Here is a 72,089-nt window from a genome sequence, read left to right as displayed (position 1 = left end):
TTTCATTTGTTCACAGAGGACTTTCCAAGGTTTTTTTTTTTTGTCCTGAGAGCATCCTGCTCAATATTTCCCAAAGAACAATAATATTCTGTCAGAGAAACTTGCTTTGAATTTTTTTTTTACAATTACTATTGCTAATTGTATTTACTCCCATTTATTCTCTCTCTCCTGTCTCTCCTCAAAAATGTTTTGTTACTGACCACTCCCTCCTCCAATATGCCCTCTCTTTTATCATCCTCCCCCCCTTCCCATATTCCATTCTCCTCCTATTTTCTTGCAGGGTAAGATAGATTTCTATACCCTTGTTGAGCATGTTATTTTCTACTTGAGCCAATTCTGATGAGAGTAAAGGTCCTCACTCATCCTCTTCTTCCCCTCTTTCTCTCCACTGTAAAAGCTTTTTCTTGCCTCTTTTTTATGGCAGATAATTTGCACCATTCCATTTCTCTCTTTCCTTTTCTCCTGGTACATTCTTCTCTTACCCTTTAATTTCATCATTAAAAAAGATATCATTCCTTCATACACACATCTGTGCCCTCTGTCTATGTGTATTTCTTCTAACTGTAATAATAATGAGAATGTTCTAATAAGTTACAAAAATCATCCTCCCATATAGGAATATAAACAGATGAATCTTATCAAGTCCCTTATGATGTCACTTTCCTGATTACTTCCTTATGTTTTCCAGAATTATGTGTTTGAAAATCAAATTTTCCATTCCGCTTTGATCTTTTCATCATGAATGCTTGAAAATCCTTTGTTTCATTGAATGACCACCTTTTCCTCTGAAGGATTATATTCAGTTTTGCTAGATAGTTGCCCCATTGCTCTCTGGAATATCATATTCTAAGCACTCTAGTCCTTTAATGTAGAAGCTGCTAAATCTTGTGTTATCCTGATTGTGGCTCTATTATACTTGAATTGTTTCTTTCTGTATGCTTGCAATATTTTCTCCTTGACCTGGGAGTTCCAGAATTTGGCTATAATATTCCTGGGAGTTTTTATTTGGGGATCTTTTTTTCAGGAGGTAATTGGTGAATCTTTCAATTTCTATTTTATACTATAGTTCTAGAAAATTGGGACAGTTTTCTTACAATTTCTTGAAAGATGATGCCCAGGCTCTTTTTTATCATGGTAGATTGATTACATAGATCAATAGTTTTTGATTAGATAAATCAATAATTTTAAAATTATCTCTTTTGGATCTATTTTCCAGGGTCAGTTGTTTTTCCAATAAGATATTTTACATTTTTCTATTTTTTCATTTTTAAATTTTGCTTTATTTTATCTTGATTTTTCAGAAAGGAAGAAGGGAAGAAGAGAGGGAGAGAGGGAAGGAGAGAGGGAAAAAAGAGGGAGCTGCATTACCCAATTAGTCAGTTCTAGTTCTCAGTAGGGCAGCTCCCACTAGTACTCACAGAAGTGAGCAGCAATAGAGCAATGGGAAAAGAAATAATCAAACTGATTTACTTTAGGTTAAAGACTATAAAAGGAAGAAAATGAGACCAAAGCAAAGATGATAGACTAGGAAAAGCAAAAATAAGTTCAGTAACCAGAGGTCTGCGAAAATGAAGAATAAGTTTGAGAGGAGGGATAGGAAGACAATTAACTAGAGAGGAGTTTCAGAATTCAGCTTTCTGAGGCTGGCAGAATTAAGGGTGAATGGTGATGCCATGGATATAACTAAATGAGCTGGAAACAATGGAGGAGTGAAAATGTAGTTTGTTGTATCTGAGAAGAATGATAAATTTAGAAACTAGAATATCTGAAGGAAGATTGTTAGGAAAGTGAAGTCCCCAAATATGAAGATCACAGTTTGGAAAGGAAAAGAAGGCATTGAACTAGGTGCTGAATCCCTTAAGAAGAAAGAGAAAGTGACCCAGAGAGATTTTCTAGAATGTGTCTTCCATTGGCAAAGGTTTCAATAACCCAAAGTTGCCTTCATGAATGAAGGTGCAAGGTATAGATAAGAAATTTAATGGATTAGATCATATATTGCTTCAATGGAATTCATCAATATAACCAACTCCTGGTAAGGAATCTCCCTTAACCAAAGCAACTGTTCTATAGGGTCTTAAAGAATTATTTGGGATTCTGAGAATTTGAGTTGAGCACCCAGAATTACATAGATATTATGTCATAAGAAGGTGTTAAACAGGTTTTTTTTTAACACAAGACCTCCTGATTTCCTAGGTATTTCTCAGATTAAATACTTATATTATTTTTAACATTCATTTTTAAATTTCCTATTTCAAATTTTTTCCCTCTTTCACCCATTAAGAAGGCAAATAAGATGATATCTATTATATATATGAAGTCATTGTCCTTAATTTTCATACTGTGAATTACAAAGTTGATTTGAGAGCTGCTTATGTTGGCCTCTTTTTTGCGCCACTTACTTAGCATTAAACTTATAGTTCTATCCACTACATAGTTTTTCATTACCTTTTGGGTTGTGATTTGATTCCCCTGAGATGGGGGTATTCCATAATTTGGAGCTACGGAGCATTATTAGGAGAATATTTGTGTAAACAATGAGTATTAAAATAATTACTAATTAATAAGTATTAGGTACTCATTATGTCCCAAGCACTGTGCAAAAGGTTTTACATATCTCATTTGTTCCTCATAACAAAGCCATGATTTTAACTAGGAGGGTGGTAATGAAGACCTATAGTAGAGTAGTATTAGTGGGAAGGAGGGAAGAGAGGGCAGATGTAAGAAGTATTATAGAGGTAAAAAAATATAAGACTTGCCAAATTGTACCCAAGATTTTGCTAGCTCTTGCCTAAAATATTCTTAGAACATACAATATATCTTAGAAAAAATAAATTGAAAGAATAAAAGTAAGCAACAAAAAAACAAAATTTGCTTTTTGAAGACTATATGATATTATACTTAGAGAACCCTGGAAAACTAAAAGCTAGTTGAAAAAGGAACAATTTTAGTAAAATTACAGGATATAAAATAAATCTATGGGGCAGTTAGATGGTGCAGTGGATAGAGTCAGGAGGACCCCAGTTCAAATCTGGCCTCACACACTTGACACTTGCTAGCTGTGTAATCCTGGGCAAGTCACTTGGTCCTAATTGCTTCACAAAACAATAGATAAATAAAATAAACCTACATAAATCATCAGCATTTCTATAAATTACCAACTAAATCCAGTTTGAAAGGATAAAAGGAGAAATTCCATTTAAAATAACTGCAGAAGGGCTGTTTCAATATTAGGAAAACTATTAGCATAATTGATGATATCAATAACCAAACTAATAAAAATTTTATGATTATCTCAATAGATGCAAGAAAACACATTTGACAAAATCCAACACCCATTCCTATTAAAAACACTAGAGAGCATAGGAATAAATGGTGTTTTCCTTAAAGTGATCAGTAGCATCCATCTAAAACCATCCCATCTAAAACCATCAGCGAGCATCATATTTAATGAGGATAAACTAGAACCATTCCCAATAAGATCAGGGGTGAAACAAGGTTGCCCATTATCACCATTACTATTCAATATTGTATTAGAAATGCTAGCTTTGGCAATAAGAGAAGAAAAAGAGATTAAAGAATTAGAGTTGGTCATGGGAAAACCAAATCATCAGTCTTTGCAGATGATATGATGGTATACTTAGAGAACCCTATCTCTTAGGATCAACTTTAAAAACTACTAGAAACAGTTCACAACTTTAGCAAAGTTTCAGGATACAAAATAAATCCACATAATCATCAGTATTTTTATATATTACCAACAAAGTCCGCAGTAAGAGATACAAAGAGAAATTTCGTTTAAAATAACTGTAGATAGTATAAAATATTTGGGAGTCTACCTACCAAGGCAAAGTCAGGAACTATATGAACACAATTACAAAACATTTTTATACAAATAAATTCAGATCTAATCAATTGGAAAAATATCAAATGTTCATGAGTGGGATGAGCTAATATAATAAAAATGACAATACTACCTAAATTAATCTACATATTCAGTGCCATACCAATAAAACTCCCAAGAAATTATTTTACAGAGCTAGAAAAAATAATGAAGTTCATCTAGAAGAAGAAAAGGTCAAGAATTTCAAGGAAATTAATGAAAAATGCAAATGAAGGTAGCCTAGCTCTACCAGAGCTAAAACTATATTATAAAGCAGCAGTAATCAAAACCATTTAATACTGGCTAAGAATTAGAATAGTCAGGGAAATAGGTTAGGTTCACAGGACAAAATAATCAATGACTACAGTATTCTAGTGTTTGACAAACCCAAAGACCCCAGCTTTGGGGATTAAGAACTCACTATTTGACAAAAACTGCTGGGAAAATTGGAAATTAATATGACAGAAACTAGGCACTGACCCACATCTAACACCCTATACCAAGATAAGGTCAAAATGGGTTCATGATTTAGATATAAAGAGTGATATTATAAGCAAATTAGAAGAACAAAGGATAGTCTACCTCTCAGATCTGTGAAGAAAGAAAAAAATTTGTGGCCAAAGAAAAACTGGAGCACATTATTGAATACAAAAATGGATAATTTTGATTATATTAAGTTAAAAAGGTTTTGTACAAACAAAACCAATGCAGACAAATTAGAAGGGAGGCAATAAACTAGGAAAAAATTTTACATTTAAGAATTCTGATAAAGGCCTCATATCTAAAATATATAGAGAATTGACTCAAATTTATAAAAATTTAAATCATTTTCCAATTGATAAATGGCCAAAGGATATAACAGATGAAGAAATTGAAACCATTTCTAAACATATGGAAAGGTGCTCTAAATCACTATTTGTGAAGACCGACTTAGCATCCTAGATCCCTTAGAATCACCCAGAATCAGGATAAGCAAAAGTCCTGGGTCTTTATTCTTGGTCTTTAGGGCTAGAAGTGAAGGGGATGGATGCAGGATCTTCACAACCTTTCTTCTCCTTGTCTACTGCCAAAGTCACTCTGGCTTGTCTTACTCCACCCCCTAGTCCCTCCTACAATTCTCTGTGTATACCAAAAGATCAAGCCAGCACAGGGTAGTGGGAAGGGCCATTTTCCAAGCATATGCCTGTAGAGTATGGTCCAATCAGTAATTAGCCTTAAGTGCTCAGTTGTCTGATTCCAATGCATCAATGATTCTAGTGCATCAACTCAGAGTTTCAGCCCTTTACAATTATTGATCAGGGAAATGCAAATTAAGATAACTATGCGGTATTACTACCCACCTCTTGCGTGGCTAAGATTGAATAATTGGATAAGATGACAGGAAAAGATAATGATGAATGTTGGAATGGATATGGGAAAACTGGGACAGTAATACATTAATGGTGAGGTTGTGAACTGATTTAATCATTCTGAAGAACAATTTGGAACAGTGCTCAAAAAACTATCAAACTGTGCATACCCTTTGACCCAGCAATGTTTCTACTGGGTTTTTATCCCAAAGAGATAATAAAGGAGAGAAAGGGACCCACTTGTGCAAAAATGTTTGTGGCGCCCATTTTTGTAATGGCAAGAAATTGGAAACTGAGTGGATGCCCATCAGTTGTGGAATGGCTAAATAAGTTGTGGTAAATGAATGTTATGGAATATTATTGTTCTATAAGAAATGATCAGCGGGATGACTTCAGAGAGGCCTTGAGAGATTTATGTGAACTGATGATGTTAAGTGAAGTGAGAAGAATTCAGAGATCATTGTACACGGCAACAGCAAGATTATATGATGATGAATTCTAATGGACATGGCTCTTTTCAACAATAAATGATTCAGGCCAGTTCCCAATGGTCTTGTGATGAAGAGAGACATCTACACCCGGAGAGAAGACTGTGGGAACTTAGAATATGGATCACAATATAGTATTTTCACTCTTTTTGTTGTTGTTTGTTTGTATTTTGTTTTGTTTTTCATTTTTTTTCCTTTTTGATCTTATTTTTCTTGTGCAGTATGATAATTGTGGAAATATGTACAAGAAAATTACACATGTTTAACATATATAGATTACTTGCCATCTAAGAAAGAGAGTAGAGGAAAGGGAGAGAAAATTTTGGAATGCAAGATTTTGCGAGGATGAATATTGGAAATTATCCATGCATATTTTTAAAAATAAAAATCTTTAATAAAAAATAAAATAAAATAACTGCAGACAATATAAATAGTTTGCAGTCTGTTATGACAGACACATAAAAACACTTCACACAAATAAAATTATGTGAATTATATTCACATATATATTGTGAAATAAGAGAATTTGTTACTCTAAACAAATAAGGAAATATTAATTACTCATGAGTAAACTGTCAATATAATAAAAATGACAATACTATCTAAATTAATTTACTTATTTGGTATAATACCAATCAAACTATCAAAAAATATGATATAGATTTAGAAAAAAATAATAATAAATTCATCTTGGAGAATAAGAGATCAGGAATATCAAGTGACTTTTTTTAAAAGCAAAAGATGTCAGCCCAGTAGTACCAGGTCTCAAGTTACACTACAAAATAGTAATCATCAAAACAATCTACTAATGAATAATAAAAACATAATATATAGAAGTAAATGACCATAGTGACCTTATTTTTAATAAACCCAAAGATCTCAGCTATTGGGTACACACTCACTATTTGACAAAAACTGCTTGGAAAACTAGAAAGCAATCTGGTCAGAAACTAAGCATAAACCAAGATCTCATACTATATACTAAAATAAGCTCAAAATGAGTACATAATTTAGACATAAAGAGTGATATAAGCAAAGTAAGGAAATACAGGGGGAAAAAGTCTGTCTGATCTATGGATAAGGAAAGGGTTTATGTCCAAACATTTTGATTGCATTAAATTAAAAAGGGGTTATACAAATAAAACCAATGCAGCCAAAATTTTCAAGGAAAACAGGAAACTGGAGGGAATCACAAGGATAGTACTTCATACCCATCAGATTGGCTAACATGACAAAAACAGAAAATGATAAATTCTGGAGGGGATATGGAAAAATTGGGTCACTAGTACACTGTTGGCACAGTTGTGAACTGGTCCAACCATTCTAGGAAACATTTTGAAACTATGCCCAAAGGAATATAAAGCTGTCCATACCCAACAATATATCACTTCTAGGTCTATACCCTTCCAAGAGATCAAAGAAAAAGAAAAAGACCCTATATAAAAAATATTTGTTGCTGTTCTTTTTGTGGTAGCAAAGAATTAGAAATGGAGGGAATATTCATCAACTGGGAGTGGATGAACAAGTTGTGATATATGATTGTGATGGAATGCTCTTATATTGTTAGAAATTATGAAGGTGGTTTCTGAAAAACCTGGGAAAACTTCTTTGAATTAATTCAAAGTGAAGTGAGTAGAACTAGAAGAATATTGTACACATTAGCAGCAATGTTGTCATGATAAATTGTGAAAGACCTAGGTACTCTGAACAAAACAATGATCCATGACAACACTAAAGGATTCATGATGAAAAATGTTATCTATCTCCAGAGATGAACTCTGAGTGTAAATTTAAACATTTTTTTCTTTTTCTTTATTTCTCTTGTTTTTTTCCTCAAAGTGGCTAATGTGGATTTATGTTATACATGACCTTACATATGTAATAGGTAACCTTTTTTACCTTCCCAATGGGTTAGGGAGGGGTCAAGGGACAGAGAGAATTTGGAACTGAAACTAAAAATTTTAAACTGTAAAAAATCTTTTTCTGAAATAAGATCTATAGATTTTACCAGACTGCCAAAGGGGCCCGAGACACACAAAAGGTTAAGAACTCTTGATACTGTCTCCTCTAGGAATTACATAAGAGTTGAAAAGGGATTCTCTCACTGCAGCTGAATAAATCTCTCCCACTGTTTGTTATGATGTTTGAAATAATAGCATCCAATCCTTTGGATCTTGTAAGCCTTTTAATCTTTGCAAGGATTAGGTAGCTTATGATCAGCAAGGCCCCTTGGGAAGGAGAAACAAAATTGATCACCACAGGAGTGGAGAGAAATTTTCTAGGAGTGGGGTGAGTAAATCAGTTAATCAAGAAGTACTTAATAAGTGCCTACCACTTGTCAGTCACCATGCTAGTTGTTTGGGATACAATGACAAAAATGAAATAGTGACTGTTTTCAAGGGACTAGCATTCAATTGGGGGAGAAAATGTGTGGTTTTATGGGTATATATGAAAGATTTAAAGAACAGGCTTGAAAGAAGATAGTAGGGGGACTTTAAAGCTAGGAGACATGATGGTAGAATTTCAATTTGTAAGGACTGGAATAAGAAGAGTCAAGAAACTTAAAACTGATACAACCATTTTGGAGAGCAATTTGGAACTATGCCCAAAGGACTATCTAATTGTGCATGCCCCTTTGATCCAGCAATGCTACTACTGAGTCTGTTTTCCTAAGAAATCAAAAAAGAGTGAAAAGGACCCACATGTGCAAAAATGTTTTGGCAGCCCTTTTTGTAACGGCAAAGAAATGGAAACTGAATGAATGCTCATCAATTGCGGAATGACTGAATAAGTTGTGGTATATGAAAGTAATAGAATATTATTGTTCTATTAAAAATTAAGAACAAGCTGATTTTAGAAAGACCTGAAAAGATTTACATGAACTGATGCTGAGCGAAACAAGCAAAACCAGAAAAACATTGCACATAGCAACAAGAAGAAGGTGGAATGATCAACTATGACAGACTTGGTTCTTCTCAGCAGTTCAGTGATCTGAGGCAATCCCAATAAACTTTGGATGGCAACTACCATCTGCATACAGAGAGAGAATTGTGGAGACTGAATGTAAATCAAAACATGCTATGTTCACTTTTTCCCCTTTTTTCTGTTTTTTTCCCTCTTGTGGCTTTTCCCTTTAGTTCTGATTTTTCTCTCTCAACATAATTCATAAGGAAATATATTTTTAAATGGGGGGGGGGGGCAGCAACTAGTTAATGCAGTGGATAGAGCACCAACCCTGAAGTCAAGAGGACCTAAGTTGAAATTTGGCCTCAGACACTTCACACTTCCTAGTTGTGTGACCCTGAGCAAGTCACTTAATCCTAATTGCCTTAGCAAAAAAAAAAAATTGAATGAACATATATAACCAAAAAATGTAGTTTTTTACATGTAACTGGGGAAAATAAAAATCAAAAAAGAAACTTGAAATTGAACCCCAGTTCTGCCACTAATTAACCATTGATCATATACAAGTACCTTAGCTTTCTCAACTGTAAAATGAGAGGAAAAGGCTAGATGTTCTCTAAGGAATTGCCCTAACAATATATGAATGATAAAATTCTATGAGCATTCAGCTTCTTTTCTTTTTATGACAAATAAATTACTGGTTAGGAGAAGAGATATATTAAAGTGATCAAAAACTCTAAAACAAAAATATAACAAAAATTTTAATTTACTAAAATAAAAAACATTGCCTAGGTTTCTAGTCAAGCCTGAAGTATTTTGCATGAGGCCCTCCTAATTGATGGAAAAAATGCTAATAATTCTGCATGCTTATGTGAGGGACAGAGTTATTGTGAAAGTTTTGAAGAAGTGAGATATTCTCCATTTCTCAAGGTGTCAGAATCTCATCATCATCTTCTGATTCATTATATATAATGGTCTTTTTTGTAACCAGCTTTTGACCAGGAAAAAAGATTTTTGTTTTGAATCAAAATTGTCCCTTAGGACCAGTAATATTTAAGGAGGCAGAGAAATATATATTTTAGTTCATTAATCCTTTCTTAGAGGAAAACAGTGACTGGTCCTTTCAAGACTGGAATCAGAATCTTTTTTTATTTGGGAATTTTTTGCAAGGTAATTGGAGTCAAGTGACTTACAGAATCATACAACTAGTAACTCTCAAGTGTCTTAAGACCAAATTTGAACTCAGGATCAGTGCTCTATCCACTGTATCATCTAGCTGTCCCATCAGCAGATTGGACAAGATTCCAGAGACATTGATCAGTGCCTTCCTTTGAGCCTCTGGTTTATACATTTAGACATCCTATGTGGATATGAACATTCTACATGAACAGTACACACTGTGGATGACTTTTTCTGTCCTCAGTTCTATGATCCTGGGAATTCCTGGTGAGGCTCTCTATTTAGGCATTAAGCCTAGGAATATGGAAAGCAACATCAGTGAAAGCACACAAATGACTCAAGGGAGCCAAGGTGAAATTCCAGGTCAGTACCTGGCACTTTCCTCACCATCAGTACCCTTTGCTCAGACTCAAAGTGTCTTGATAATACCAGCAGAGTCAGCATGAGTTTCTGTTATTTATGTCAAATGAAATATTTCTAAAGAGACTAGCAGTGCCCGGCATACAGTAGACTCTTAATAAATGCCTATTCCCTTCCTTTTCTTTTCCAAGTAAGCTAACCAGATGCAGAAGAGCTTGCCCTGGACTCAAAGGATGTAGATTTTAATCCTTCTTCTCCTATGGGTGTGATACATAACTTTGAATAAATTGTTCCCTTCCTCTGAACCACCATTTCCTTATCTATAAAATGAAGGGTCACTCAAGTCCTTTCTATCTATTCTAGAAGAGGTTCCATTGGAGCTGGGTTTCAAAGAATATACCCGGACAGTGGACATGATAACTGACTGGATATGGAGTAGGAGTAGATAGAAATGAAAATCAAAGATAACCACAAAAATAACTCACATCAATATGTCACTGATTTTTTTTAATTTACAAAACATATGCATAGGTAATTTTTCAACACTGACCTTGCAAAACCTTCTGCTCCAAATTTTTCCCTCCTTCCCCCCATCCCCTCCCCTAGATGGCAAGTAGTCCAATACATGTTAAATATGTTAAAATATATGTTAAATCCAATAGATGTATACATATTTATACAGTTATCTTGCTGCACAAGAAAAATCAGATCAAGAAGGAAAAAACCTGAGAAGGAAAACAAAAATGCAAGCAAACAACAACAGAAAGAGTGGAAATGCTATGTTGTGATCCACACTCAATTCCCAAAATCCTCTCTCTGGGTGTAGATGGCTCTCTCCATCACTGAACAAGTGGAACTGTTTTGAGTCATCTCATTGTTGAAGAGAGCCACATCCATCAGAATTGATCATTGCATGGTCTTGCTGTTGCTGTGTGTAATGATCTCCTGCTTCTGCTCATTTCATTCAGCATTAGTTCATGTAAGTCTCTCCAAGCCTCTCTGAAATCATCCTGCTGGTTGTTTCTTATAGAACTATTTTTCCATATCTGAATAAATTATGGTATATGAATGTTATGGATTCCATAACATTCATATACCATAATTTATTCAGTCATTCTCCAACTGATGGGCATCCATTCACTTTCCAGTTTCTTGCCATTGCAAAAAGGACTGCCACAAACATTTTTGCACATGTGGGTCCTTTTCCCTCCTTTAAAATCTCCCCCTTTAAGATTGGAATATGAGCCCAATAGAAACACTGCTGGGTCAAAGGGTATGCACAGTTTGATAACTTTTTTAAGCATAATTCCAAATCACTCTCAAGATGGTTGGATCTGTTCACAATTCCAACAACAATACATCAGTGTCCCAGTTTTCCCATATTGCCTCCAACATTCATCATTATCTTTTCCTGTCATCTTAGCCAATCTGAGAGGTGTATAGTGGTATCTCAGAGTAGTCTTAATTTGCATTTCTCTGATCAATAGTCACTCTGATTTTTACGATGCACTTTATGTATATTATCACAGTTGATACTTACAAAATCACTGTGAGAGAGGTGCCATTATTATCTTTGTTTTATAGGTAGGGAAACTGAGGCATAAGAAGTTTGCTTTTTTTTAATAATTCATCAAGGGACATAGAGCTAGCATGGACCTGAGATGGGATGCCAACCCAACACTTTCAGTTTATCCACAATATCAAAAGGTCAACCCAAGATTATGAACTTAGGTTATTAGGCGAACAATGGTACCACTGAGAAGAATTCTAAAAGAAGAAGGACGATCAGGTTTAAAGGGGAAATGATGAGCTCAGCTTGAGACAAAATGAATTTACTTCTTTTTTCAATAGTATTTTATTTTCCAAATACATGCAAAGATAATTTTCAACATTCACTTCTGCAAAATTTTGTGTTCCAAATTTTTCTCTCTTTCTCCCTCAGCTCTCCCCTCCCCAAGACAATCTGATATAGGTTAAACATGTGAAATCCTTTTAAGCATATTTCCATATTTGTCATGTTGTACAAGAAAAATCAGACCAAAAGGGAAAAAACATAAGAAAGAAATAAAAAGGTGAAAACACCATGTTTCAATTCACATTTGGATTCCATAGTTCTCTCTCTGGATGTGATTGGCATTTTCCATCCCAAACCTATTAGAATTGCCTTGAATCATCCCATTGTTGAGAAAGCCAAGTCAATCACAGCTGACATAATGAGTTTAAAACTAAAGATTGCCCAAGACATACAGAATCAATAGCAGAGTTCATTTTACCAGTGACTCCCCACTTACTAACTCCCACCAAGTAGTAGTGAATGTGTGTATATGTAAGTATATGTGTATATGTGTAAAAGAGAAAGATAGACACGCAACAGAGACAGACAAAGAGATGAGAGACAGAAAGAGATTGATTTAAAGAAAGAATAGAAAAAAAGGTAGAGACTAAAGGATTTTTTTTTCTAAAATTTCTTCTCAAAAACCTATTTCTTAATTTCCACTCTACTTAGTGATCTCCAATCACTGATTATCAGTCCAACCCCAAGTTGCTATGATGAGCTCCTACTGTGTTACTCATGGAGGACGAACGAATGAGGGAGATAACTGGAACTAAATGACCTCCAAGATCTCTCCCAGATCCAAATCCTATGATCCTAGAAAGCGTCAGGTTCCTTATTAATATATTTAATGATGGAAGGATGATTTTTAACTCTTTCATTTTTTCAAGTTTTCTCATGTAAAATGACTAATATGGAAATGTTTCACAAAATTGCACATATATGACCCATGTGTGATTACTCATCATCTCAGGAAGAAGGGAGGAAAGGAGAGAGAAAATTTGGAACTCAAAATTTTAAATGAAAATGTTTAAAAATTTAAAAATAATAATATTCAATGCATTCTCCTCCTCTTTCCCTTCCAATTCTTCTCTCCCTGTTTTCCCTTCTTCACCTTTCCTCATTCTTTTTTACTTCTAAGAAGATTTATAAAGCAGTGAGTACAAAGGGCATCCCTGAATATGAAGTTGGGAGATTTGGCATTGAAAACTCCAGCTTTGCCACTTATTGGCCAAATGACCATAGGCAAGTAACTTCTTTTTGAGCTTGTTTCTTCATGTACAAAAAGGGATAATTTTATTGGCACCTTCTATCTCCAAGGGATATTGTGGGAAGGGTTGTCAAAAACTTTAAAGAATTATAGAAGTAATAATTATGCTTTCTCTCCCCACCCTTATCCTCAAACTTTCTTTTCTTAATTCTTTTAACTCTAGGACTCATCATCCCTCTCTCTGTCTCTCTGTCTCTGTCTCTCTTTGATTGTCTCTGTGTATGTTTTTTCTTTCTATGTCTCTCTCTTTCTTTGTCTCTGCCCCTCATTTGTCTCCATCTATCTGCCTCTGTCTCTCTCTCTCTTTCTCTGTCTCTCTCTTTCTCTTTCTCCCTCTCTCTCTGTCTCTCTCTGTCTCCCTCCGTCTCTCTCTGTCTCTGTCTCTCTTTTTTTCTCTCTCTGTCTCTCTCTGTGTGTCTATGTCTCTGTCTCTTTCTTTCTCTCTCTCTCCCTCTTTCTCTGTCTCCCTCAATCTCTCTCTCACTTTCTGTCTCTCTCTCTCTCTCTCTCTTTATCCCCTTCTCTCTGTCTCTCTCTGTCTCCCTCTGTCTCTCTGTCTCTGCCTGTCTCCCTCTGTCTCTCTGTCTCTCCTCTTTTCCTGAGAATTCCTGAGGCCAATCTGAATCTGGCATCTGGAATTGGGCTGCTTGGATGGCTGTGGACTCTAATCATTAGGAGACAATTATACTTCCATAGGAAATGGATTAAGGGGGTCAAAGGCCTACTGCGTTGCAAAAGAAAGATTAATATCTTTCAGTCAGTGCTACCAGGTCAAGCTGGATACAGGCTTGTTCTAATTCTGAATTATGGGAAGTAGAGAACAGAAAATTAGTTCATTAGAGAGGTGTGAATAATGGACTCTGAGACTTAATCAGAAGGAGAGATCACTTATACCTTGTTTAATGCCAAATGAGTATCTCTGGCAAGATAAGACAAACTAGGGATCAGAGCAATGATAGGAAGTTTTCGTTGCAAAGTTCAAAGAGGATGCCTCCAGGTTTTTTTCCATTACAATGCCCAAAGAGAGGGGCTTCTCTGGTTTGAGGACACACAGATAGGAAGTCACCAAGCTACAATGTCAACATGTCAAGTCTTCCATGACACTTTCCATCCCTGAAGAGTCAAAAGAACAGGTTGCAAATCCATCAGTTGCCTTTCTATTGATGCTTCTGTTTCAAGGCTAATTGGATTTGTTTAAATAAAAGCCTCTATCTCAGTAAGCATGTCCCTTAATAATAAATAAGAATGTTTTTGTATTTTAGGAACATCATAATATATCACAATTTATCTGACAAATGCACCTGTGTTATGGTGTTAATGGCCAATAATTTCAACTCAGTCCGAATTTATGGATTTATGTTCCATAAATTCTGTGGTCAAGAACCGGAGAGGTCCTTGGTCAAGATCACATGGACTGGGATTTTAGAGTGTGTATCTTCATCAGAGCCAGGCTTGGGGGAAGCTGACTATGTATGGAGAATGAAGAAAAGGATGCTGAGAAGACCCTTCTACATAGTTGTAGAACATCTTTTCCCACTATGTCACCACGGAATGGAAAGGAAAGGAATTTATTAGATACTAATTGTTTACATTGTGCCAAGTATTGTGATAATTTAAATGAATTTATTTGGGGATTTAAAAGGGAAAATGGGACATCCCTGATCTCAAAGAGTTAGAATTCTAGCTGCCAGAGAATAGAGATAGAAGTCACTCAGTACTAATGTTGGAAAATACCGCCATTAAAACTTCATACTTTGGTCTGGGAAATCATGTTAGTCCTAACAAGTCTCCTGAAAATGTTGAGTTTGTGATGTCAGTGGGACACTCAGGTTGACATGTCCTCTGGGCAGTTAGAGATTAGGGTCTGCAATTCAGTAGAGAGGTCCAAGATGAAATATTTTGAAGGTTCATTTGCATAGAAGTCATCATTGAAGCCAAGGGAAGGGAAATAAAAATAGGAAAAGAGAGAAAGAAAATTAATCAACAAGCATTCATTAAGGACCTATTAGGTACCAGGCACCAGCTTAGAAAGTTCAGTGGATAGAATCCTAGGTCTGAAGTCAAGAAGATCTGAATTCAAATCTGGCCTCAGAAACTTATTAGCTGTATGATCCTGAGCAAGTCACTTAATGTTGGTATCTTTGCCAAGAAAATCCAGTGGAGAGTATGGTTCATGGGGTCATATAAAGTTGGATATGACTGAATAACTAATCAACAACAGATGCCAGGAACTATGCTAGGCCCAAAAATTAAAATGGGAGCATTTTGGGAGCACAAAGATAAAAATGAAAACATTTCCTGACTTCAAGGAGCTTAACATATATGTATATAATCAGTTAATTGATAAGTACTAATTATTATATTCCAGGTACTGTAGAAGTCAGGTATAAATAAAGAATAAAATGATTCCTATTCATAGTGAGCGTACATTCTAATGGGAGAAACAACAGGTACAAATGAAAATATAAACAAGACAAATATAAAGTTAATGCAAACACATACAAAGTAGTTGAATACAAGATGATTTGGGAGAGAGGACTCTAACATTTGGGGGGATCAGAAAAGGCTTCTTGAAGCAGATGTCTGAGTTATATATTAAAGATCTTCTTTCTATACATATAGATATATAACATATTTAAATGCAATACGTATGCATATATACATACACATGTGTATATGCAAAATATATGCAGAATGAGAACCGATTTGAGGGAAAGGCATTACCCTCTTGGCAATAGAGCCAGGAAAGATTTTGCTGTCAGCATCTGAGCTGAATTTTGAAGGAAGTGAGGAATTCAGAGAGATAGAGATAAGAGGGGAATGTGGTACAGACCTGTATACATTTAAGGACACAGGAAATGGAACATCTTGGAAGAAGCTGCAAGGTCAGCTTAGCAAGATAGTAGAATGTATGAAAATGAACTGTGTATAAGAGGCTTGGAAATGTGGTTTGAAATAAGGTTCTGGACTTTCTTCTTTACTTTTCACACTTTTATTCCTATCTTTCATTTTTGCATCATCAAAATTTTGCTCACTCTCCTTTTATGAAGGACTTTCAATCCCAGAGGAGTTTGTATTATATCCTAGAGATACTATAGCTTGACTGACGTTTATCAACAGGACAGTGACAGTCAGATCTATGCTTTAGGCATATCACTTTGCCATTTGTATGGCATATTGATTGATAAGGGGAGAGGCATAAAATACAGACACTAATTAAGAGGTTGTTTTAACAGTTCAAGAGAGAGATAATAAAGGCCAGAATTAGGGTGATAGCTACATGAATGGAGAGGGGACAAATACAAAAGGTCTTCTGATGATACTCAACCAAATTTAACAACTGATTGACTATGAAGGAGTGGGATGAGGGAAAATGACTCTAAGGTTATGAATCTGGAAGAATGGTGACCATATTGACAGGAAGATGGAAGGCAGTGGAATGAGCTTGGAGCATACTTTTATCTCTATTGGAATCTGTAGGATTCAAAAATCAGTATTGGGAACATGAACTCAGAATTGAATTCCCCAGTTGGTTTTCAAAGCACTCAAGTTCATAGATCAAAAAACTAATCAATGTTTGCACTGAATCTGGCTCAATTAATCATTTCCTCATTTGTTTACTTTGTCTACAGGATGAAATATGTCTCATAGATCTTTCTTCACAGTCTGCGCCCCCACTATCCTCTAGTTTCCCCCACAGTCTGGGAGCAGCCTCATGTCCTAGTTCAATCAATCCATCAGCTAATCTGTTTCTCCCTCACTGTGATACAGAGGCAGTGAGTGGGTGAAATTAAAGGAGGTCTAAAACCCCCTTCCACCCTACTCCCAGCCAGTGAATCATAGGATCTAGGATGCTATGTGTAATTGAAGTAGAGGAGGAGGGATCATGGAGGGCTGAGTCTGAGCAATTGAATCTTTGCCACTTCCTGGGGAAAATGTGATTCAGACTGAAAGGTCATAGAAACTGCTTATGAAGCAGTAAATTCTAGATGATATCTTCATCTTCTTCTTGCCTCTAACAATGACAAGGATGGGAACAGGGAGGTGGGGAAGAGAAACAGGCTATATCTATCTATCTATATCTATCTATATCTATATATATATATATATATATATATATGTATGTATCATCTAAAAAAGAGAGACACTTCCCAGTATACAATCGTCCTTTACTCTCCTATGTAGCAAGTAGTTTTCTCTCAAAAGACTTAACCTAAGAAAGTAGGGAAAAAAGACTTTGCTCCCATAAAGTCATGTCAGTTTGGGCAAACTGCATAGATACTTCCTTCCATACTTCCTGATATCACTGAATCCTCCTTCTTCTCCCTCAGAAATAAGGAAGGGCTAAGTCATTTAACACTCAGTGGATAAGCATTCAACATGAGGCTCCATCATCCCTGCTACATAGAAATCCATGCCTTCTTCTCACCTATGTCCACACTCTTTCCTTTGGTGATCTTCATTCTTCATCTCTAGTCCTGACCTCTCTCCTGAGCTGCATCCTCACCAGCCCATAAGGCATCATCCTCACTTGAATGTTCACTGTCTTCCCTCTAAACCAGTCCTTCCAATTGGTTTCTGTTTCTGTTAATGAAATCATGGTTCATCTGGTACTCTGAGATGGACATATTGGAGTCATCTTTGACTCCTTTTTCTTCATTCCTTACAAGCAAATTCAAATCAATACCAACCCTGTTAACCATTCTTCTAGTGCCTCTTTCTTTTTTTAGTTTATTTATTTTTAATATACATTGTTTTATGAATCATGTTGGGAGAGAAAAATCAGAGCAAACAGGAAAAACCATGGAAGAAAATAAAAAAAAAAAAAAACAGAAAAAAGAAGTGAATATAGCATTGTTGATTTACATTCAATCTCCTTAGTTCTTTCTCTGGTTGCAGATGGCATTTTCTGTCCAAAGTCTGATGGGATTGCTTTGAATCACTGAACTACTGAGAAGAACCAAGCCTTTCATAGTTGATCATTGCATATTCTTGCTTTTATTGCGTACAATATATTCCTGGTTCTGATTGTTTCATTCAGCATCAATTTATGTAAATCTTTTCAGGCCTAATCTATAAACTATAATCTTGTTCATCATTTTTATAGAAAAATAGTATTCCATTACATTTATATATCACAACTTGTTCAGCCATTCCCCTATTGATGGGCATCCATTTCTTTCCCAATTCTTTGCTACACCCAGTGCCTCTTTTTTTTTTTTTTTTTTTTTTTTTTTTTTTTTTTTTTTTTTTTCAACCTCTTGTTCCAATTTTTCACCTCTTACCCCCCCCACCCCCTCCCCTAGATGGCAGGATGACCAGTAGATGTTAAATATATTAACCCAGTGCCTCTTTCAACCAGTCCTTTTCTCTCTATTCCCCTATGCCTGGAATTCTCTTTCTCCTTGTCTGTTTCCTCATTTCCCTTGCTTCTTTCATATTCAGGATAAAGTAACACCTTCTACAAGAAGCCTGATCTCCTTAAAGCTGGTGCTTTCCCTCTGTTGACCATCTCCAATTTATCCTGTACATAACTTGTTTGCACATTGTTTTCATGTTATATTCAAAGTAAAAGCGATATTGTGGGATGATCATCTATGAATAACTTTGCTATTCTTAGCAACACAGGGATCCAAGACATCTCTGAAGGACTTATGATGAAAAATGGTATCCCTACCCAGAGAAGGAATTGATGATGTCTGAATACATAATACTCTCTTTTGATTTTGTTTTTCTTGGGGTTTTTTTTGGGGGGGAACAGGAAGATTTATGTTTTCTTTTGCAATTTGACTTTTATGGAAATATTTTGCATCTTCAAAGGGGAAAGATAGAGAGGGAGGAAGGGAGAGAATCTGGAACTCGAAGTTTTAAAAATAAATGTTAAAAAAATTTACATTTAACTCAGGAAAATAAAATATCAAATAAATGAGAATCAATGAGATAATATAATGTAATTAGAACTATGCCTGGAACATAGTAAATGCTAAATAAAAATTGTGTAGCTATTATTATTACTACTATTATTTTTATCCCGTTGTTACTGTCTTATGAATGGCTAGGACCTGTTCATGGCTGTGTCTTGACTCTCATGATCTTTGAGCATTTACTCAACAACAGCTGCTGGTCACCCACCTGAAACAGAAGACAAAGTGCAACACTGTGGGTTCAAAGTATATCTATTATTTTACTGCCTATGGGAATAGAACCATCTCTACTAACTGACAAATGGGGGACTTCTCTCCCAAAAGAGAAATAAGATAGCACTTCTAAGGGATGGAAAGGGTTATAGAAAGCCAGACCCAGAAGGCATCTTAGAATACAGGACAAAAAAGATATATCAAAACTGAGAAGAATCTCAAAATTTGGAACGTTGATTATAGAGCAGCTCCTCCTCTGAACTTTCTCCCTAAATAGATGCTAACAGGTTTGTCATTTGGATTCCCAGAGGGTTGACAACTCAGAAATTCCAGGGTATGTCCTGGTTTGCATTTCTAAAAGTATAGCTTACAAAGCTCCCACTGAGCTTTATTTCTACATTTCTACGGTCAGTAGAAACAATTAGCTCCAAATAAAGGCATTTCTGGTATGGCATGATAACAATAGTAGCTATGAAATGCCCTCATATACCTCTAAACCTGAGGCACATTCTCCCACAAATACACACAATGTCTATGCAAAAGTTGGGCTCAGATTTAAATAACAAGATGTAAGGAGCACATGTGGCCAAGGACCTTTATTGCAGAACCCAGATGGTCATTTTCTTCTCATGGTTTCCTCACTGCATCATCCCCTCCTCAGACTCAGCATTTCTGCTGGGCAGATTGCTCAACTGCTTTCTCTTGGTCTGCTCTACTGGGCTCTCCTACTCTCTTTCTGCTGCCAGAGATCCCATTCCTTAATGCTGTTTCCTGCCCACTGATTCTCTGAATCTGTGTAGGTCTTTCTCTTTGGGTGTAGTGCCTCACTCTTATTTAGTGGGGTTAGTAATTCTACTGAAAGGTATAATCACTGAGGGGCAAAGGAGAAGAGAAAATCCTCTCCCTTACCTGCTTCTTCTCTGGTAAAGGAGCACACTTCACAAGAATTCCTCCTTAGTCAAATGCACCTTCAGGAGACGGCAAGCTTAGCTTTCTTAAAGGTATGTAGGTTCATGGTCAATCTTTTGTGAGTCCATGGTTAGCTGTCCTCCCAATTTCATCTGAGAAAATTTGAGCTTTATAAAAATGAGATGGTTTCTCTTTATATTATTGTGTTTTTGAAATATCATTCGTTCATTATATCTGTGATTTTCTCCTTTACTTTCTATGAATCTATGAAGTATGGTGAGGGGAGATAAATTTTCTTCCACTATGATAAGATGTCAGAACATGGAATGCTGCAACTGGAAAGGATCTTATTCTAGTCCAATGTTTTCATTTTCTACATGAGGATGAAAGAATTCAAAGAGAAGAAATTACTTGGTCAAGATCACTCAATTTGGGGCTCAAAGCCAGGTTCTCAGTTCAGTATTCTTTCCTTCTACACTAGTAGTATGTTTTATTGATACAGGAAATATATTTTAGAAATGTTTCTATACATGGAATATGGAATAAAGGTATTAAAAGAGTGATCATAGAGGGGTGATGGAGAATGTCCAAGACTAACTTAAATGACTTCAGAGTTTTGCCGACAATGATCAGGGAATATTTGGGGAAAGAAGCAGAAGTTTTCTCTAATTTCATATCATGAGTATGTAATCTATCCTCTTCTTAAATTTAAAATTGGAGTCCCAGAATTATCTGACATAGAAGACACAAGGAAAAGATCTAGTCTCCTATGGCTAGGCAGAGATAATTCTAGAGTTAAGTTCCCTCAGATAAAGCTGGGACCCATTGTGGTCCAGTTTCCATATAGAGTTCAATATGTAATTTTGTGTGTTTCCAATGTGTGTTGACTGAGACCAGATAGAAAAAGGTACAACATTGGATACTTATTTAAAAAATAATATCATATGAATGTTGGAGGGAATGTAGAAAAATTGGAACATTGTTGGTGAAATTGTGAATTGATCCAACCATTCTGGAGAGCATAGGCTATCAAAGTATGCATACCCTATTGTTCATCAGTGTCTCTACTGAGTCTGTATCCCAAAGAGATCATCAAAAAATGAAAAGGACCTACATGTGCAAAAATGTTTATAGCAGCCCTTTTTGTAGTAGCAAGGAACTAGAAACTGAGTGGATGTCCATCAGTTGGAGAATGGCTGGATAAGTTATGGTATATAAATGTTATGGAATATTATTGTTCTATAAGAAATGATCAGGAGGATGATTTCAGAGAGGCCTGGAGAGACTTACATGAACTGATGCTACGTGAAGTGAGTAGAACCAAGAGAACATTGTACACATCAACAACAAGATTTTACAATGATCAATTCTGATGGACATGGCTCTTTTCAACAATGAGGTGATTCAGACCAGTTCTAATGGCCTTGAGATGGAGAGAACGATCTGCACCCAGAGAGAGAACTATGGGAACTGAGTATGGATCATAACATAGTATTGTCACTCTTTTTGTCTTGTGCTTGCTTGCATTTTGTTTTCTTTCTCATAGTTTTTCTTTTTGATCTGATTTTTCTTATACAGCATGATAATCGTGGAAATGTGTATAAAAGAATTGCACATGTTCAACATATATTAAATTGCTTGCCATCTGGGGGGGTGGGAGAAAGGGAGGGAAAAAGTGGAATACAAGGTTTTGCAAGTGTGAATGTTGAAAATTATCTATGCATTTATTTTGAAAATAAAAAGCTTTAATAAATAAAATAAGTAAAAGTTACAAAAAGAGAAAAAAATAATATCATGACTCATGATCTGTTGGAATCCTAGTGTCAACTCAACTTGAAACAAGATGAAAACTCAAGGGTGATGTCAGAATCCTGGTGTTAACTCAATAGAATTGATACAGTGCTTATTGGTTCACACCTTAGAGCAAATCCTTACAAGGTGATAAGTTGCTAATACTGATGGAAACAATGCTTGTGTTCATACCTTTAGAGAGCTCATAAGTATCTAAGTACTCAATGGAGTTCACACATTTGGGAGAGTTCAGGGCTTAGTATGAGATCCGAATTCACACCTCCCTCAGGACCAGAGAGCACCCTGGGAGATAACCCATAATCCCTCTCTCAGAAGAGATCCTATATAAAAAACAGACAGAGGCTCTCTCGGGGGTTGAGCTGAAAATACTGAGAGAAGAATTCAGCTGAATTAGATTGAAGAAGGGAGCGTCGGTCAGTTCAGCAGAAGCCCACTCTCGGAGGCGTAACCAGATTGGGAGATACAGAAGCCTACTCATCTCAGTTGGAGATTGAGAAGCCACAAGTCGGAGTTGAGCTGGAGGCTGAAGAAAGCAGAGGCAGAAGCCAAGGACAAAGCTGCAAGATCTCTTGGAGCCAGGCAGAGAGATAGACCTCAACTAACTGGGCTAGTTTGGAAGGAGAAATAAACGTTAGCATTTTTACCAGCTGGCTGCATTTTGGAGTAATTATTGATTGTAACTGAAACTAAGGCTGCCTCCAGAAAACCTTCACAATGATCCAGATTCTCTAAGAAAATCAAAATCTGGCTTGGTTAGGTTCTCGCCTGTACTCTGCCCCAATGGATACCCTAAATGAATTTCCCTTCTAAGGAGGAACTTTTGTTATACTGTTTTAAGTTTTTTTTGTACTTTGTTTATGGGATCTTGTAAGTCTTTTGCATCTTCTAAAATTGTGGTATATTGAACAAAGTCAGTACTTTACCCATATATATTTGCTACTTTCCCTGCTTTTATGAGAGCTGGAAACCCAGGCTGTTATTCACATCTGGAGAAACCTAGATATGAGCTATATTCAGGGATTTTCTCCAGAACAAATACTGAACAAAAATGAGAAAACTCAACTCTTTCAAGAAGCTGCTATATTCAGACTTAGAGCTATCTGAACTTACATCTTGGAAAATGGGAGGAGGAAAGAATGACACTACACAGGCAAAGTCCTCTCATTCAACACAAGAAATGCTTTGAAACATATCACTCTAATCCTTATTACTAAGGAGGCACCAAATTGTAGCAAAAAGAACATTCAGATCTAGGAGAGCCAAAGAATCACTGAACTCTAGGGAAAGGTGTTAGGGTTTAGGAAGTTCCTGAGATTATGAGTAGGTCCACAGGACACTCCATTGACACTCCTTTCTAGAAGTCATGGCAGTTTTTAGTTAAATAAGAGGCAGAAATATGTAGTAGGAAAATGGTTGGGGGAAGCATAGGTAGTGATCTGGGGCAGGACAGATATTGTAGGCTCCCACTAATTGGAACAGCTTTGATCCCAGGACAGGCGTTCCAAAATCAAGTACATGGTTCTCATAGGGTATGGTCTAGTTTGTAACTCCAGCATTATAGCCATAGAAAAATGAACAAATGGTGGCATCCCATAGAAATAAAAAGGTCAAAAGAAGGGCTTAGTAGGAAAGATAGTGAGCGGGGATTTTGATATGTTGACTTTGAGGTGCCTGCACAATATGTCCTAAAGTCTGTTGGAAATACAGGGCTAGGTAGAAGGGTACAAGCTTCAGGGATAGATGTGAGAACTAACTGCATGGACCCCATTGTTGATAATGTGGCAACAAATAAATAAAATTATCCATGAGAGAGTACAACGGCAAAAAATAGGACCAAGTAGGCCCTCAGTAGGGCAGAGTAGACAGCATGCTAGACTTGTAGTCTACCCTATCTGAATTTGGATCCTGCCTGAGACACATTGTTCTATGGCCTCTTCCAAAGCTCCATGTTTCTATGGCACTTAAATCCCCTAAATCTTAGTTTTATCATCTGTAAAATGGGAATCATAAAATAATAAATTTCTTACTCAAATAAAGTAACAGACTATAATGCTCTGAATTCCTAAAGGAACTATATAAAATGCCTTTTGCTCCATGACCACACAATTTGGCACTTGATTTTGCATTCCTTTCAGGATTTGGCTTCAAAATCAGTGCATTCTTTAATAGGTTTAATGGTCCTTGTAGCTTCAGAAATTCAATTTTATCTGTTCTCAACAGGTATTTCTGCTTTGTAAAATCAACTCAAACCAACTATCCTGACCAAAGTGCCAATTATTAATTTTTAATGTAAACTTTGTAAAAATTTTGTAAAAACAGTGGAAGAAGTTCAAGAATAATAATATATAACAACATAAATGTAAATGTAAATGACTAAAGGGAAGACACATTCTGAATAATCAAAAAAATGTTCTTGCAGTACTAATAATAAAGGATAATTTTTCTTGAAAAAAAAATAGGACCAAGGACAGAGCCTTAAAAAGTACCAACATTAAAAGTCCAAGATGAGTTTTCTTCAGGTAGATAAGTGAGAACTGATTCACTTCTCACTAACAGCCTTCCAGTAACCAGTAGAATGATTGGTAAGTGTATGTTCCAGCTAGTAAAACATGGGGCATGAAGTTTCCTTATATGAATTAAAATTTTTATCAATAGGAACTTTCCCTAAAACAGTAGTTCTAACTGAAGTTCCCCCCTCTATTTAGCAGTCTTAATGTTTCTCCATTCAGAGAGTTCATAATTGCTAATAATTTAAGTGGCTGCCTTATCCCATCATGCCAGTCAGCTGAGAAATATTCCTGAACCATCCATGTTGAACAAAGCTTTAATGAATTTAATGTCTCCAAAGGAAAGGAAGAATTTGCCAAAGCCATAACTACTTCCTCCACACTCTAATTAATAAATTCTAGCCTGAAATTCAGTCAATAAGCATTTATTAAGCACTTGCTTTTTGCCAAGCATTTTGCTAAACCCTGAGGATACAAAAAAAAGGGAAAACCATGGCCCCTGTCTTCAAGGGGCTCACATTCTAATGGGGAAGGCAACATACACGTAACTGGGTACATACAAAATATACACAATGAAGTGAAGGTCATCTGAAAGGGAAACATTAGTAGTTAGGAGAGGGAGGGGCAGGAAAGGTTGCCTTTAGAAGATAGGATTTGACTCAAACATTAAAAGAAGCTAAGGAAATCCAGCAGCAGGGATGAGGATGAAGAACATTCCTGACATGGGAAACAGCTGGTGCAAAGAACTGCAGATAGGCTAGTGTAGCCAGACCATAGAATGGATGGAGGAGAATAAGTAAAGATGGCTAAAAAGGCTAAGAAGGCAAGATGAGGTCAGATAATGATATAAATTATATTTATATATAGAATAATAAAATAAAATAAGAGAATATTCACTGCCAAATCAAGAACTTTATTTTTTGATTCTGGAAGTAACTGAGAGCTATTGGAGTTCATTGAGTGGGATAGTTACATAGTGGGATTTATGCATTAGAAAAATTACCTTGGTAGTTGAGTGGAGGATGGATTATAATGGAAGAGATTTGGGGCAGGAAGACCAATAAAAAAGGTTATTGAAAGCCCCCAAAATGCAAGCCATGCCCCAATTGTCAAAGGTCAAAGGGTATGAACAGGCAGTTTTCAGATGAAGAAATAAAAGCTATTTATAGTTAGATGAAGAAGTACTCTAAATTATTTTTGATTAGAGAAATGCAAATTGAAACAACTCTGAGGTACCACCTTACACCTATCAGATTGGCTAATATTGATATACATACTACATAATAATATACATACATACATAATAATTGATGTACATACAAAAAAGGAAAATGAGAAATGTTGGAGAGGATTGAGAAAATTGGGACACTAACGCATTCTGGTGGAGTATAAACTGATCCAACCAATTCTGAAGAAGAATTTGGAACCATTCCCAAAGGGCTATAAAATGGGTTATACCCTTTGATGCATCAATACCACTGCTAGGTCTATATCCCAAGAAGATAATAAAAAAGGCAAAAAAAAAATTATAGTAGCCCTTTCCATGGTGGCAAAGTATTGCAAACTGAAGGGATGATCTTAAATTGGGGAAAGGCTGAACAAGCTGTAGTATGTGAAGTAATGAAACACTATTGTGCACTAAGAAATGAGGAACAGGCAGATTGCAAAAAAACCTGAAAAGATTTGTACGAACTGATACAAAGTGAAATGAGCAGAATCAGGAAAACATTGTACATAGTACCAGCAACATTGTGTGATGATCAACTATGAATGACTCAGTTCTCAGCAGCACAATAATCTCAAAACAAGTAAAAAGGCTGGGGGGGTGGGGGGGTGGGGGGGGAGGGAGGCAGCTAGGTGGCAGCTAGGTGGCGCAGTGGATAGAGCACCAGCCCTGAAGTCAGGAGAACCTGAGTTCAAATTTGGTCTTAGACACTTAATACTTCCTACCTGTGTGACCCTGGGCAAGTCACTTAACCCCAATTGCCTCAGGAAAAAAAAAGGCTCAGGACAAAAAATGTTATCTACATCCAGATAAAGAACTGATGGACTCTGAATACAGATTTACCTTTTCTGTGTTTTTTTTTTTCCTTTTGATCTGTGACCAATATGAAAATGTTTTACGCAAGAGTACATGTATCACCGATATCAAATTGCCTACCATTTTCAAAAGAGGGGAGGGGTAGAAGGGAGAGAGGAAAATGTAGAATTCAAAATGTAAAAATTAAAGCTAAAAAATAGTCCTCACATGTAATTGGTGAAAAAATAAAATGCTATTAAGATACACAAAAAACCAGAGGAAGCTCAAAAGGGAACATAAGATAAGTAAGGCACTACTATGACACTACTATGTTACATTATAAATATATATATGTATATATATATACACATATATATGTACATATACATATATTTAACATTGTGTAATAAACTGGAAAAAGAAAACTGGAAAAGGCCATTTCAGGCAAATGGCCTGAAACAGAGCAAAATGAACAGACCCAAGGAGAACAATTTATACAATGCCAAAAATACTGTGAAAATAAATAACTTCAAAAGCTAGCAGAACTATGATCAATATGATTAACATTTCTAGTTTCAGAGACTTAGTAATGAAACAAGCTATCTATTACAGAGAAGTGAAGGGTTTAATGTGTAGAATAAGATATTTTTTCATATGCAGCCATCATTGAAATTTGTTTTGCTTAATCATGGCATACTTGTTAATAAGTAATTTTTATTACTTTTCCTTTTTTAAAATTGTCATCCCTACCCTACTGTTTCTGCACTTGCCCAATGCTAGTTCCTTCCCAGTCAGGGCCCCATCTCAGCAGCACAGCTGGGCCTGGCATCCTAATCAGCCAAGGTCCCCTCAGTCTTCCTGGACTCAGACTCAGACTCCACAACAGCCCAGGAGGCGAAAGTTTCTGTGGTTCCTGCTGAGGCTCCAGCCATACCTAGCTAGCCCAAGAAGTCCCCATTTGACATTTCTGTAGAGCTAGCCTGAAAGTGTTTGCACTTCACACAGATTGATCCCCAGCTTGAGGTCTTCAGATCTTCTCATTGTATCAGAAGGACCCATGTTCTGCCCCAAGACTTCTTGATTTTTCACCAGTCTATCTTCCTCCTGAGGCAGAAATTTGTTCTACTTATGGGGGAAATCTGGAGAGCTTGAAGTTTACCAACCTACTCTGCCGTCTTTCCAGAATCTTCCAAAATCACTATTTTTTTAAACTTAATTCTTTTACTTTGTTATATAAGAACTCTCATAGAGTAGAAGTAATCTGTAAATTACATTTACAGTGGTGTTTGTGTGAAGGAGAAAAGAAGGGATATTACGAAGGTAGAAATTATATGATTGGGCAACAGATCGGATATGTATGTAAGTGAGAATAAGGAGTCAAGAATGATAATGAGGCTATTGATTAGAGAAATGCAAATTAAGACAACTCTGAGGTACCACTTTATCACTTCATACTCTCAGATTGAGTAAAATGATAGGAAAAGATAATGATAAATGGTGGAGGGGATGTGGGGAAACTGGGATACTAATGCATTTTTGGTGGAGTTATGAAATAATCCAACCACACTGGAGAGCAATTTGGAATTATATCCAAAGGTCTATAAAACTGTGCATATGCTTTGATCCAGAAGTCTCACTACTGAGTCTGTATTCCAATGAGATTTTTAAAAAAGAAAAAGAAAATGACCCATATGAGCAAAAATATTTGTAGCAGCCTTTTTGTAGTGGCAAGAAACTGGAAATTGAGTGGGTGCTCATCACTTGGGAAATGACTAAATAAATTAGGGTATGTGAATATAATGGAATATTATTCTTCTATAAGAAATGATGAGCAGGCTGATTTCAGAAAGGCCCGAAAAGACTCACATGAACTGATGCTGAGTGAAATGAAAAAAAAAAAAAAAAAACTTAGAGAACATTAAGCACAATAACAGAAAATTATGTGATCAACTGGATTGGATTTGGCTCTTCTCAACAATGTATTTCCAATAGTCTTTGTGGTTTTTTCCTTTTGATCTGTGAAAATGTTTTACACAAGAGTGCATGTATCACTGATATCAAGCTGCCTACCATTTTCAAAAGAGGGGAGAGGTAGAAGGGAGAGAGAGAGAAATGTAGAACTCAAAATGTAAAAATCAAGGCTAAAAAATTGCCTTATTTGGGATGGAAAATGTCATCTGCATCCAAAAAGAGAACATGGAGACTGTGGATCTTCCCCTTTCTCCCCTTTTTGTTTGTTTGTTTTTCTTTCTCATGGTTTTTCCCATTTGTTCTGATTTTTCTTGCACAACATGACAAATATAAAAATATGTTTAAAAGTATTGCATATATTTAACTTATATCAGATTTCTTGCTGTCTTGGGGAGGTGGGAGGTAAGGAAGGAAGGAAGAAAAATCTGGAACATGGTTTTACAGAAAGGAATGTTGAAAATTATCTCTATGTGCATTTAGAAAACAAAATACTATTGAGAATTTTAAAGAGAAATTTTAAAAAATGATAGTGAGGTTGGGAGTCTGGAGTCTGGATGACTGGGTACTCTCTTGAAACAATAATGAAGAAGTTCAGAAGAGGGAAGGCTTGGGAGTAAAGATAATGAGTTGGTTTTGGCATGTTGAGTTTGAAATACCAATGGAATATTACATCCAAAAGACAGTCGAAATGTAGGGCTAGTAGTTAGGAGAGAGACTAGGGTTGGGTATATAAAGCTGTGAATCATCTAATAGAAATGATAAGCAAATCTGTGAAAGCTGATGAGATTATTAAGCTAACCAGGAAGAAGAAAAAGTCCAGAATAGAGACAAGGAGGATGCACAGCTAGTGCAGTATAAGATAGATAAAGAACCAGCAAAGGAGACTGATGAGGGATGGGAGGACCAGGAAAGCACCTGTAATGAAAACCTAGTAAGAGGAGACTATCCAGAAGGAAAAGATGATTAATAGTGCCAAATGCTGCAGGGCCATAAAGAAGAATCAGGATTGAGAAAAAAGCATTAGATTTGGCACTTAAAAGAGCATTGGTAACTTTGGAGAGGGTAGTTTTGGTTAATTGATGGAGTTTGGAAGAAAGATTTCAGAGGTTTTAGTCGATAATTAGAGGATAAGTAAAGACATTTTTTGTTGTTCAGTCAAATTCATTTGTGTCCGACTTTTTGTGACCCCCATTTGGGGTTTTCCTGGCAAAGATATTGGATGACTTGCCATTTCCTTCTCCAACTCATTTTACAGATGAGGAAATTGAGGCAAATAGTGTTAAGTGACTTGCCCAGAGTCTTCCTAATGTCAGATCCAAAATTCTATTCTCTGTGACATTTAATGTAGATAAAATTCTCATGAGTGAAAAGAGAGACTATAACCATCAGTAATGATTTCATCAAGCAAACATCTTTGGAGGGTGGGGAAAACATGGGTATGTTTGTGAGCTGCAAGGGAAGAAATCAGCCGATAGAGAGAGACTGAAATTAGAGTGGAAGCAATATGCTGGAGACCTCCCAGATTTTTTTGACTAGATAACAGAGGCTATTTTCTGCCTCATTTCTTAACTAGCCTTAATCACTAAATGGGTGTTGCCTTAGTCACACTGAGACTTGCTAAAGACCTTAGTTTAAAAAGGCCAAGGTCTCCCTCTGTATCCAGGGCCACCTCCAGTCATCCTGATCTATATCTCTAGAGGAGAAAGAGACACCGATGACTTTGTACATCTCTCCCTCACTCAAATCCAATTCACTTGCATGTCATGGCATCATCTCCCTGATGTCGTAGTCATCTTTGAGAACGAAGGGCAAACAACAACAATAATATACCTTTTTTTTTCTTGTGTTTTTAAATCCCTCATAGAAATGTGCACTCCTTAAGGGCAATAACTGTGTTTTTGTTTTTGTTTTATGCCCACAGCACTTAGAACATTGCCTGGCACACAATAATTGTTTCCTAAATCCTTATTGACTGAATGACTGACCTCTAAGTTGATGTTAGCAAAATTTCATTTCCCCTCCCCCTCTGCCTTGAGAGTAGAACAATGGCTCCCCACAAACTAGAAACCTGGGGCCCAGCTCTATTTTACTCAGAATAGGAACTTTCTAAAGACAGGAACTTTCTAAAGACAGGGACTGTCTCTCCCTCAGGTTGGGAATACACTGAGGACAGATCCATCTCTCTCCTTTCCCACCTGCTTATCTCCTTTCCTCCAAAAAAGAGAATTCACTGAAGAAAGAATCCTGTCTTCCCTTGGACATCAGGTTTGGGAACCAAACGGCCATGGACTCAGAGATCAATTCTCTCCCCCACTTACACTGGAGAAAGGATTTCCAAAGCAAGCTCCCTTCCAGTTTTCACTGACTGTCTCTATGCCTGCAATTTTTCCTTCATCTCTGCCTCAAATTCAGCTAAAATCTTACCTTTTCCAATCCCTCTGTGCCTTCTTCCCAGTGTGGATTATTTCCAAATTAATCTCTGTATAGCATGTTTATACATAGTTATTTATGTATTATCTTTCCCATTCTTAAACTCTGTGAGAGCCTTTCTTTATATTCCCAGCACTTAACACAGTGTCCAGCACTTAGTAGGTGCTTAATCAATGTTTAGTGACTGACTATCCAGCATGTGGTCCAGATTGCAGATTTCAGAGATACGGCCCCCTCATTTCATATTCATTCCTTGCAGGCTCACTGTGGTAAAAGCCAGAGAGGAAGATTCTCAGGGACACAATGGACCAAAAACCCTTTCCTTGGCGTTTTCTCAACTTAGGAGGGAGGGTTCTCTCTGTCTCAAAAAAGCTATAATATAAGAGCTTGAAAAAAAACTCTTTTATTTCTGTAAAAGAGGCATCACAATGAAGGGGGGAAGGACAGAGGACAGAAACAGGACACTTGGGTTCCAGGACTGGCTCTGCCTTTATCAATTCATGACTTTGGAAAAATCTGTTTCCCCCAAATAAAATGGAGAAAGGGAATTATGGGGTAGGGGAAAAATCTTCAAAGATATTTTTAGTTAAGATGGCCACTCCCTTTCTCTCATACTTTAAAGCTTACAAAACATTTCATGGGCAACAAAACTGAGGCTCTGAGGCTGGTCCAGAGTTACACAGCTAGTAATAGGGACTGAATTTGAAGCCAGGTCTCCTGACATCAGCTTTTGTGTTGTTCCCCACTACACCACAAACCTGTCTAATACTCTAGGACTGGGATATGCCATAGAGAAAGCAATGGAAAGAGTGCTGATTTGAGTCAGAAGATCTGCATTTTGATATTTATTATTATTTGAGCAACTCACAGTCACATTTCTAGACCTCAGTTTCCTCCCCTGTGAAATGTGGGGATTGGACTAGATTTTATCTAGAACCATAGCTCTTACCTGGAAGGGACATCAAAAGCCATCTGATCTAACCCCCTTAATTTTAGGAAACTGAGACCAAGATGGCAAAGGAGTGAGCTCACCTATCAAACCGAGTAATAAGTGTCACATCATATCCAAGGTTTCTTCTAGTTCTAAATCTGTGACTCTAAGATCCCATCTTTCTAAGTCCCTTTCAGAATTCCTGCCTGCAGGAAATCCATGGGCATTTCCCATGCTTTAGGATGAACAAACAAGGATTTTGCTGCCTAAAGATTGGGAGAGAGGCAGTTCCTGCCGCAGCAAATGGCAATGTTCTGTATCTCCTCTCCCCTTCCTTGCCATCCCCTCACCCCACTCCAGGGCTGCAGAGAGAATTCACAAATCATATTGAGGTCTTTTCTAAAGCCAGGAAGCAATAAAAAGCTTTGGCAAAATGTCCTCATACAATATTCATAGCCTAGAGGAAGGAGAGGTGGACTTGCTCTTAATATTCTAACTCCTCTTTTGTTTAACTTTTTGCCAGATTAGGAAACCTTAGCCAACCCCAGTCCTGAAATCTTTCAGGATAGAAGCACTTGGGCTCTTTCCTCATGTTTCAGGGAAATAGACTCATCACACATGGTAGTTGGGTATTACATTTGAGCTTTTGCTGTCAATGTCCCTCCTGTCCCTGCTTGATGTGCCCTCCTCTCCGCCCTTTCTCCATCCAGAATGTCCACCCTGAGTTCTGTCTCCTCCAACTTCCCAAGAACTGGTAAGAACTTCCCAAGAACTGTCTCCATTTTACTCTGAAGCTCAGTAACTTACCTAGAGTTGCATAGAAATGTCCACTTACCTGGATTTAGACCTCAGGTCTCCTGGTTTTTACTTCAGAGAGACAGCAGACTGCTGTGGACACAGGGCCAAAAGATTTAAGTTCTAATCCTGCCTCTTACACTTATTAACTGTGTGGTCTGAGTCATGGCTGCCTAAAATAGAAAGATTATCTTTTTCACCATCTACCTCACTGGGTTATTGGAAGAAATGTAAAGACTTTGTCAACATTAATAATAACTGATTTTTTTTACCTTGATGGTTTTTAATAGTGTTTTTTTTCTAATTACATGTAAAAACAAACTTTAGCGTTCATTTAAAATTTTTGAGTTCCAAATTTTCTCTTCTCTCCCTTCCTTCCCCTTTCCCCAAGAAGTTAGGCAATTTGATATAGGTTGTAGATGTGCAATCATGTAAAACCTATTTTCATATTAGTCAAAATAACTGACTTTTCTCTAGCATTGTATTATAAGCCAGAGCTCATCTAATTATATTTCCTGGTCGGGACAATTTGGAGCAGCAGGACAGGGTAGGACCCACTCCTGCTAAGTCCAGTCTTACTCCAGAGATTCATGACTATGTTGGGGTAGATACTTCATCTATGAATGTAAACTGCGGCCTTTCTATGACTTAGAAAATAGGCTCAAAGGTTGCTGAGGGCCAAAATTTCATCTCCTCCCCCACTTAATAAGGAGTCTCTCTTTCTCTCGCCTTCCCTTACCTGGGTTGGATCTTAGACAAGATATATGGTCCATCACCAAATACCCAACCTACTTAGAGTGGGATTTCCAGGATACAAAAAAGACTTATCTACCTTAATCTTCATCTGGATAATAATTTCAAAAGAGCTGTAAGTGGGAGATGTGAGATCTGATTTCTCGTCCTAGATTTCTTATTAATTTGTTTTGCAACAGATATGTCATCCTGAGTGAGATTTCTTTTTTTCTGAGTTTCCTTCTCTATAAAATGGAGGACAGACAGATAGATAGATAGATAGATAAGATCTTTTGATATAGAGATACAAATAGAGATAGAGATAGACTGAGTCCTTAAGTGCTTACTAATATTTACTGTGGGACAGCTAAGTAGTACAGTGGATGGAACACAGCTTAGAATCAGGAAAATTCAACTTCATGAGTTTCAATCTGGCCTCAGATACTCACTAGTTGTATGAGGCTGGGTATGTCACTTACCCTGTTTGCCTCAGTTTCTTCAAGAGTAAAATGAGATGGAGAAGGAAATGGCAAACCATTCCAATATCTTTGTCAAGAAAACTCCAGATGGGGTCACAGAGAGTCAAACATGACAGAACAGATATGTGCCAGATACAGTACAAAGCACTAGGGATACAAATAGAAGTAAGACAATTCCTGCCTTTGAGGAGCTTACACTCTAAAGAGAGAAGACATGTAAAGGAAAACTGGGGAAAGGGAGGTTGTTCACATAAGGGTATGGTGAGAAGAACACCTGAAGCTTTTGCCCACAAAATGCAATCTATATGCAGAGAAAGAGCTGATGGTGTCTGAATGTACATACTATCTTCACTTTGTTTTTTTAATAATTGTTTTCTTCTGGCCTCTTTTTTCTTCTTTATTTTTTATTGAAGTTTTTTATTTTCAAAATATATGCAAGGATAATTTTTCAACATTGACCCTTGCAAAATCTTGTGTTCTGATTTTCCCCTTTCCTCCCAATCCCTCCTCTAGATGTCAAATAATCCAATATATGCTAAATACAACATAGGCAAACATATCTGTACAATTATCTTGCTGTACAAGAAAATCAGATCAAAAAGGAAAAAAAATGAGAAAGAAAATAAAATTCAAGCAAACCACAACAAAAAGAATGAAAATGCTATGTTGTGATCCACCCTCAGTTCCCACAGTCCTCTCTCTGGATCTTTTTTCTTTCATAACATGACTAATCTAAAAATATGTTTTATAGGATTTCATATACATAAGCTATAATAAATTACCATGATCTTAGGAAGGGAGTGGTTGGGGAGGGAGCAAGATAATTTGAAACTCAGAATTTTTTAAATGATACTAAAAACTATATTTACATGTAATAGGGGGAAAATAGCATTTTGGTGAATCTCTGAGCCTTAGAAAAATCAGATGAAAGTTCACCTATCAGAGCCAAAGAACCCAGTGCAAAGGGAGTAAGAATGATGATACTATCTCCTTGACAGACTGCCAGAATGACACAGTAAGAGGGAAAAGCAAGATTTAGAAGCAAATGTGAAGGATCTAAGTTTCCTTTTAATCAAAGGACATAGTATCTGGAGTGGGGAAACTTGAAGAGAAGGGAACCAATCAACCAACCAACTAATCAACAATATTTTTTTAAACATCTATACAATGAAAGCCCTCGAGGAACTTAAACTGAGGAAAAAAAATGTGTGTATATGTCTATACATCTATTTGTATGTATATATGTACATATAGATGTATACATATTTATATACAGAAATATATATGTATACATATGCAAATGTATATGTATACATTAGGAACTTTCAGGCACGTAACGCAGGATCTAGCTGAGCTAAGGCATTTGTCTCATCACTAACTTTGGTGAAATATCCAAGGGCTAGATGCATAGAAGGTACTCAGTAAATACTGATGATTGGATTGATTGCAAGTTCATTAAATTATTGAAGTGGGAAGAGGAAGAGAGATTTTTTTTTCTCTGAGAACAAGAGGGGGAAAGTATGAGAGAGGCATAGTGCCATAGAAACATGAAATGTCAGAGCTAGATGATCTCTCTTGTTCAAGTGATGATGATGGCAACTGACATTTCTGTAGCTCTTTAAATTTTTTAAAGTACTTTATAAGCTTTTTGGACCCTCGCAACAGCCCTGTGAGATGTTCTAGTACAGTAAAGTGGGCAGAAGCCTAGAGTTAGAATCAGCGTCTTGGGTTTGAACTGTATCTCTGACATTTCTTAGCTGTGTGACTTTAAAGAAGCTCTTTCAGTATGCTAAGTCTTAGTTTCCCTCACTGGAAGATGTGGTGTTTAGACTAGAACCTATTAGGGATCTAAATCCTCCAGCTCTAAATAAATTTGATGATCTAAAGGGAGCTGTGACTCTTCATTTTCATTGTTCAACAGCATTGAAATGGCAGAAGCGGTTACAGGGCCCACTAAGGGCCCACCAAAAACTATGCTCCTATCTTGAACATTTGCCCTAAGCTGTCCTCCACAGAGATCCGTTGTCATTCCTATACCTTATATCAGGTTGTGTCCTTTCCCCAGTTCTCTGAGCTAAAGCTTTCCTGTAATTCAAGGCCTGCTTTATATGTGACTTCCTCATGGTTACCTTCCCTGATCACAGCAGGGATCTCCCCTTCCAGTTTTTCCAAGTTTAAGAGATGACTGATCATCTTCCATACCTACAGTATAGACCCTGTTCTCATTTCTGCCTCTTGAAATTCTCTTCCTTCAATCCCTACCTTGGGCTGCATATTCTTGAAGAAGCTTTCTCTGGTGTCCTTGGCTGAAAGCAATATTTTCTGTTTCACATTTTCTTAGAGCAATTAGTTTCAACTCTCCATTCAAAAATTCACTTAAATTAATTTTTATTGAGTAGCTATTATTCCTTGTATATTATTTATGTTTATATCTGTTGCATCTCCCTTAAGAAAAAAAAAAAAAAAGGCTTTTCAACAGCGAGGTGATTCAGGCCAGTTCCAATAATCTTGTGACAGAGAACTATCTGCATCCAGAGAAAGGACTGTGGGACTGAGTGTGGATCACAACATAGTATTTTCACTTTATTTGTTGTTGTTTGCTTATATTTTGTTTTCTTTCTCATGTTTTACCTTTTTTGATCTGATTTTTTTTTGCATCATGATAGTTGTGGAAACATGTACAGAAGAATTGCACATGTTTAACATATATTGTATTACTTGCTGTCTAGAGGAGGGATGGGGGAAGGAAGGGGAAAAATTTGGAACACAAGGTTTTGCAAGAGTGAATATTGAAAATAATCTATGCATATGTTTTGAAAATAAAAAGATTTAATTAAAAAAATAAAAAAAAATATTATCTACCCCCTCAGAAATTTCTTTATCTGAATATGGATAGCATTTTCCTTCATGAATCCTTTGTATTTGTCTTGAATTATTATGCTGCTGAGAAGTGCTGAGTTATTTATAGCTGATCATCACAAATGTTGCTAATACTGTGTACAATGTTTTCCTTCCTCCTGCTCATTTTACTTTGTATCAGTTCATCCAGGATTTTCTGAAATCTTCCTGCTCCTCATTTCTTAATGCACAATATTCCATTCATTCCATTCATATACCACAGCTCATTTTGCCATTTCCCAATTGATAAAATCTCCTTAATTTTCAATTCTTTGCCACCACAAAAAGGGCTATTATGAATGTATATTTGCACATGTAAGTCCATTCCCCCCTTTTTATGATCTCCTTGGGATACAGACTTAGTAGTGGTATGGTGGGATCAATATGTATGCTGAGCTTGGTTGCCTTTGGCTATAGTTCCAGATTGACCTCTAGAATGTTGGATTAGTTCACAACTTTACCAACAGTGCATTAGTGTTCCAATTTTCTCAAATCATCTTTAACATTTATAACTTTCCTTTTTTGTCATATTAGCCAATCTGATAGAAACAAAATTGTATCTCAAAGTTGTTTTAATTTGCATTTCTCTAATCAAAAGTGATTTAGAGCACTTTTTCATATCACTCTAGATAGCTTTGATTTCTTCATCTGAAAACTGCTTCTTCATATTCTTTGACCATTTATCAATTGAGAAATGACTTTTATTCTTATAAATTTGACTCAATTCTCTATATATTTATCATGATGGAGGCAATTTGCCTTGGATTGGTAACAGGTGGGATGTTGGGGAAAGATGAACCCTGGAAGAGCTAAGGGAAGAAGCTCCTCAATTCTCTCCCTATTAAAGTTCAGGGACAAAGCTCTGATTGCCCTATGTTAGTTATAGCTAAAAGTGCCACACACATCATTCCCCTTCCCTCAGGAACAATCAAGGCATCAGTTATTCAAGAGGAAACTTCAGAAAGAGCCAGCTATTAGAGAGTTAGATTTCTCCTTCACTTTCAGAAACAGGTCAAACAATTGATTTGCCCATTGGGACTGCTATGGACCTCCATCTGAGGTTCCTCAGGCTTTGCCCAGACCAAACATAGTTCACCTCAATTAAAGAACTCCTTCATTTCCTCATCTTGACATAGAAATGGTCCCTGGACTCTGAAAAACTTTTATCAGCAGATTGCCAAATTTGAAGGACTTTGACTGCAGGCCCAATCAGGGTGGAATGTATTCTGGCCTTCCAAAGACAAGTCTAGACAAGCTCAGGGATGTTCATTACCAGAAGGCTGGCCATCAGACAAGGGTTGTTTTGGCCATGGAAACTCATATTCTGCACAAAAATGAGTAGGGGCTTAGATCTGTGTTTGAAGACAGGATGACAACCATGGAAAAATTCATATTAAAATATTTGTTACTTAATGCATATATTTCAACATTAAAAAAAAGGAAGGAAGGAAGGAAGGAGGGAGGGGAAGGGAGGGAGGGAGGGAAGAAAAGAAGGGAAGGAAGGAAGGCAAGGAAAGAAGGAAAGAAGGAAGGAAGAGAGGAAGGAAGGAAAGAAGGAAGGAAGGAAGGAAGGAAGGAAGGAAGGAAGGAAGGAAGGAAGGAAGGAAGGAAGGAAGGAAGGAAGGAAGGAAGGAAGGAAGGAAGGAAGGAAGGAAGTCCAAAGAGGCAGCTAGCTGGTGTAGTGGATAAAGCACCAGCCCTGAAGTCAGGAAGACCTGAGTCCAAATCTGGCCTCAAATACTTAACACTTCCTGGCTGTGTTACCCAGGGCAGGTCACTTAACCCCAATTGCCTCAGCAAAAAAACAAAAACAAAAAAGGCTAAAAATAATTTCTGCCCTCAAGGAGCTCACAACAGAATGTAAATCTTTGAAACCTTAAAGCACTCTAAGAATACCTAGTATTTGGGGCAGCTAGATGATGCAATGGACAGAGCAGCAGCCTTGAAGTCAGGAGGACCTGAATTCAAATCCTGGTCTCAGACATTTACTAGCTGTGTTACCCTGAGCAAGCCATCTAATTCCAATTGCCTCCAAAAGAAAAATGTCTATTATTTATCCTATGTACCATGAAGAGCCATTGTAGACTCTGGTGGAGAGTGGTTTAATCAGAGCTATGCTTTAGAAAGATGAATCTGGCTGTTTGTACAAGTAAGCTCTTCTTTGTCCTGTCCTTAAGAAAAATAGAACTAGAATTGAAAAGAACTTTAGTTGCCATCTAGTCCAACCCTCTTCGTCTTACAGATGAAGAAACTGAGGTACGGAGAGCTAAGTGATTTTCCCAAAGTCATACAACAAACGGTAAGAGTAGGATCTGAACCAAGTTCCTCTGATTCTACCTTCCTTTCCACTACACCATGATGCCTAAACAGCAAAAACTAAAACAAAAAAACACAACTTTACTGCATCCTTTGATCCCCTCCTAAGCATCTCCTCCCTTTTGCTGCCAAAGAATTAAAAAAGAAAGAAAGAAAAAATATGCCTTATCTCTCTAATCCCCGAACCATCAACTGTCAGAAATGGAAGGAATCTGAGGGACCACCTAATCCAACTCCCTTGTTTTATAGATGGGGTATCTGAGATCCAGGGAAAGGAAGTAACATTGGCAAAGACCCTGAATTGAGGGGATGCCCATCAAGTGGGGAATGGCTGATCAAGTTGTGGTAAATGAATGTAATGGAACACTATTGTGCTAAAGAAATGATGCACATGTTGATTTCATAAAAATTTGGAATGAACTGATGCTGAGTGAAATGAGCAGAAGCAGGAGAATATCATACACAATAACAGCCATCACTGTTCCATGATCAACTATGATAGACTTAGCTCTTTTCAGCAATACAGTGATCTAAGACAATTTCAAAAGGAAACATCATCCACATCCAGAGAAAAAACTATGGAGTCTGAATGCAGATCAAAGCATGTGATTTAAAATTTGTTGGTTTTATTTGGTTTTTGTTTCTCATGGTTTTTCTCTTTTGTGCTGATTCTTCTCTTACAACAATGCTAATGTGGAAATATGTATAACACAACTGTACATGTATAGCCTATATTAGATTGCTTGCTGCCTTGGGAAGGGGAGAGGAAAGAAGAAAAATTTGGAACTCAAAATCTTACAAAAATGAATGTTGAAAACTATCTTTACATACAATTGGAAAAAATACCATTACTAATAGTATTCCTAAATACTAATATTTATATACATCTAAGTGGAGGGGAAAGAAAGTGACTTACTCAAGTGACATATAGACTCCAGCTTCTTAAACTGTGGTCTGTGACCCCACATGGGGTCTCATAACTTAATGTGAGGGTCATGAAATGATGGTTTATTATCAGAAATTGATTTGTATGCCTATTTTATGTATCTATAAATTTAGGGTTTATATAAAAATTTTTCTAGTGAAAAATGGTCTTAAGTGGAAAAAGTTTAAGAAACCCTGATACAGATAATAGAGCTAGGATATATTGCAGTCCTTGAATAATAGGAGCAACAAAGGGGAAGGGGTTACAATGATATTATAGGACAATAGAATTGAGATAGCTACTTTTATTATCTCCATTTTACACACAAGGGAACTGAGGCTAATAAAGATGATTATATGACTTGCCAAGATCACACAGATAGTAATTATCAAAGGCAGGATTCAAATTCAGAGACCCTTGAATTTTCTGGTAACCCATATAGTCTTGAGCAGAGGAATCAGCCATAAAATCAGAGTGCAAACCCTAGCTTTACAACATCTCTGTCTTTTATCTTTTTTTGTATTTAATATGATAAACATTTTTGAGCCCCTACTATGTGCCAGGCACTGTGCTAAACACTGGGAATGCAAATAAGAAAAAAAGAGATAGCCCTAGCCCTGAAGATGCCCTAAGGATGGAAGACAATATACAAAAGGAAGCTTAAAAGGAGGTGAGGGAGGGGGTCAGCTAGATGGCAGAGTGGATAGAGCACCAACCCTGAGGTCAGGAGGACCTGAGTTCAAATTTGACTTCAGACACTTAACACTTCTTGGCTGTGTGACCCTGGGCAAGTCATTAACCCCAATTGCCTCAGAAAAAAAAAAGAGGTGAGGGGTGTCAGAGGTTACCTGGGTCAGGGTATGATTTTGATATTATAGTCAAAACCAAGCAGAGTAGCTGGTGGCAAATGAGGCACTTTACGTGGCACTGGCATCCTATGTTCTATATTCTAAGGACCCTTCCATTTCTGGTATCAAATGTTCCAAGGACCCTCGCTATTCTGACATTCCATCATCTCCTGGTCTAAGCCCCCTTCCAGCTTTGACATTCTAGGACATTTTGTATTCTAAGGTCCACTTCATCACTTATAATGTATATCCAAGGATCTCCTCTACCTCTGACATTCTCCATTCTAAGATTCCTTCCAGTTGGACCGTCCCATACTCTGAATTCTCCTTCACTTCGGTTATTCTATGTTCTAAGGGCCCTTTCCAGTTTTGATGTTATCTGTCCTGTGTCTCAAAGGCATGTAAAAGGGAAGATTCTGGGAAGATGGCAGAGTAGGTCAGAAAATTCCCAACTCTCCAAATGCTCCCCCCCCCAAACAAGACAAAATGACTTTGCCCTCATAATCCCCTCCCCTTTTCTTTGGACAACCCCCAACATGATAAACCATTTAATAATATATATTAGTCCAGGGTGATCACATCAAATAATTTTAAAGAGCCAGAGGAAGGGAATGTGGAGGAGGGGATTGTTGTGGATGGCAGAGGATGATAGAGCGTATGGGAAGATAGACCATGGGGAAATGCCAGAAATCTCTGAGATCTTCACTTAACTCAAAAGTCAAAAGAAGCCAGAAATCATCCCATGATACTGCTAGAGAGAAGCTCCCCCTCCCCTCCAACAACATTCCCCCACAAGCATGCCACAATTCCAACCAAATCAAATTAAACTGACAAATATTTATTGAGCAATAAATGTGTCAGGGCCCTGTGCTCTGGGCTGCTAGTTCTTTTCCTTTATTAGAATCCCTATCCCCTGATAAAATCCAACATTGTCCATCTCATCTGTGCCTCAGTGGGTGTTCAAGAACACTTGAAATGTGGAGGAGAATTATCTTGTCCCACTTAACCTGGTCATGGAGTAGGAAACCTCAACATCCTGAAGTCAGAGTGGGGCAGGGTAAAGAAAGGAAATGGGGCAGTCCAGGGTTGAGCAGGTTTAAGGCAGGAGTCTATTAACAGTCTCAGAAGACTTATGAAATTCAATGAGATCCTGTACATAAAGTGATTTGAGAATCTTAAAGCCTATATATAAATGTCAACTATTGTTGTTTTTATTACATAGAGCCAAGGGTCAAAATGGTCAGAGATTAAACAATGTCCTGCTGTTCTAGATAAGGGCCTTTGTCCATTAAATATTAAAGTGGGTCCAAATGGAATGCAGCAAATGGTGGATGGTTTGGGCAAAATCACCTTCTAGATCACTCAGTCAACAAGCATTTATGCATTTATTAAATTATTATTAAGTTTTAGGCACAGTGCTAAGCTCTGGGAATACAAATAAAGGCAAAAGATAGTCCCTCACCACAAGAAACTCACATTTTAATGAGGGACATAACTATACAAACAACTCTGTACATATAAAATATTCACAGTGTAAATGGGATGACATATGGGGGGATTGGAAAAGGTTTCTTGCCAAAGGTAGGATTTGAGCAGTCTTGAAGAATGATGGAGAAGGCAGGATTGAATAAGATATGCAGAGTAAAAAGTGCAAGGGAACAGAAAGCAGCCTTTGTGCTTTGGCCCAAATCAGTTCCCAATAAAAGTAAAAGGTCAACAAGTTGATAATGGACAGAGAACTGAATCAAACACAAGGTATTGCCCAAGATAGATTGGCCCACAGCAGTGTGTTCTGGATGCCCTCTTGAGTTGGGTCAGTGTTAGACCCTTCCGGATGCACTGAATGATCTCAACCAGGCTCCGCCTTTCCAGCTTCTTTCATCTCTCCCCATTAGGATAAACGGTTCTCTTAGAGTGTCTCCAGTAAAAGGGACTCATTAATGTTGGAGCCAATATCCTTAGCCCTTCCATCAATGGGAGAATCCTATTTAGAATAAAAGAGTCAGTGGATTGAGAACTGGCAGAAATGTTAGACATCATCCCAGAACAGGGGGCTCTTAACCTAAGATCAGATTGTTTGCTTGTTTTAAAGTAACAATATACAATTGTATACTATAAACTATATACAAAAAATAACAGTACAATTGGTTCTCTTCATAATCCTATTTATTTTATGTTATGCATTTCCTGAGAAGATATACCAAACTGTTAAAGGAATCTATGACACAAAAAAGTTAAGAAGCTTTGTTATAGAATTATTAAAAGTTATTTTGGGGCAGAATCTCCCAGGATATTTAGTTCAACCTTTATCTGATCAGAATTCCTTCAATAATATCTTTTTGGGGACAAGGCTATTGGGGGTACTTGACTAAGGTCACACAGCTAGGAAGTGTTAAGTGTCTGAGTCTGATTTTGAACTCAGGTCCTCCTAACTTTGGGGCCAGTGCTCTATACACTGCACCATCAAGCTGCCCCTTTCCATAATATCTTTGGCAAATAGTATCCAATCTTTGCTTTCTAATGAAGATGACACAAACAACCCTAAACACCCCGCCCCCCGCCTCCAAAGGCAATCTCTTATGGAGCCAAAAGTTATTTCCCTATATTATTTCTCCAAATATTACTAGTTCTATTTCCTATTATTTATTAAATTATTTATTATTATTTAATAAATAAATAAATAAATTTATTAAATTATTTATTATTATTTAATAAATAAATAATATTATTATTTATTTATTATTCATTAAAGACAATGTCTAACCCTTTTTATATGGAAAAGTTTTTCAAATACTTAAAGTTCTCATGTCATCCCTCAGCCTTCTTCAGCCTTACTATTGCAAAACAAAATGCTGTTTTATCCCTAAAAACAATCATCTTGTGGAATGGTCTCCAATCTTGGTTATCTGTATCTATTTGTACCTGTTCTTGTTTGTCAGTGTTCTCCCTAACATATGGTTCCCAGAACTTAACAGAATAAAAATCTAACCAAGGCAGAGGATTATGATCTCCTTTGTTATGGACATTCTATTTCTATAAACATAGCCCCCAAACACTATTTTTTCACTGCCATTTACACTATTATGACTATTAGATCCATTAAAACTTCCAGGTCTTTTTAAACGCACTGTAGGCAAGTTCCTCTTTACTTATAATTCAGATTCTCCCTACATTCTCCTCCTTGATGAAGGCTGATAAATCTTACTGTAGAAATTTTGGCTCACCTCCAATTGGGTTCAACACATGCATCAGAAGACTTTAATTCAAAACTTGGCTGGACAAACATCTCCTGAGCCTTAGTTTACTTACCTCAAAATATAAAAGGGTTAACTAGATGATCTTTAAAGTTCTTCCAACTCTTAATCCTAAAATGTCCTGGATGGAGTGGGAGGGCAGATCTCCTAGATTTTAGCATCCTATCCCATTAGTTGTGAGTTGATCTTCTAAGTCACGGTAAATGGTTCCAATGCTCAGGATGGGAGGTGGGAGGGCACTGTGGTCTAGTCACATTCCTGACCTCGTCTCCTGGTTAACTTCCTGTTGCTTTCCTTCCCTTTCTTTTGCTCTCCCTTTCACCCTTCCACTCCCTAGTGGGTAACAAGGCCCATTGTGGCCAAGTCCAAAGAAGTCCTGAACTGCCCATTATTTCAATCCTATCAGTTCAATGGTAAGTCCCCCAGTCCCTAAGGAAGCCAATAATTCAGATTCACTGATGAAATTGCTCTCAGCTTCTGGAACATTTCATTTTATTTGCTTTGTATGTGTGGGTGGTATTGCTGGCCGACTCTTTTTCACCTTTCTAAGCTGCTAAACACCTGTCATTTACTGCTCTGGTTAAGAAAAGTTTTCAGGAAAATTCATTAGCCAGCCTGGCCTTGCTTACTCAGCAGAGCCGCATTCATCCCCAGTAACCTTGTCATTAGTCATTTTTACATTGATCCAGTTCTTTTCTGCCTGACCCTGGAGAGATGACCAGTACCTAATGAGAGACAGACAGACAAAGGCAGGGAAACTGTTCTACATCTTATGATGGGGGGTGAAGTAAGATGATAGATCTCTTAGATTTTAATATATCCCAACCTATAAAATGACAGAATTGATCTCTGGGTCATTGAAAATGACCTAAAATACTAGATTTTCTAATGTTCTATATGACCTGTGACTGTCATATACCTGACCTAGTCTCCTAGTTGCAAGAGGGAATTCATAGGTTAAAAAAAGACAGAGATTACAGAGAGGCAGAAAGAGACAGACAGACAAACAGACAGACTGAAATAGAGACAGAGCAGAGAGCTACCCAGTCATTTTCAAATATTTTACTTACCACCTCACAGACACCCCTCACTGGCTGCCCAAGGACTCTTTCTGATCTGTACTACCTGGACAGCCCCAGGATCTAGATCTGCCCCTCTCCAGTCCCCTTTCAAAGCTTGCCTCACTTGTGTTCTATTATGCCTAGAATCTCAAAGACCCTTACAGGTAGAATGGACCCTAAAAGGCATCGATTCTGAGCTGTATCTAGGTCACAATGAATCACTGACAAGGATTAGCCAACTTCTACTTAGAAACATCCAGTGATGGGGAACTCACTACTTTCAGGAGAGCACATTCTACTTTATGCTTTGACTAAGGACTACAGGAAATTCATTAATATAACCCACTTGTTTACTGTCAGAAGACAGTATTTCAGTGATAGAATAGTGGTTTGGAGATCAGAAAGATGCTTCTGACGATTATCAGTTATGTACTTACAGGAAAATCACTGATGGCTGTCACATAATAAGAACTAATAAACACTTATTGACTAATTGATCCCCTCTGGGCCTCAGTTTTCCCCCTCTGAAATGAGGACAATAATGTCCTATAGTACCTAACTCACTTTGTTGTTGTAAAGCTCAAATAAATTGAGTATGAAAAATTTTACAAATTTCTAAATTCTATATATTTATCAACTATTAGTGTTATACTTTCATTCCCCACCCCTGCTTTTTTCTGCCAAGAGCATCATTAGTTATTTTGATGCTAGTCCTTCTTGCCTAATCAGGAGAGATTGTCAGTATCCAGAGAAAAAGACCAAAGACCTACATAGAATTTAATATCCTAGTCTTTAGAAATCAGTCTCCCAGATCTTGAACTTAAAAATGGAAGAAATCTTGAAGATCATTTTGTCTGACCCACTCATTCTCCAGATTAAAAAAGACACCCAGAAAAATTAGTTAAATGAACTAATCCAAAGGCATATATATATAGAAACTACTTTTTTTTAATTACTATTTTAATTTTTTCTAATTATATGGAAAAACACGTTTTAACATTTGTTTTCTAAATTTTTGAGTTCCAAATTTTCTCTCTCTCACCTTCCCTTTGCCCTTCCTGAGATCACAAGCAATTTGATATAGGTTATACATGGCAAATGTGGTCACGAACCATCAAACATGACTGAAAAATAGCTGAACAACAACAAAATAATGTGCTTCAATCTTTATTCAAACTCCATCAATCCTTTCTTTGGAAGTGGATAGCAGTTTTCAACATAAGTCCTTCAGAATTATCCTGGATCATTGTTTTGATCAGACTAGTGAAATCATTTACAATTGATCCTCCTACAATGTTGCTGTTACTGTGTATAATGTTCTCCTGGTTCTATTCACTTCACTCAGCATCAGTTCATTTAAGTCTTTCCAGGTTTTTCTGAAATCCACTTGCTCTTCGTTTCTTATAACACAATAATATTCTCTTACATTCATATTCCACAAATTGTTCAACTATTTTCTATTTGAGGGACATTCCCTTGATTTCCAATTCTCACCATAAAAAGAGCTGCTATACATATTTTTGTACAAATAGGTCCTTTTCCTAACTTTGGGAGATGACTAAAAACCATTACATTAAATTCCCAATCCCTATATTTATGCACACATGCATTTTTGATTTCCTTCACAAGCTAATTGTACAATAATTCAGAGTCTGATTCTTTTTGTACAGCAAAATAATGTTTTGGTCATGTATACTTATTGTGTATCTAAGTTATATTTTAATATATTTAACATCTACTGGTCATCCTGCCATCTAGGGGAGGGGGTGGGGGGAGTAAGAGGTGAAAAATTGGAACAAGAGGTTTGGCAATTGTTAATGCTGTAAAATTACCCATGTATATATCCTGTAAATAAAAGGCTATTAAATAAATTTAAAAAAAAAAACAAATAGGTCCTTTTCCTTTTGGGAGATGAGAGGAAACAAACCTAGAAGTGGCACTACAGGATCAAAGGGCATGCACAGTTTGGTTGTTCTTTGGGAATAGTTCCAAATTGTTCTCCAGAAAGGTTGGATCATCAGCAATTAATTTGTCTCAATTTTAGCTAATCTGATAGCTATTGATAGATAATCTGATAGATATTGAGGTAATAGTTCAGAACTGCTTTAATTTGCATGTCTATAATCAATCATGTTTTAGAGAATTTTTCACATGACTATAGATAGCTTTGATTTATTATTCTGAAAACTGCCTTTTCATATCTTTTGATTGTCAATTGGAGAATGATTCATATTCTTAGAAATTTTACTCAGTTCTTTGAGAAACAAGGCCTTTATCAGAAAAACTTCCTGTAAAAATTTTCCGCCAGTTTTCTGCTTTTCTAGCTGCATTGAGTTTGTTTGTGGAAAACTTTTTAATTTAATGTAATCAAAATTATACATTATTATCCCTTATTTTTTCCTTTCTCCTGTTTGGTTACAAATTCTTTCCTTTTCTATAGATTTGACAAGCAAATTATTCAATGTTCCCCTAATTTGCTTATGATACCATACTTTATGTCTAAATTATGTATCAATTTTCTTTGACAAAGAGACAATTGATCAATGATGGATAGAAGCAGCTACACCCAAAGAAAGAACACTGGGAAATGAATGTAAACTGTTTGCATTTTTGTTTTTCTTCCCGGGTTATTTTTACCTTCTGAATCCAATTCTCCCTGTGCAACAAAAAAACTGTTTGGTTCTGCACACATATATTGTATCTAGGATATACTACGACATATTCAACATATATAGGACTGCTTGCCATCTAGGGGAGGAGGTGGAGGGAGAGAGGGGAAAAATCGGAACAGAAGTGAGTGCTAGGGATAATGTTGTAAAAAATTACCCTGGCATGGGTTCTGTCAATAAAAAGTTATTATAATAAACAAAAATAAATAAATTTTTAAAAAATTTAAATAAATTATGTATCAATTTTGACCTTATCTTGGTGTATGGTATGAGATGGTGGTCTATACCTGATTTCTGCCAGACTTTCCAGTTTTTCCAATAGTTTTTGTCTTATCTCAAAAGATGCAATCTTTGTGTTTATCAACCATTAGATTACTATGATGATTTATTATTGTATATCTATTCTACTCCACTGATTCAACTTTATTTCTTTTATTTTCCCTCAATAATATTTTATTTTTCCAAATACATGTAAAGATAGCTTTTAACATTCATTTTTCTAAGGTTTTGTGTTCTAAATTTTTCTTTTCTTACCTCTCCCCTGCCCAAGATGGCATGCATACTGAAATAGGTTAAACATGTGCAATTCTTTTATTTCCATATTTATCATGTTGTACAAGAAAAATCAAACCAAAAGGGACAAAAACTGTGAGAATGAAAACAACAAACAACCAAACAACAAAAACAATGAAAATACTATGCTTCAATCCACATTCAGTCTCTAGGTTCTTTTGGGATGCAGATGGCATTTTCGGTCCCAAGTCTATTGAAATTGACTTAAATCACCACATTATTGAGAAGATCCAAGTCCCTCACAGTTGATTATCACATAATTTTGTCATTATTGTGTACAATGTTCTCTCACCACTATTTTTTAGTCAGTACTATATTTTTCTTAAATAATAACTTTTTATTGACAGAACCCATGCCAGGGTAGTTTTTTACAACATTATCCCTTGCACTCACTTCTGTTCCGAATTTTCCCCTCTCTCCCTCCACCCCCTCCCCTAGATGGCAAGCAGTCCTATATATATATGTTGAAGATACATGGGTTACAATGTATGTCCTAGATACAATATATGTGGGCAGAACCAAACAGTTCTCTTGTTGCAGAGGGAGAATTGGATTCAGAAGGTAAAAATAACCTGGGAAGAAAAACAAAAATGCAAAGAGTTTACATTCATTTCCCAGTGTTCTTTCTTTGGGTGTAGCTGCTTCTGTCCATCATTGATCAATTGAAACTGAATTAGGTCTCTTTGTCAAAGAAATCCACTTCCATCAGAATACATCTTCATACAGTATCGTTGTTGAAGTATATAATGATCTCCTGGTTCTGCTCATTTCACTCAGCATCAGTTCATGTAAGTCTCTCCAAGCCTCTCTGTATTCATCCTGCTGGTCATTTCTTACAGAACAATAATATTCCATAACATTCATATACCACAATTTACCTAACCATTCTCCAATTGATGGGCATCCATTCATTTTCCAGTTTCTAGACACTACAAACAGGGCTGCCACAAACATTTTAGCACATACAGGTCCCTTTCCCTTCTTTAGTATCTCCTTGGGGTATAAGCCCAGTACTATATAGTTTTAATGATGAATATTTTATAATACAACTTGAGATCTGATATGGCTAGGTCACCTTCCCTCACATTTTTTTCCAACAATTGCCTTTATATTCTTGATCTTTTGTTCTTCCAGATGAATTTTGTTATTTTTTCCAGTACTATAAAATAAATTTTTGATAGTTTGATTGATATGGCACTGAATAAGTAAACTAATTTAGGTAGAATTGTCATTTTTGTTATATTGGCTTGGCCCATCCATGAATGATTAATATTTTTCCAATCGTTCAGATCTGAGTTTATTAGTGTGTTTTGCAATTGGGTTCATATAATTCCTAGGTTTGTCTTGGCAGGAAGACTCCTAGGTATTTTATATTGTCTACCATTATTGCCATACAGCTTTAAAATAGCAATATTTCACTGAGAGTCAAATCTACATTCCCCCCCCCCCACTATATCATATGTCTTTCATTGTTAGAAAACTCTTTCTTATATCCGTCTAGTTAAAATCTTCCTTCCTACTGCTTCTCCCCATTCCTTTTAGTTTTGTTCTCATGGGCCAAGCAAAACAATTCTAATCCCTCTTTTATAAGACAAGCCATCAAATATTTGAAGATGAGGATCATGTTTCCCCAACTCTTCTGTCCTCTAGGCTAAACAATGCCAATTGTGGCAATGAATCCTTACCTACCACTGATCCCAGGGCCCTCTCTATCCTGCTGTTTCTTTTCTGTGTCCCTCAGTTTGTCCTGGAAAAATTTTCCTCCAGTGTGACAACCTGAACTAAGAATGACACTTCAGGTATGCTCTGAGCAGGGCAGAAGATAATAAGACCATCCATCACCTGCCTTATTCTGGACACTATGTCTCTGTTAATATGACCAATTAAAGGACACTTTATCCTTTTTGATTGACACTTCAGGAGTTTAGTGATAAGCTGATACCATAATCAAAAATCCAAATCAGATCTAATCCAGAAAGCAATGAAGAATTATACTTATCAAATTACAAAGAGGAAGGACACTTTATAGATTGGTTGGTTGGTTGGTTGGTTGTCCTTCATTTTTGAAGAGGACCAAAATGACATCACTTTATAGCACCAGATAAAACAATAACAAAATTCATTAGGAGGAATAAAAAGTCTAGAATCTCAAAGGGAATAATAATTTTTAAAATTAGAAATAAAGGGGTTATTGCACTTTGAAATTTAGAACTCTAAATCTGCAAACATAAAGATTACCTGGTACCATTGGAAAATTAATGAAATGTATGAAATTATAGAATTGAGCTAGAAGAGACTTGAAAATTAATCTAATCTAATCTAACTCGTTTGTAGATGAAGAAATTAAGGTTCACAGAGTTGACTTGCTTAGACCACATGGCTAGAAAAATGTCAAAGGTGCTGTGTGAACCCCAGTATTCCTGGCTCAAAGTCCAACACTCTATTATGGCATGCCTTAATCAGAGTTAGATAATATAAGCAGATTAGATAAGCAACAGTCAGAAAAATGAGAAGCAATAGACTAGTGTTTAATAAGCCTAAGAACATAAAGTACTGAGTAAAAGGACTTTGCATTTGACAAAAATATCTATGGAAACTGACAAGTAGTTTGGCAGGAATTAGGTATAAACCAGCATCTTATACCATGAAACACCAAAAGAACCAAATTAATACCTAAATACAAAAAGGTCACACTGTGAAAAAAAAAGGGGGGGGGAATTAAAGGAAGGACTTTGTACAACAATCATTAAGAGAAGGATTATTGATCAAATGGTGAATAGAGGTAATTACAGAAACAAAATAAACAAGTTCAATTATATAAACTTCAAATGTTTTTTAACATAAATAATGCAGATAGAATAAGAGGAGAAATTAATAAGTGGGAAAAATCTTTGCACTTGACTTATTGATAAAAGTTTTCTATCCAAAATGTACAGGGAATGAAGGAAGATAATAAGCATTTATTTATTAAACACTTGCTATGTGTCAGACACTATGCTAAGCACTTTGCAAATATTTCATTTAGTCCTAGGGAACTGATACAAATATCTAAGAACAAATGTTATTCTTTGGTAAGTAGTCAAAGGATATAAGTAGTTTTCAAAAGAAGATTGCAAACTATAAACATCCATATGAAAACATTCTCCAAATTATTAAGAATAAGAGAAATGGAAATCAAGACAACTTGAAGAGTTTTATCTCCCATTCTGAAAACTGACAAAAGATAACAAAAGATAGGAATAATCAGTGTTGGAGAGGTTGTAAGAAGACAGCCATCATTTTGGATATCAATAATGTCTGAGATTCTTTCCATATTTTTAGTATCTTTCCCTCCTTCAGATATCTGTCTTGTACAATGGTCCTTTACTGTTCTTATAACTATATAGCCTCCACCATGTACCTTTTCTATAAATAGTTGACCCAACTTCATCACTTTCCCATCTTTGTTCTGCTTAGTTTCATTTCTATTTTCTATAAGCACCATAGCAAGTGAGATGTTAGGGTCCAAGTAAGGGGGATTCCATTGGTGAAATTATTTTTACAAATCTTCTCCATTTCACTTCTGTTTGTGAGCCTCCTATTTTTATTCTTGAATGCCCTTGGGAAGACTTTCCTTTATTGGATATCTTGCCAAGTTTTCTTTAAACTTGTTTTTACCATTCACTTCTTCTCTTAGTTTTGTAAGATGATATTGTTCATAAATGAGCATCATTCTTCTTCGTGTAGCAGGGGCCATACTCTTCATACCCAGACCCCACACCATAGAGTATACTCAGAGTTAGCATTCCTGGTTCTAAGCAAGCACAAAGAAGCTCAGGGGTGGGAGGTGGGCCAGCTTCTGAGAGATGTGTGTTGTGATAGGATAAGAAGCTGATTTATTAACAGATGATTTGGAGCATGTTCAAAAAGGAGCAGTCCTTCATCTGTCACTTAGCTGAGACTCTTCCTTGTGACAAATAATATGCTCTGTCTCTAGGATGTGAGGGAGATGGCTATGCCAGTGGTTCTCAAAGTATGGTCTAGAGCAAGGGTCCTCAAACTTTTTAAATAGGGGGCCATTGTCCCTCAGACTGTTGGAGGGCCAGACTATAGTAAAAACAAAAATTTTGTTCTCTGGACCTTTAAATAAAGAAACTTCATAGTCCTGGGTGAGGGAGATAAATGTCCTCAGCTGCCGCATCTGGCCCATGGGCCGTAGTTTGAGGACCCCTGTAGATTCCTGGGGATTTCTGAAACCCTTTTAGAGGGTCTACAAATTCAAAAATAGTTTTTATTTCCAATATGGTAAATGTCTATAAATATAATCCAGATAAACAAAAACGCTTTGGAGAGATCCTCAATAATTTTTAATAGGACAAAGATACTGAAAACAAAAGTTTGAGAACCACTGGGCTGTGCTCTCATATAGAACCAGGACTCTTAGCTGGATGATCTTACAAGGCCCCTGGATGCCTTTTTCTCTTTGCTTTCTTTCCTAACTAGGTAATTAAACCTCAGCCTCAGGGTAGGAGATAGCTTAGAAGTTAACCTGGTGTTGGAATGCTACTGTGCTGCAAGAAATGACATGAAAGTTGGTTTTAGAAAAACATGGAAAAACTTGTGTTAAATAATGCAGAGTGAAATGAGCAGAACCAAGAAAGTATTATATATAGTAATAGCAATATTGTTTGAATATTAATGGTGAATGACAAAGATATTTTGAATAATATGGTTATTCAAATTAACTAAAAAGGACTTATAAAGGCAAATACTATCTACCTCCAGAAAAAGAACTGATACATGGTAGTACGAATTATATATATGTGTGTGTGTGTGTGTGTGTGTGTGTGTGTGAGAGAGAGAGAGAGAGAGAGAGAGAGAGAGAGAGCACAATATATATATTGACTTTCTCTACTGTGAAATTGAAAGGGAGAGAAAGAGACAAGCTGGAACTCAAAATGTAACTATATGTATGTGTGTGTGTGTGTGTGTGTGTGTGTGTGTGTATAATAGATACAGAAAAAGTAGGAGGAAAAGAGGGAAAGAAATGACCTAGTGAGTTCAAGAGGTCCAGGGGATCTGGATCCAATGGGAAAAGAAGTTGACTGTGGCAGATACATGTGGTTGGTTGGGGCAAATTCAGAAGCAAGCTGACTGGAATAACTGAGCTCTATGTTCAGAGGAGGTTCAATTCAGTGTTGAGATAGTGCAGAACTAAGGTGAAATGTAAACTGCTTAATCAGCAATCCCACAAACTGCTTTATGTTCCAATGAGATTTAACCTTTTTTTTTTTTTTTTTTTTTTTGTCTTTGGCAAAGTTTAACGGTAATTATTAAGCTGTTTTAAGTTTGTTTTTCTTAATTATGTGCTTATAAATAACCCTGTATTTAGGATACATTTTGTTTGTGAGTAAATTACCTAATTTATATTGTACAATTAATTCTTCTTTATACCCTCTTTTAGGAGTAAATTCTGGATATAAACCATAATCTACTAAACTTTTAAGTAAAATCTTCCCTAGTTTACTGGGGGAGAGGGCAGGAAAGGGGTTTAAGAAACTATTGAGTGTGGGAAGAATGAGCCTAACCTCTTTTTAGAGGCAGGCTCTCCCATGAATAAAGCTTATTAAACTGAACACCTGGATACAGAATGAGGAGTGGTAGTTCCATTATCCCTATGCTGACCCAGCAATGGTTCTTCAAGGCTAAATTTGTAAGATTTTAGAGATGAGTTTATAATTACAGTCAAAGTTTCTATGACTAAGTTTTTGAAGCTTTGAAGTAATCCCCATTTTCTTTACATTCACCATCTCCCAGCTTCCACTTTATCCATTCTTCAGAAGGATCAAGTACTTCCTAACCAATTGCAAGTGAACTGGAGATTACAATCTCCCAACACCCTAACTGGACTGGTTTCCCCAACCCCCTTGCTTCTCTCCCATCTCCCTTGCCCCCCATGCCAAGAAGCTGAAATAATGAAGAGATTCTCATTCCAACTTCTCACTAGGAGACTTCCCTCCTTAGAGAACAAGACCCAGTAGAGCTCCAGTCTAGATTTTTCCCACTTCCAGCAGGTGTTCTGTGCCCTGCTCCCTGAGCCACGAATCTGACACATAAACCTGTCTAATGCCCACTCTGTTCACCTGCATTATCAAATAGCTACCTTAATAGCATTTCAACACTGGGCTCTTAGAACACAGAATGGTAGAGGCACAAGGGATATTAATATAAGAACTGGAAAGACCCTTTGAAACTATATTATTCAACTCTTTCATTTTATAGTTGAAAAAACTGGGCTCAGAGAGAGAAAGAGCTTGGCTCAGATTACACAGCAAGTTACTGACAGCTGGGTCTTGAGCCCAGTGTCCAGGACACTCTCCCCTGATGCCCTAACTTGCTCTTCCTTCAATTTCTCTGACTTAGGATGTTTGCATAAAAACAGTTGTTCCACCTTAGAGCAGCCCTTAGGATTTCCTCCTGCCTCACTATCTTGCTCTATTGAATCATCATCTTCCAACATTTCTCTTTCCCCCCAAAATCCTAAAACTACCAACCAAATCACTAAATGTCAAAGATTTCAAAGGCAATCGAGGGCTCTATAATGAATCTCTTTATCTGCACCTCACCAGCCACCTTTCCTCAAGATTATAAGAGAATATTCTCTCTCCCTCTGTGTATGTGAGAAGGGAAGGTCCAAAAGTAATAAGGAAAAGGAGTATGTTATAGGTTGGTTTTGAGGGTGGAGAATAGAAGGGATGGGACAGTATGTACCTAACCAAGAGCTTTAGGGCTTTGTGACTCCTAGAGTCACATTGCTGGCTCTACTATATGAACTTGAGCTAATTGCTTTCCTTCTCTGTGCCTTTGTTTCCCTGATATTTAATTCAATAAGTATTGATTGAGACTTTTCAATGGCCCCATCCCTGGGTCAGACGCTTGGTAGATCAAAGATTAGAATTACAAATAAAAACTGGTCTAGCCCCAGTCTGAAGTTCTAGATCTAGAAGTGACAAAGTGTAAACCTAGCCCCTAACCTCAGGGAGTTTAGACAGGAGATAGAAGAGGAACTGGTCTGGCCCTTGTCCTCCGAAGGCTTACAGTCTAGTGGAGAAAGTAGATGCTGATCTAGCCCTTACCCACAAGGTGCTCAATTAGAGGGAAACACAAACAATTAAATAACAAGCCCTAATTATGATTAGATTAGAGTCAGACTCAAAAAGTGGGAAGGATTTAGAGAAGGAAGAGCTCAAGGTGGATCGGGGTGATCAGAGAAGGCTTCATGCAGAAACTAAGATTTCCAAGGGGAGCCCAGGAAGTGTCATGTCTTGTTGTTGGTTATATTATTTGCTTCCCAGCACCCTGACAGAAAATAACAAAGGACTTCTCTGAGCCACTGTTTCCTCCTCCATTCATTGTGGCTAAATCTTTTGGTCAAAGCCAAACAGTGGGTCAGTGAGAGAGGGAGACTCAGAGTTCAGAGCTCCGAAGTCCCAGATCAAACTCCTGTGGGTGACAGGGTAATGGAATGGAAAGAGCCCTAATTTTGAAAAGAATCCTAATTCTGTTGTTGTGTAACCCTGAACCAGTGAATTTTCCTTTCTAGGCTCAGCTTTCTCAACTGTAAAATGGGGGTCACAGAGAATTGTTGTGAGGAAAACACTTCCTAGAACATTCTCAAAACCATGCTCTTTCAAGTTCCTAAAATGTCCATACCCTTTGACCCAGTGATATCATTGCTTGGAAAATATCCCAAGGCGGATGGTGGCAAACAGAAAGTCACTCTATATTACAAAATATTTATAGGGCTTTTTGTAGCTATAATGCACTGGAAATAAAGTAGATTCCCACCAACTGGAGGATGACAAAACCAGTTGAGGTATGTTAATGTAGCAGATTATTACTGTGCTATAAGACACAGAGAAACATGAATTGATATAAGTAAAGAACTAGGAATATATGTATATAAAAATATATACATATACAAAATGATTACAATGACGTAAACAAAAGAAACATCAACAAGACAATTGAAACTCAATGCTGCAAAATTATAATGGCCAAACGTCTCCAAAGAGAATATATGCAAAGGCATACCTGGACCTAAAAGGGCCTACAGGGATAGAAGACCAGATAAAGTCATATTTTTCCAGCTTTGCTTAAAAAAAAAAAAAAAAGTTAAAAAAAACTACCTCTTTTTTTTCCTTTCTCTTAAAGAATGACTCTTTGGGAGAAGAAGGAAGGAGCAAAGATCTGAAAAGCTGGGTTCAATGTTTTTACCATCTACTCCCTTTGAAACCTTAAGCAAATCCATCCCTTCTCTCTAGACCTTAGTTTGTTTCTTTGTAAAATGAAGGGGAGTTAATTTAATCAATGATCTCTAAGATCTCCCAATTCTGATATATGAGCCTCAGGAAATATTGGTGATGTAAAAACAAAATATATCAATAAAATGATGCTTTTAGAAAAATACAGTGTCTTCCTTCTTAAGACACTGGCCCTTTCTCTCCCCAAGACATGACTGAAGGTCTCTCTGGGGTAAACTGGGGAGTCCTAAGAGGAAAGGAATCGAATAGATTCCAAATCTCATCGCTATTTAGCAGCACTCATTTGTATCTGACTTTGAAACCACTGTTCTAAGCTACTGAACTGAATTTGCCTCAATTATTTTTTTACATTATATTATTTATATTTATTTTATTTATATGTTCTATTCTATTATATATTATAAATATGTTCTACTATATATTAATATTTATTTATATTTTATATTTATATCATATTATTTTCATATCATGAATTACAACTAAGTAATCTGAGGACACATTCAATCAAGTTTGCTTTGCCATACTGGGTGCTACTTTCCCTGGTGCTAAAATTGCTAGTTACAGCTCTGAGTAGGAAAGCTAGGTTCATTGTTTCTGCAATTTATTCCCTTTGGAGCCGTAAGCAATCTCTTTTCCTCTCTGGACCTCAATTTACTTTTTTGTCAAATGAAGGGAGCTGAACTCAATCAACAATCTGTAAGCTCCCATTCAGCTCTGATGTTCTGCGTTTGAATCTTCAGTCTTTCTCTGTGTTTGCTCATCAGTCTCACTAGGTGACTGCTGCGTCCCCTGCTACTTCAGCTAATTTCTTTCCCTTCTGCCCACTCCCCATGCACCCCCCCACACACACACAACTCCCATCCCTGAGCCGTCTCTCTCTGATCATGCGTATGGATGCCCTTGAGAGGGGACAGCAGGTTCTGGATTGTGCCTTTGCTGCCCTCTACTGTTATTACTGGTTCTGAGAGACCCAGATCTCTCTGCTTGCCTCCACTCAATTCCACATGGACTGAACCTTTACTGTGCACAGAGTCCAAATGGAGAACTCAAACAGCCCCATCTCCTTAAAGGAAATAGAACTAGTCTAAAAGGGAAGTGGAGGTGGTAGAAGGGGGGAGGTCTGGTTCTAATGAATTAGTAGGACAATTCTATCAAATTTCTAAAGATTAACATCTGTATTCACAAATTAGAGCACTTATGTGGCACAGTGGATAGAATGCCCAGGCTGGAATCAGGAAAATTCATCTTTCTAAGCTCAAATCCAGCCTCAGACACTTATTAGCTGTGTGTTCCTACGCAAGTCACCTGGCCCTGTCTGCCTCAGTTTCCTCATCTGTAAAATGAGCTGGAGAAGGAAATGGCAGACTGTTCTAGTATCTCTGCCAAGAAAACCCCATCTAGGGTCATGGAGAGTCCGACACAACTCAAAACAACTCAACAATAACAAATTTCATTTCCCAAGGCATGGAGTACCTGAAATAGCCATCAGAACATGGAACACCCCCACTGCCTGGAATATAAAAACTCTGAAGCCAAGAACTATATTTACTTTTTTTATGCCCCTTCACACCCAATCTTTAACACAGCACCTGGTATATAAAAAGTATTTAATTGATTAATTGAATCACAGATCATTTAGAAGAAAAGTACTGAAGAAGTTAAATCATCATTTAATAATATCATTTTGTGAATAAGAAATACATGGTTTAATATTTTAAAGAATCTGTGATTCAGGCTAATATTTCAGAGTCTGATTCTTTTTGTACAGCAAAATAACGGTTTGGATGTGTATAATTATTTTGTATTTAATTTATACTTTAACATATTTAACATGTATTGATCATCCTGCCATCTAGGGGAGGGGGTGGGGGGAAGGAAGGGAAAAATTGGAACAAAAGGTTTGGCAATTGTCAATGCTGTAAAATTAGCCATGCATATAACTTGTAAATAAAAAGCTATTAAAAATTTTTAAAAAATAAAGAATCTGTGATTTCCTTACTGTAGTTCTTCTCCTCACCAACACAGACCCCCAAGATCTCTCCATGCTTTAGTAAACAGGTCTTTGCCAGTGAGTGTGATAGGAAAAATTCATCTCCGGGAGCCCCTCCATGAAGTAGGGATGAGCCGGAGGCTGTGAATACACGCAGTTCATTATGGGGCTCCTACTAAAAGCCTTTTGAGCAGAGTAGGACTTTCTAGAATTGACACTTCACTAGCAGAGCTTTCAAGAACTTAGGATCACTTTTCTATCCTGATGACATTGGGGAATAAGTTTCCAGAGCCATCTCCAGTCATCCTGATCTCTATCTGGTCACTGGACCCAGATGGCTCTGGAGGGGAAAGTGAGGCAGGGGACCTTGCACAATCCAATTCATTCCCATGTCATGGCATCCCCTCCCTGATATCATGATCTTCTTCAAGAATGAAGGACAAACAATGAGTCTTTACTGATGGGAGAAACACTAGGTATTCATAAAACACTGTGAATCCTGATTATTATATCTCCACATCCAGTGCTATACCTGAGACAAGCAGGTTGCTAACTAAAATTACCTGGAATTACCAGTGCTTGTCAGGGCCATGTCTTAGTTGATGGCTATTGGAGAAGCTCCCTAGAGATTCAATTCAACAAGCATTACTAGCACTGTAGCAAGCATGAGATACAAATAAAAGTGAAAACAGTTCCTGCTCTCAAGGAGCTTACGTTCTAATGGAGAAAACAGTGGAGGAAAGTGCAATACAAGACAAAGATGAAGTGGACATGAGCTAACTTGGGAGGAAGGCCACAGCACCTCGGAGGACCAGAAAGTGCATCCTGAAAGGCCTTTTATCTGCTTTGAAGGAAGCCATGGATTCCGAGAGGGAAATCATTCCAGAAAAATGGGACAACCAATGAAAAGACATAGACTTGGAAGATGGAGCATCGTATGTGAGGAACACCACTATGACTGAATTATATAATGCATAAAGGGGAGCAATGAGTAAGAAAACTGGAAAAACAGAATAGGGCCAGGAGGCTGATTACACGGCACTTAATAGATTCTTGTTGACTAATATATAAAGAAGTCAATATTTGTTTCCAGAGGAAATAGGAAGCCACTAGAGTTTATTGATTAGAGGAAGGTGAAGTAGGGTGACATGGTCAAAATTGTGCTTTAGGAAAATTATATTGGTAGTTATTTGGAGGATAAACAGAATGAGAAGAGACTTAAGACCTAGAGATCAATTAACAACCTATTGCAATAGTGCAGAAGAAAGCTTGAACTAGAATTGTATCTGTATAAGTATTGGAGATTTAGATAAGAAATGTTGTGGAATATTGTGGAATGATAAGATTTAGCAATTAATTAGCCATAAGATGAATGACAGTAAGGAGTCAAAGATAATACTAAGGTTGTAAATTTGCTTAACTAAGGATAGATATATACTTAACAGTAATAGGGAAGTTTAGCAGAGGGATGAACATTAAGGGAAAGTAATAGACATGTTGGAATATTGAGTCAGAGATGCCTGTGGGACCTCCAGTTGAAAATGTCCAGCGGGCAACTGGAGATATAAGGCTAAAACCCAGGAAAGAGATTAGAGCTGGATATAGAGATCTCTTCATCATTTTTATAGATATTACATTTAAATCCATGGAAACTTATGGGAGGAGGTTATTTTTACCTTCTGAATCCAATTCTTCTTGTGCAACAAGAGAAGTGTACGGTTCTGTATATATATATTGTATCTGGGATATACTATAACATGTTTAACATGTATCAGACTGCCTGCCATTTAGGGAGGGGGTGAAGGGAGAGAAGGGAAAAGTCAGAACAGAAGTGAGTGCAAGGGATAATGTAAAAAATTACCCATGCATATGATCTGTCAATAAAAAGTTATAATTTTAAAAATTAAAAGAAAAGAGGAAACTTATGGGAGGGAAGAAGAGACAGAGAGGGACAGAGACAGAGAGATCCGAAAAAAAAAAATGAGGAATGATTAGAAAAGGAAAAAAAAAAAAAAACAAGAGAAAGCAATGTCATAAAAACTTAGAGAGTAAAGAGAATTCAGAAGGAAAAGTAGGTCAATAGTGTGAAATTCTGGGGGAAAAAAAAGTTAAGAAGGATAAAAGCTGAGAAAATTAGATATGGAAACTAAGAGATCACTGATAACTTTGAAGATAAAAATTTCCATTAAATTAAAAGGCCAGAAGCTAGATTGCAAAGGGCTTAAAAAGGAGTGAGAGAGAAGGAATGAAGACACCAAATATTGATAACCTTTTCAAGCCTGTAGCTGAGAAAAGAGATACGGGACCAGGATGGGGATAGCAGGATTGAGTGAGGATTTGTTAAGGGTTGGGGAGACTTGCCATGTTTGTAAGGATCAGAGAAGAAATCAGTAAATAGAGATTGGTGGTTGGAGGAGCATGATAAGGGAACAATCTACAAAAAAAGATGGTGAGAGATGGGGTGAAAGGCATGTAGAGGCTTTAGTACAAAGCAGGACCATTTCTTCATCAAAGATTAAATTTTAAAAAGGACAAGTCGGGTTAAGGATCCGAAAAGACAAGAAAGGCAGAAAAGGGAACTTAGAGCAAATGGTCTCAATTTTCTCAGTTAAGTGATGAGGGAAGGTCCTCAGCTGAGAGAGTCCAGGGAAGAGATGCTATGGGAGACTAGAAGAGAGGTGAAGATTTGGAACAGATTCTGTGGTGAACAGGATAGGGAATTGTTTAAGAAAGAATAGAAAGAATGCCTTGCTTCTGTGAGAGCCTAATTGGCATTAGATAATATAACTTTATAGTGGACCCAGTTAGCACAGTGCTATGACTTCCTCTAGTTCCTTTGAAGATGAGGAGGAGCAAAGTAGGCAGATAGTTGTGGTCTGGCAAAAAAAAAAAAAAAAAAAAAAAAAAAAAGCATCAGTAAGGTAGAGGAGCAAAGGAATCAAAAGTATAGGGTAACTGTAGAGTTCAACTGATTTTCCCACAGATGAAGATTAGAAGGGAATAGTATGTAGTCAGAACAAGGATGAAGACATGGGAACATAATGAAGGATTTGGATTCTGAATTTTGGTCATAGTGAGGACAAAGAATAGGTTTGAAGGCAGTAAGACATAGGAAGAATTGAAATGATAAAAGATTACAATTGGGTAAAAGAATTTTGGAGTTTTTGAAAATTGAAATGGAACAATTATGGCAAGATCAAATGTATGATTGTCCCTATGTGCAGCTGAGATGGGGCAGAAAAGTCAGTCATGAGAACTATGTAGACTGAGGAAATGGGAAACTAGGGCACTTGAGGGAACACCGATAATAAAATTGAAATCCTTCATCTGAGGGTAAGTATTGGAAAAGAAGGAAGAATGTCAGTAGAGAATGGAATATATCCATATGTAGACTGAGTAATAAATTTGTAAAGAATGAACCTCAAAGAAACAGTTTTCAAAGTGATTGTAGGGGAAGAATTTGAAAGTGGTGCTGAGAAACAAGAAATATTCTGACTTCCTCACTAGTGAATTGTGAGGAATAAGAGATGATGGAACCAGCCCTGGGAAAGATGACCTGGGGAAATTTTGATCTCAGAAAGTGCCAGAGGATAGGAAGAACTAGCTGAAGAGACCTAAAATGAAAGGCAATTTGTTCATGATAAAAGATACAGAGGTCGCAGTGGAAATAAATGAGTGGAAAGCAAGAAATGTCTCAGATCTCCAGACTTAAAGAAGGATGCTTCTGGAGAAAGGTTCCATCTTCCATCAGTCTCTGAGAGTCATGAACTGAGCACAAAACAACTATAGATTCTCCTTAATGCCTAGAACTGCCTAGTACCTCACACATATCTGGGGCATCATAGAGACCCATCCATTTATTGACTTAAGTAAATGAATTGAGACGTTTACTGACACTCCAGGACCACTCAGAAATCCCTACTTTCAGTTCTCAACCCAAATAAGAATAACAATTTAATTTAATTCAAGAACAAATAAAAAATTTACTTAAGTAAATATTAAGAATCTACTACTTGTAAGGTAGGCATTAGTGAGAGACAGAAACAAAATCTCTCCTGCCCTCAAGGAGCACTTACTTGGTAAGTGGAAGGAGATGGTGGTGGAATGTAACATGTACCCAAACAAGTAGATTAAAAGTATATGAAAACTCCACAATGCAATTTCAAGAGGGTATGGATATTGTGAACTGTCGAGACTGAGGAGATAGGAGAATACTCACCTGAGCTATACTTTGAAAAAAAGATAGTCTAAATGGAAATGAGAAATAAGTACATTCCAGATGTGGGCAAAAGCACAGAAACATGAGATTAAACATTGTATGCAGTCAGTCAGCAGGCTAATTTCACTGGAAGAAAGCATGTGAAGGACAATAGTGTGAAATGAGATCAAAAAGTCACTTTTTCCCTTAGATATGATCCTCCATTAGCATAGGAGCTCCTTGAGGGTAGAACCTATTTTGGGTCTTTTTTTCTATCTCTAGAGCTTATCTCAGTGCCTGACTCATAGTAGACACTTAATAAATGTCTATTGAGTGGCCATCTATAAGGCATTTTGCACTGTATAAGGCTCTAGTACACATGGAGCAGGATGGGAGTGGAAATAGATGGCACAATATTACACCAAGCACTGGACCTAGAGTTAGGGAGAGTCATCTTCCTGAGTCCAAATCTAGCCTCAGACACTTACTGGCTGTGTGGAAAAGTCATTTAATCCTGTTTGCCTCAGTTTCCCCATCTGTAAAATGAGGTAGGAAGGAAATGGCAATCACTCCAGTATCTCTGCCAAGAAAATCCCCAAAGGGGTCACAAAGAGTAGGACATGACTGAAATGACAACCAGTACACATAGAAAAACCATGTGACTTTGTTAAAAAAAAAAAAAAAAACCCTCAACACTTGGAATTAATAGACCTGAACTCAAGTCCCATTTCTAGCACTGGCATTTTAGTTCACCTCTATTCATTCCAATTTTCTCTTCTGTAAAAAATAAAGGTGGCAGGATTCATGCTTCCTACCTCACCAGAACAGGTTGATCAACTTTGCCTCCTCCAGTCATCTTGCTCTATATCTGGCCACTGGACCCAGATGTCTCTGGAGGAGAAAGTGAGGCAGGTGGGCTTGCCCAGCCCCCCCCCCACCTTAAGTCCAGCTCACTTGCATGTCATGGCATCCCCTCCCTGATATCATGGTCTTCTTTGAGAACAAAGGACAAACAACAAGTTCTCCAGAAAGGAGCAAACTGTATTTGTTCTTCAAGCTCCCTTCTGCCCCTGCCCCTTATCCAGAGATACTTGAAGAACATAACAGAGAACATTTAACCAGAGAGGGTCCTAGGGAGAGGAAGGGAGCCTTCCCAGGTCATCCAGCAAGTGAGCAACAAGCTGGCGAGAACTCAGGTCCCTTGGCTCCACGTCTGGCACCCTGTGTGCCAACCACAGCATGGGTACAAGCAGCCAGGCGCCGGAGAAAGCAGGGCTTTGAGCTGTGGGTCAATGATGAATCACGGGCTCTGCCCCACCCATCTTCCCTCAGACAGGCTGCAAAGCTGTTCTTTAAGAGAGTGTGCATTGATTAGCTGTCACTGGTAGAACCCATTACCTTTTGAAACATGCAAAGATAACACATTATTGGACCTCATCAATCGATGGGTAATTGTAACTAAAAGGATCTTGTATATATGAAAGGGCAATCAGGGCTCCATCCAGAGTGAGCCCTCGGACAGCTATCTATTACGTGGCCATGGCCCTGGAAGGTTTATTGCTTAATTTACCCTTACCAACCGTGGTTAATTCCTAGTGTGTTGAAAGAGCATTGATTTAGAGACAAGGCATCTAGCTCTGCTACTTAACTAGCACCCCTGGCCAAATGCTTTATCTCATTGAGTCTCAGTTCCCTATTCTGTAAAATGAGGGGGCTAGACCAGAATAAGTCTTTCTAACTAGCCCAGACATTCTGTGATTCCACAATCTTGATGAGGAGGCGGTGATGTGATGTAAGAAGAGAAACACAGCATGAGAAGTCAAGAGGCTCTCCTTGCTTGCTTAGGTATTAATTGCATGATTTTGCCTAAGTCCTTTCCCTTCCTGTTGCATCCGTTTTCCCCTTTGTAAAACGAGGAGACTACATTGGCTCTTAAGTTTCTTTCCAGATTTATGACCCTATAATCACAGAAGATCCTGATAAATTCCCCATGTCCCCAAAAGGTGGAATGAGATGAGGAAAAAACAAAATCTCACAGAAAGGAGTTTATTAAGACATGAGACTTCTAGGCTATAAATTTAAATTAAGGCTTGAAGAGGCTTGTGGAACCACAATCTCTGGAAAGCTTTCAAAATCAGATAAACAATTTTCTGTGTTGGGTAGTGAGCTGCCCCGAGGGTGAGGAGATTAGGCCAGATGAGGCCATACTAGGGAATGTAGTGGAATGGGAAGAAAATGCGATGGTCCCATACTCCCTCAGGCCTGTGCCTGTCCCAGATAAAAAAAACTTTGCAGAAGAAAGGCAAGACTAATAGGAAAACTCATTAAATAGACTTTTGTTTACACTTCTATTATCAAGCCAAATTGTTTGTTCATTAAATTGTTCTTTCAACACAAAATAAAGTCATTTGTGTTTATGGCTGACTTTTCTCACAACTGTCTCCACCGATTTCAAATCTTCCACTGCCTTCCCCATTCCATGGTGCCCTCGATAATAATTCCAAACATGCAGTGAACTAAATCCCCTTAAACTCTGTTTTTTTTTTTTTTTTTACCCCACTCTCTTTCCATTTCTCAGCAATGGAGGCCCTCCAGAAGGCCCTGTATCCTTCGCCAATGTTTAGGTTCCCCTTTCACACCCCTCGATAAGGAAGAGAAAAAATAGGTACAATCTTTGCCCCTCAGGGTCATTTTCAAACTATTTTGCCACAATCGTTTAGAAAACTCTGTTGAGATTCACTCCATGCAGCTATATCACTTGGACCATGTCTTTATCTCAATCATCTACCAGCCTCCAGGTCAGGTTAATAACAAATATTTATTAAGCACCTGCTGTGTGCCAGACAATGTGCTAAGTCCTGGGTATGCAAGGAAAGGCAAAAGAATAAGCCCTCTCAAAAAGCTCATAGTTTTGGACCCACACTTAACACTGTACACCAAGATAAGATCAAAATGGGTCCATGATTTAGGCATAAAGAACGAGATTATAAATAAATTAGAGGAACATAGGATAGTTTATCTCTCAGACCTGTGGATGAGGAAGAAATTTGTGACCAAAGATGAACTAGAGACCATTATTGATCACAAAATAGAAAATTTTGATTACATCAAATTAAAAAGCTTTTGTACAAACAAAACTAATACAAAAAAGATTAGAAGGGAAGCAACAAACTGGGAAAACATCTTCACAGTTAAAGATTCTGATAAAGGCTTCATTTCCAAAATATATAGAGAATTGACTCTAATTTATAAGAAACCAAGTCATTCTCCAATTGATAAATGGTCAAAGGATATGAACAGACAATTTTCAGATGATGAAATTGAAACTATTTCCACTCATATGAAAGAGTGTTCCAAATCACTATTAATCAGAGAAATGCAAATTAAAACAACTCTGAGATACCACTACACACCTGTCAGATTGGCTAAGATGACAGGAAAAAATAATGATGAATGTTGGAGGGGATGCAGGAAAAACTGATGCATTGTTGGTGGAGTTGTGAATGAATCCAACCATTCTGGAGAGCAATCTGGAATTATGCCCAAAAAGTAATCAAACTGTGCATACCCTTTGACCCAGCAGTGCTACTACTGGGCTTATACCCCAAAGAGATACTAAAGAAGGGAAAGGGAACTGCATGTGTCAAAATGTTTGTGGCAGCCCTGTTTGTAGTGTCTAGAAACTGGAAAATGAATGGATGCCCATCAATTGAAGAATGGTTGGGTAAATTGTGGTATATGAATGTTATGGAATATTATTGTTCTGTAAGAAATGACCAGCAGGATGAATACAGAGAGGTTTGGAGAGACTTACATGAACTGATGCTGAGTGAAATGAGCAGAACCAGGAGATCATTATATACTTCAACAAACGATACTGTATGAAGATGTATTCTGATGGAAGTGGACTTGTTTAACAAAGAGACCTAATTCAGTTTCAATTGATCAATGATGGACAGAAGCAGCTACTCCCAAAGAAAGAACACTGGGAAATGAATGTAAACTGTTTGCATTTTTTGTTTTTCTTCGCAGGTTATTTTTACCTTCTGAATCCAATTCTTCTTATGCAACAAGAGAACTGTTTGGTTCTGCACACATATATTGTATCTAGGATATACTGCGACATATTCAACATATATAGGACTGCTTGCCATCTAGGGGAGGGGATGGAGGGAGAGAGGAGAAAAATCGGAACAGAAGTGAGTGCAAGGGATAATATAAAAAAATTATCCTGGCATGGGCTCTGTCAATAAAAAGTTATTATTTTAAAAATATGCAAACAACTATGTGCAAATGAGAAATAGATAGAATAATTTGTGTCTAATACTTGAGAGAAGGAACTGGCATTAAGGGAAAGGAGGAAAAGTTTCTTGAGGAAGGTGAGACTTTTACCTGGAACCTGAAGTAAGTCAGGGAAGTGGAGAGATGGAGATGAGGAATGAGAATATTGCAGAGATGGAACACAACCAGGGAAAATGATCCATCTGGAGACAAAACATCTTGGAAAAGGAATATGAAAGTCAGTATCATTGAATGGGACAGCATGTTGACAGTTGGGTGTAAGAAGATTGGAAAGGGCTTTAAAAGCCAAAGAGTGGATTTTATATTTTATATTCCTGAGTAATTCCTGAGTAAAGGGCCAGTAGAGCAGGTAGGTGGTGCAGCAGATAGAGCTGCATGCTGGGAGTCAGGAAGATCTGAATTCAAATCCTATCTCAGATACTTATTAACTGTTTAACCCTGGCAAGTCACCTTATTCTATTTGCCTTAGTTTCCTCCTCTGTAAAATGACCTGGAGGAGGAAATGGCAAACTATCCTAGTATCTTTGCCAAGAAAACCCCAAATAGGGTCACAAAGTTAGGCACAAATGAAAAATGACTGAACAATAAAATCATCAGAGTTCATTGAATAGGGAGTAATATGGTCAGACCTGTATTGTAGGAAGATCAGTATAATGACTGAGTGTCCTGGAATGAGTCTCCATTGATCCCTAATGAGTTTTCTTAAGTGTGAGAGAAAAGAGATGTTAGGCTGCCCACTAGGCTGAAGGTCCACAGAACCATTGCACTGAATTTATGGTTGTAAGCCCACGAAACCTGGACAATATGCAAGCACCATGCAGGGAAACTGAATCACTTCCATTTGAATTGTCTTAGGAAGATTCTGAAGATCACCTGACAAGATAAGGTCCTGGACAATGAGGTCCTTTCTTGAGCTGAACATCCAGACTACTGCAGAGAGCACACTCCAACGGGCTGGCCATGGTGTTTGAATGCCCATTGTACACCTGCCAGAAAGGACGATTTTGTGGAGAACTCTCCCGGAGGTCAGAAAAAGTGATTAAAAAAAAAGACATTCTCAAGGTCCCTCTGAAGAACTTTGGACCTGGCTGTGAGATGTGAACACAGGATCATGCAGCATGGTGTGTCCACATCAAAGAAGTCACTGTATTCTATGAGCAAAGCAAACTGTAGTAGCTCAAAAGAAATATGAGAAATGTGCAAATTTAGAAATGTCTATAGTTCAAATATTCACATGGACTATTTGTGCCCAGCCTGTGAGAGGGCTTCTGAGCTTGTATTGGTCTGAACAGCCACAATCAGACACACTGTACCTTGACCCCATCATAGTGATGCCATTTTGGTCCTCTTCAAGAACGAAAGACAATAGCCAGAACTGGAAGGAGTTCATCATTATCCTCACGTTGAGACTTTCAGTACCATGTTGGTTTCTTTTCAAACATTCTGTCCCCCATCTTTGACAAGATCTCTCTTCACAAGGTCTCAACTACACTCAAGTTTAGGGATGTGTTTAAATTTACCATCACTCATAATTGCTCCATCATGAATTTTTACTCTGAAATTGTTCTTTTTGATTGATTATAACCACTTATCTTTCTATCTCATCTCTCCTTCTTTCTACTCTCCTAACTCCTAATGATTCTCCTAACTCTAATTTTCATCCTCACCCCCATCTTTATTCACCGTACACCTCTCTGTTCTCTGCCCATCCACTCCAGACTCCTTCCTCCCTTGATCCATAGAATTGAGTAATTCAATTCTATTCCCTCTTCTACCATGCCTCTTCATCATATTCCCACTATATCTTAACAACCCCCAGTCCTGAGTTACCCTCACTACACACCTTTCAAGCACTGTGGCTTAATACGGCTGGAGAAAATGAAGACAGATATTGCCAATAGTCAGAGAGTTGGATCCAAGATGAAATAGGAGAAAGAAAGCACTTGGATTACTTTAGTGACCCCCAATTCTCCCTGAAACATAGATCAATCCTTTTAATAACAATATTCTTCTGGTGCTGTTGTATTATTGTGAGTCACAGAATACCAGACTAGATGCCAAGGTCTCTCTCATCATTATAAAAAAAAAAACACCTTAATTTGATCCTTCTGTCTTCTCAATCTATCATTCTCTGTCTTTTTCTTTTTGTAGACGAACTTCTAAAAAGTGACATATATATGTATATATACACACACACACACACACACACACACACACATATATTCATTGTCTCCCCTCCTCACTTCCCTCTCACTTCTCAACCCCTTGCAGTATAGGTTCTGATTTTACCCATTAATTAAACCTGTTTTTCCCAAGGTTAACAAGGATCTCAGCTCCTCAACTCAATGGCCATTTTTGGTACTCATTCTATTTCATCTCTTTACAACTTTTCTCTGTTAACTATTCTCTCTTCCTAGTTATGCTCTCCTTCCTTGCCTTCCATGACCCTAATGTTTTGAATCTCTTCCTTCCTTCATTTTTCAATTGTGTCCACATCTTCATGATCTTATTTAGGGTTTTCTTGGCAAAGATATTGTAGAGGTTTGTCATTTTCTTCCCCAGTTCATTTTATAGATGAGGAAACTGAGGCAAACTCAATTTGATGTGACTTGCTCAAGAGCACATAGCTATCCAACCATTTTGGAGAGTAGTTTGGATCTATGCTCAAAAAGCTATCAAACTGTGCATACCCTTTGATCCAGCAGTGTTACTACTGGGATTATATCCCAAAGAGATTATAAAGAAGGGAAAGGGACCTGTATGTGCACGAATGTTTGTGGCAGCCCTTTTTGTAGTGGCTAGAAACTGGAAACTGAATGGATGTCCATCAGTTGGAGAATGGCTGAATAAATTGTGGTATATGAATATTATGGAATATTACTGTTCTGTAAGAAATGACCAACAGGATGATTTCAGAAAGGCCTGGAGAGACTTACACGAACTGATGCTGAGTGAAATGAGCAGGACCAGGAGATCATTATATACTTCAACAACAATACTAGATGATGACCAGTTCTGATGGATCAGGCCATCCTCAGCAACGAGATCAACCAAATCATTTCTAATGGAGCAGTAATGAACTGAACTAGCTATACCCAGAAAAAGAACTCTGGGAGATGACTAAAAACCATTACATTGAATTCCCAATCCCTATATTTATGCACACCTGCATTTTTGATTTCCTTCACAAGCTAATTGTACAATAATTCAGAGTCTGATTCTTTTTGTACAGCAAAATAATGTTTTGGTCATGTATACTTATTGTGTATCTAAGTTATATTTTAATATATTTTAACATCTACTGGTCATCCTGACATTTAGGGGAGGGGGTGGGGGGGTAAGAGGTGAAAAATTGGAACAAGAGGTTTGGCAATTGTTAATGCTGTAAAGTTACCCATGTATATATCCTGTAAATAAAAGGCTATTAAATAAAAAAAAAAAAAAAGAGCACATAGCTAGTAAGTGTCTGAGGTCAGATTTGAATTCAAAAAGATGAGTCTTCCTGGTTCCAGACCATCACTGTATCCACCATACCCCTAGCTGCCCTGAAATGCCTTGTAAATGATTTTTTGCCCTTTTGCACCCACTAAATATGATTGGCTCCCAAAGGTCTATCCTGGACCCATTTATTTCCCTCTCTCCATTCTAATAGATCTCATCAGCTTTCATAGATTTATGATTATCTTTATACAGATAACCTCCCCAATCTATTTATCTAGCCCTAGTCATTCTACTTTTTAGTTCTACATTGCCTTCTAGGTCTCCACCCAGTTATCCCTTAGAGAGCTCAAATTCAAACACAATGTACAAAATAAAAATAAAACTTATCATCTCCCCTCATCTCAAACTCAACTCTCCTTGTGACTTTCTTCTTTCTATTGAAGAGACCATCTAGTTTCCAGTCAGCCAAATTTGCAACTTCAAAATCATGTCTGACTCTTCTTTCTCTTTCAACCTTCATATGAAATTATTTGCCAGTTCTCCTTACCTTGCCAACAGCTCTCCATTTATCTCACTCAACATCCTATTTTATGCCCCTATCACATTTCACCTAAACTTATTGATTTCTCAGATTCATTCTGGTCTTCCTTCCATTCTCTTTCTTGCCATCATTTGCAAAGCTACCAAATCTAATTTCTAAAACATAGGTCTGAGTATATCATTGCTTCTCTTTAAAAAAAAAAAAATCACTGGCTTTTTAGTCTGCAGGCTGAAATACATACTCTTTAGCCTAACATTTAAACCCCTCCACAATCCAGCCACTTCCTACCTTTTCAGACATTGCATATTATCCCTCTTTCAGACTCAGGTTCCAACCTAACTGACCTTCTTGCTCTTCCCCAGTCATTCCATCTCTACACCTTTGCACAGACTTACCCCCCATGCTTGGATTAAACGCCTTCTTCTCCTATACTTCCTCCTACAAAGCTCAACTTAAATATTACCTCTTGCACAAAGCTTTTCCTGATCCCCCTAGTTAGGGATACCCTCTCCCAGAACTATGGGCTTGGAAAACTGGGATTTGAAGGCTGCCTCAGGTACTTCCTAATTGGGTGATGCTCGGCAAATCATTTAATATATTCTTTTGCCGCTTCCTCTGCCAAAATGGAGATACAATACCTGTAATAGTATTTATCTCATGGGTCCTTCTATGGATTAAATAATTCTGTAAGGCACTTTCCATACTTTCAAGCTCTGTATAAAAGTCAATTACAACTAGTATTTTCTGTATACATTTTCTGTATACATTCACAGCTACAGATGG

Source organism: Sarcophilus harrisii, chromosome 1 (genome assembly GCF_902635505.1).
Source record: "Sarcophilus harrisii chromosome 1, mSarHar1.11, whole genome shotgun sequence".
Classification (NCBI taxonomy): domain Eukaryota; kingdom Metazoa; phylum Chordata; class Mammalia; order Dasyuromorphia; family Dasyuridae; genus Sarcophilus; species Sarcophilus harrisii.
This window is presented reverse-complemented; position numbering follows the sequence as displayed.